The following is a 72,089-nucleotide window of genomic DNA, read 5'->3' as shown; positions in this document are numbered from 1 at the left end:
TAAAGTTTTCATCACACAACAAATAACAAGCATTGAAATGAACTTCAGCTCAACCACTCCTCGGTGTTGGAAATGCTTGCTTTGAACCAGAAGAGTTTATCTCTGAAGGGCCAGCTACTGTCAATATCGAGACCAACACAGGACTGATCATCCAGGCTGAAGCGGCCTATTTCATGACCCATATTGTGATAGCCATGGTAGGGAAATATAGCAATGTCCGAGGTATAGATACAGTTGCTTCTCATAAATGGTAGTAACGTTGTGTCAACAGCAGCTGGATCGCCTTACACCATGATTGGATAGTTTTGTCCAACGAAGAGCGAGTTTCCTCCAAGAGTATCAATACTAAACCAGGGAGAAGGTCTTGGCGCTAGCACAGTAGTATCCATCCCGAATAACCTGCAACGAATGTTGGAATAGGTCCAGAGATTGCGACCATGGGAGACAACACCTGCTTCCTTAGTAACATCAGCGATGCCCTGTATACAGACAAGAAGAGGTGATCTATCAGAATATGTTTCCAGGTGCCACTAAGTATATGGGTCCTCATGCTCGTGATCATCATCGTCGTCATCTTCCCCTTGGTTATAAAAAATTTCAAGTATAGATGGTGGAATGTTCACAGGACCTTGGAAATAGAAGAAGGTTAATTAGTAAAGGGAAACTAGCCAACCCGCTTGCATGTGGATGAAACAATTATAATTACGGTGGAAGACAAACGTACCGAAAGCATAAGGATTCCATGCAAAAACAGTGCCACGAGTGGTGGCAGCAAACACAAGACCCTCGTATTGAATTGCATCACAGTACACATCCGTGTATAGAAACTGGTTTTTGAGCAATATCCATCCAGTCGAACTATGAAGGAAGGCAACAAGCTTGTCAAAGATAGCAACAACTCCATAGTCCATTAAATCAAAAGAGCGGTCGGGAACTTGACAAATTGCTATCTTCCGTAGACGACAGTCACCATGATCGTACTTGAACGTATGTAGAAAACCGGTGTGCTCAACCTCTGGGCAGTCTGGAATTTTTGGAAGAGGAACCCGGTGACGAGTGTACACATTCACAAGTTCCCACTCGTAGTTGTCCCCAATATAAACAACCCAATCTCCATTTTGTGCCTGCCCAAGCCTTACCCTCAAGCGATGGCATCTTAACATCACACGTATCATTATCAAGCGGCACCAACTTGCACAAGGCGAGGCCTCCGTCGTCCGCGCGCCAGTCAGTAGGGTCACGGTGAAGAAAATAGGGGGGATCAAACCGCTCCTGGACCCTTGGGTTCTTTGTAATGATGTTATTAGTTGAGTCAAGAATGGTCTTTAACGAACCTGCCATGCTAGCCGAGGTGATGACGTCGCAGCGATCAATGAGTTCTGCTACCTCTTGAGCATGCGTTGGTTTTCCCTTGAAGAGGAAAGGGTGATGCAGCAAAGTAGCATAAGTATTTCCCTCAGTTTTTGAGAACCAAGGTGTCAATCCAGTAGGAGACAATGCACAAGTCATCTAGTACCTACACAAACAATCAAGAACCTTGCAACCAACGCGATAAAGCGGTTGTCAATCCCTTCACGGTGACTCGCAAAAGTGAGATCTAATAAAGATAGTAAAGTAAATATTTTTGGTATTTCTATTGTATGGATTGGAAAGTAAAGATTGCAAAATAGTAAACAAGATGCGATGTAAATAAAAGAGATGCAATATAATAAGAAAGAGACCCAGGGGCCATAGGTTTCACTAGTGGCTTCTCTCAAGATAGCATGTATTACGGTGGGTGAATAAATTAGTGCCGAGCAATTGATAGAAAAGTGCATAGTTATGAGAATATCTAAGGTAATGATCATTAATATAGGCATCACGTCCGTGTCAAGTAGACCGAAATGATTTTGCATCTACTACTATTACTCCACACATCGACCGCTATCCAGCATGCATCTAGAGTATTAAGTTCATAAACATAGAGTAACGCATTAAGCAAGATGACATGATGTAGAGGGATAAACTCAAGCAATATGATATAAACCCCATCTTTTTATCCTCGATGGAAACAATACAATACGTGCCTTGCTGCCCCTACTGCCACTGGGAAAGGACACCGCAAGATTGAACCCAAAGCTAAGCACTTCTCCCATTGCAAGAAAGATCAATCTAGTAGGCCAAACTAAACCGATAATTCAAAGAGACTTGCAATATCAAATCATGCATATAAGAATTGAGAGAAGAACCAAATAATATTCATAGATAATCTTGTTCATAAATCCACAATTCATCGGATCTCGGCAAACACACCGCAAAATAGTATTACATCGAATAGATCTCCAAGAACATCGAGGAGAACTTTGTATTGAGAATCAAAGAGAGAGAAGAAGCCATCTAGCTAATAACTATGGACCCGAAGGTCTGTGGTAAACTACTCACGCTTCATCGGAGAGGCTATGGTGTTGATGTAGAAGCCCTCCGTGATCGATTCCCCCTTTGGCAGATCGCCGAAAAAGGCCCCCAGATGGGATCCCACAGGTACAGAAGGTTGCGGTGGTGGAAAAGTGGTTTCGTGGCTCTCTCTGATCGATCTAGGGTATAAGAGTATTTATAGGCGAAAGAAGTACGTTGGTGGAGCTACGAGGGGCCCACGAGGGTGGGGGCCGCGCCTACCCCCTGGGCGCGCCCTCCTGCCTCGTGGCTTCCTCTTGGCATATCAGACTTCGACTCCAAGTCTTCTGGATTGCTTTCGGTCCAAGAAAGATCATCGCAAAGGTTTCATTCCGTTTGGACTCTGTTTGGTATTCCTTTTCGGCAAAACTCTAAAATAGGCAAAAAAATAAACTGGCACTGGGCCTCCGGTTAATAGGTTAGTCCCAAAAATAATATAAAAGAGCATATTAAAGCCCATTAAACATCCAAAAGAGATAATATAATAGCATGGAACAATAAAACATTATAGATACGTCGGAGACGTATCAAGTTCCTCCAGCACATCATCATTCAGATTGGGGAAAGAATAATGGGGTTGTTTACGGCCTGTTCCCTCCATGGAGAAGACGATCGAACAATGGCAGAAGGAAGGGTGAAGGCAAATGGAGGAGGGAGGAAGAGCGTGCGACAACAGTTCCAAATCGAGTGGGAAAGGCGAAGAGTCGGCAGACGGTTGCCACGGTACACGAAGAGGCGCCCCGGCCTACATAGACGTCCGTTCGGAAATTGTACAAAAGGACTCGCCGTCGTCTCACTGACATGTTGGAAGGGGACCACATGTCAACGAAGAGGCTAGTGGGGAGCGGACGGTTGCCACAGAGGTCACACACTGACGACAAGGACGTCCTGTCAGACCTACACCCGTGCGGGATGGCTTCTGTTCCCCACATGAGTGAAGCCACTTCGCACCCCCACACCGTTGGTTCGCCACGCTGCTAGGCCAACTCCAGTGCATGTAGCTCGGATGCGCGCTTGCTCAGCCCCCTTTCCCTCGACGCCCCAGAGCTACCCAACCACGGCTACGTGTTTTGCCCACCTAGCGGGCGGATTTCGAGCGGATCCGGTTGGGCTTGATCTCGCCCAGCTATGGGAGGCCGCGCTGCGCCATGGACTGGCCAGGCACCGGGCCGGAAGGCCCTGGCAAGGCCGCAAGGCCACATGCAGGTACTGACTTCTCCTCTAACCGCTCGGATCTACACCGTCGGCGGTCCGCCGGTAGATACATGAATGGCGGTCGGCCGGGCTCGGTGCTGGCCCAAAAGCTCGTCGGTGCACCGTTGCCACTCATTACGTGCGACGACTGCCCAAAGAAGGTCTTGTGCCGCGTGTCTTCAACGCCGAAACATCCCGGATGGGTGTTCATCAAGTGCTCAACTGATGGGGTATGTGCTACTTTAGCTTCGGTTGTGCTCTTGGATTAGACTAGTTGTGCTAACTTCAAATTTTATTGTGTAGAATGGATGCAAGTTTTGGTATTGGGAAGAAGAGTACATCGATATATTGATAGAGCACAATTTAGTAGATGTTCTGGCACTTTTAGCTAGCATAGAGGCTAGAGATGAGACTAGTGCACTTGTTGATAGAATAGAGGCTAGACATGAGACTAGATGCGAGGAAGCAACGTCTACTTCTTTACAATCAAAGAAGAAAGAAGCACGCAAGATCGAGCCTCCGCAAATCAACAATGAATGCATCGAGAAGGCACTAATCCATCTTACAGGAGCAGTTATGAAAGTTCGATATCTTCTAGAATGTATTCTTGTGGTTCTTGTTTTCTTTGGTCTTGCTTTTCTATTCAAATTTTGGTGATGTATTTCCATGTACCAAAAATCAATGATGAAAAAAGATATGTGTTAGCAAAGAAAAATGCACGCGGCCGGGATGCGTCCGCGCGTTGGGCGCACGGCCACCGCATCCGAGAAATGGCCCGGACATGACCCCATTGCCCTACCCAAACGGACAGAATCCGGGCAAAACGGAGGTCCGTTTGGGGTCGTGCGTTGGAGTTGGCCTTACAAGTGGGACCGCAGTTGAGGAAACCGACTATCGGCAAATCCCCACCTCGCCCGCCGCGTGATGGCTGAGTTAGAGAAATGACGAGGTTGAAGAAATAGTTGTAGCATGGACTCTAAGAAATATGGTGTCAGATGGAAGTCGTGCTGGTGGCGTGTGCCGTACTCCTGGATGTGAATGCTTGTTCTGGCCCATGCCAACCTTCTATATATCGAGGATTCGAGGTGTTGGTTATGTACAATGAACACATTAACATATGGCCCACCTCACACTATGGCCAAATTTCCTGGAGTCTGTGCTAGGTTAAAAAGTGTTCCTTGTGAGCGTGGGTGGCTGGTATCAAGTTTAAAACTTGTTGTATTACGTATACGTAGACGTAGAGACAGTGCAGCAGTTTTGAAAGTTTGAACCCAAACAAAAGAATGCAATTTCTACTGGACTCATCCATGGACCTAGGATGATGAGATTCACAGCTATAGTAAAAACACCTGCCGACGCGCGAAGCATGTGAAGCTAGTACAAATAGTAGTAGTACTATTGTTTATTGGACTCATCCGATAACCTGTTGCAATGCACGTACAATTATGTATTCGGAAAATATTTTTTTGCCTCGTCGCAGCACCCACTCAGAGAAGCCCGAGGTGTCGCATTAGTTATCGACTCATCCGAGGACCTAGGATGATGGGATTCATAGCTACAGTAAATAACCTGTTGGCCCAAGGTGCCGCATTAGTTATCGACCTTTATTTTTTTAATGGCGTGCCGTTCAGTTTTGAAGCACGACTAACTGGTATTGTATGCAGAGAAAATATAAACTACTCTACCACTACTCCACCTCTAGTACTAGTAGTATAAAAAATATATATAGGCTGGAGCTTCAGCGCTTTCTTGCTAAGGGCTACCCACTTTCTTCTCACACTATCACCCTCTCTCCAGATCTAAAAAAGGCGACCTTTCTCTCCCTCCTCACCGGTGGTCACAGATCCGCCGGGGAAGAAAAGTACGTGCAGCTTTGACGCACTCATCATCGGCGAGCAAGGTCATGCACTGACGAAAAGGCCGTCCTCTCAGACCTAGCACCCGCGCGGGATGGCCTCTGTCCCCAAGCTCACTGCCGTAGTGTGTGCGGAGGACGACGACCACGAGCGAAGCCACTTCCCGCTGACCCTCAGGTATGCTACCTCTTTTCGAACCATACACTTGTTCTATTGCCCCATCTGCCACGTCGCTGCATGCAGATCTTTTTCTAGTCCACCATCTTCCCAATTTGCTATCCTCTGCTCTGCTGGTCACGCAGACGAAATCCTTAATTTTCACTATTAAAGGAAACCCTACTTCATGTAGACTAATCCATGTCTTTGTTGAATAGGGAAACGAAGGGAGACTATACTATCCAAGAGAGTAGGCATCAAACCCGCATCTAGGTTGAAAATGGGAAAATCAGTAGCTAAGGAACGAGTCTCTTGTCTCTTGGTTGAAGAAGGGTAGAAAGGCATGACAACACAATAGAGAATGACGAGGTCGATCGGTTTTTTTCCTCACATAGGAAAAAGGTGGCTAAAGAGAACAAAAATGGGACGTAATCCACATTTGCTGCCTGGATATTTGTTGCTCTGGGCAACCATACCTCCCTCACCACTCTATGCGTCCATGGAGGTACATCATACTAGTGCGCCCACTGTCCGAATGGGCCTCCCATGCTCTTATTACCACTTTTTTTATGTTAGTATAACGCCAGCAGTCAAGTCAAGCAATGCTACTGCTAAAGTGATGCCACATTTAACTAATGTCGCACTCAGTCTAATGCCACCGATAAATTTAAGCAATGCCATTTAATGTCACTAGATTATTTCAGGGTTAGCTATTGATTGTGGATGTATTAAAGATTTTTCAGCTAAGGCATTCTAATGTTGTTGCACAACCAGTATACCAACGATGAATCTTGTTACTACATTCAGATTTTTGCAGTGTTAATGCTTATAGATTAAATACCTCACTTTCATCAGATAAGTCAAATTTTTTGTACAGTGTCAAGAGGAAAGTTCAAGAGTGGGCACCTCTTCCCCCGGTTGTACTCTTGATTCGTTCGATCAAGTTTTTATGTTTGACCGATTATCAAGATTGGGATAGCAATTTTTTAGGTCCCCTCGAGTTCGAAATGATATTTACCTTGAAGTTACATGGTTTGCAATTTTTTTATACTGTCATTAGTTAATAATGCTAGTTACATTTAGACTTTTGTATTTGGTTTAATGCTCTTGCACAGCTAGTATACCAATGCTGAAACTTGTTACCTTTACATTTTGTATTGTTAATTCTTATAGAAATCTTCCAGTGCTAGAGCTTATGGAAATCTGTTCAGTAAAACCATTGTACTGTACCCTGTAATAAAATAACTACTCTACTATTGCACTAGCCACTGGATTAGTTTATATTTGTACTATTCGAATGCTGTTGCATTCGCGTATGGACATATATAAAGTGTGGCAAGCTTTCCCAGATATGTGCTCAAGAAAACTACTACCTGTTTTTCTAAATACTAGACATTTGGGTACTTTAAATTGAACTGCGAAAACGTCTTATATTAAGGAACAAAGGGTGTAGAGTTCACTCAAATTATCCCGGTAAAGCTAGTCACACCTTTGTCAAAATTAATCTTCATTATGTTATCGGAGGAGGTCTGTATGTTTGACTGTAATGCATGTCGACTACATACCTTACATCATGATGTAATGTTAAGTCATTTCCTTTTGTATAGTGTCACTGAATTGTCAAGGCGGTGATGGCATTTTATTTTAGATGAACTGCACAAAATTTGCTTAAAAGAAGAGGAAAGGTCAGGAATGGCTCAATTTTTCAGAAAAAACTATGTATGCCTTCCTGACATCAGTCATTTTTGCCTTATTTATATCCAAATGGTGGCACTATAAGTTGTTCATTACGAAGGTAGATGGTTTGCTACTATCTTGCTACTCTTTTTCTATTGTCATTAGATAGTAATACTAGTGGTTTGCATGTGAATTTATTGGTAGGGTGGACCTACATTGGAGGTGTAGGACATGATTCAATGATTGGATGCTCAATTTTGGTTGTATCGATTTCACCTCTTCCATCACTGCGAACATGGATATACTTGGTCTGATGAAGAATAGGCGCTATATTTTTGCTCTGAACCAGCAAATCAATTCAGTATGAAATTGTCCAGGGCAAAACATGACTGTATCAAATTGTCCAGTGCAAAACATGACAGATGCTAAGCGGAAGAGACGTGTTTAAACCGAAAATACAAGGTGGGGTATATGTTTACTAGCTGCTTGATATTTGTGCAGATAGAGATGTATGCCCGTTGCCATTTGGCAAACAAACAAAGTGACCGTAATTTTGATTGAACTGCACAAGAGAATAGTATAGTCACTGCATGCAGTGCCATTTGAAAATAGACACAGAAAGATTGGATAGTCACTTCATGGACTGCAGAAAAGTAGTACTGTACTATTTATTGGCCAACACTAGTTTCTTCATTGCTTTGGTCTGATTATACAATGGGCATCATTTTGCCTAAGTTAAAGTTTGTATTCCGAAAATAGTCTCGCCGTGTGATCGAGAGAAGACCAAATCATATTGCAGTGGATGTTCCTCCATCATGTGTGGTTCATTCTCATGGTTGCAGCTGTTGGTGAAACCACTTACGTTTGCAAGAGGAATTGTAGACTTCACAAACAAATTTGTCTTTCACTCTGTACTGAATGTTGGCCAAGAGAAGCATCCATGTTAGTAGGAAGAAAAGATGCTTTTTCTAGATCTTTGCTTTTGGAGCTACATATTTGTATATGATCTGTGAATCATTGAGATGCATTAACATGTTGATCTTATGTATGGGAATCATACTAGTTGGTTTTGAATTTGGATATTCCAGTGCTAGGCCTGTGAGTCTTGTGTGAAAATTTCGAACGGATCGGCTCTTACTGCTGTGCACAGCAAGATCCTTATTTCTGTGTTCTCAGTGTTTACAAGTTACTAACAGTTCCTTATTTCTGTTTGCTCAGTGTTTACAAGTTACTGATCGATCACTACCTAGCCTAGTAATGTGCTCCTGGCAGTTTTAGTTGTGACGCAAGATCCGAAGTGGCAGTCTTTTGAATAAAAATGCCTACCTCTGAAGAAATTGACAAGCTGCTCTGAAGAAAATGCCATGCGAATCTGAAGAAACTGCCAGCAAAAACGTTCGCAAATGCCTTATCTCCCAGCGAACGTTCATCAGCTAATGTGATCGTACACGTACACCATCCGACCTACTCGATCCTACACGTACACTATCTGACCTAATCGATCCTACACGGATAAATAGCGGATGACAGACGTACTACCTCCTTTCCGGTTTGCAGGGCTCAATTCAAAAAACGACCTACTCGATCCTACATGAATAAATAGCAGATCACGCACGTACTACCTCCTTTCCGGTTTGCAGGGATTAATTCAAAAATCTCACCAACCAAGGTAGATGATGAGTGGTGGAATCATCTTTGACAAGGAGGGACTACCTCATCTGGACAATTCGAGTGCACTCGTTTGACCGTCATGCCGGCGTGCGACCTAGCACGGACGGGACGCACCACTGACGGGACGGGATGGCACAGTCATAATTTCAGTTTTTCTCATTTTCCATGGCAAGCTGGCGCGCTAAGCCATGCCTGCTTATGCATTGAATTCCGATAACCACGATGATCGTCGCGTTTCCCGCGACATGCTGGTTCGCCTACCTTCCGCCTATAATTATTGTTTCTCGGCCTTCTCCGGTGGCACCATCACCCAACTCGCCCTATCCTCCTAAGCCCCTACCTGCCCGACGTTGCTCGCCACTTATCCTCGCTCTCGCCACGTCCGCCATGCCCCCGCCCGTCCGCGATAGGCGACGCCAGAGGCAGTCACCGCCGGAACTAGTGTTTAGTTTTTCACCGGAAGGCAGACGGAGGGAGGAGGCATTCTATAGGTCTTTATATGGAAATGCGGAGTATGAGGAGTTGTTGGAGCGCGACCGCCTGGCGGAGGAGCAGCGTATCGCGGATTCGCGCCGCCAGCGGGACATGGAGTAGCAGCGCACTGACACTCTGAGTCGCGAGTAGAGCACCCGCAACTGGGCCGACTATGTGGAGGCCCGCGCCCGGCAAATAGCCCTGGAGGCTATCGGGCACACACGCGTTTCCCGCTTAGAAGCCGAAGCTTCGGTGGACCACGCAGGCATGGAAAGGGCCAACGCGGGCGAGCAACGTACCCTATCGCACCTCTGGCAAGTCCGAGGTGAGGCGGAGGACGCCGGTGCCGGCGTTTAGCGTGTACCGCAGATGGCGGCCGGCATCGTGTAGTTAGCTAAGAGTAAGTTAGTACTTGTACACTACTAGAGTATTAGTGGGAGTAGATAGTTAACTTAGCTATGATGGTTGTCAACGTGGAAGTTCAGTACTCTATATCTGGATCAGACATGTCACTTTGCTCTGAATGTTGAACTTTCCGTTTGATCGTATGGAATGGTCTGTAATTTTTGTAAATGGGTTGTATTTGTCCGCCACGGGTTTAGAGGCTGACTTGTGGGCCTACCAGGTTGACGCGTACACAATCAGGAGATGATTGTACGTGGAGAGGATGACAGCAGGGACCCACCAAGGTCATGGCAGTACGCAAGAAAGTGCCTCCTTATTTCAAGACAATAAAAAATGGCTCCTCCTAATGGATTTCTGATATCTGGGTCCCATGCCATTGTCAACGTAGTCAATAAACAAGAGAATGGCACAACAAGCGGCTGACACCAGGGACCCAGCAGCTCGCCCAGTTATTTTTGTTTTGGGTTAATTTGATAAATGGCACTCCAAATCTGCTGATTCCGAGAAATGCCACTGCAATTTCCAAACTTTGAAAAATGCCATTTCATGCCATTTCCAGTGGCATTTTTCAAAGTCTGGAGCGGCGTTTTTCAAAGTTTGCAAAAATTGCAGTGGCATTTTTCAAAGTTTGCAAAAATTGCAGTGGCATTTTTAAAAATTTGGAAATTGCAGTAATTTTTATGAATCACCATAATTGGAGTGGCATTTATCTAATTTGTTTTTGAGATGGAAACAGGGTGTCAACTGGGCTGTGCGGGGCACTCTGGCCTGTCTAGACAACCTTTTCTTTTATGTTTACCATAGACCAGCCCAGTAGTTTTTTTTCTTTCTGAAAATGGCTAGCCGAGTTTTTTTGTGATTTGTCAAGTAAGTCCCTTTGTCAGGCCTGTTGGGCTGCAAATCTTTCAAGACGAGGAGAGCTTCATTTGGCTGGCCGAGAAAATGGCCTATCAGCAATGAGAAATGGGCTGTAAATTTTTAAAACACATCAAACCGGCAATTAGTTTCAATTTTTTTTCATTTCGAGATTTTTAATTGCATTGATTTTTATGCGTGGACAATTTGTTGGATTTTATATTGATATACATTTATTTTAAAAATCAGTTTGAATGTGAGTCGAAATTTCGGGATTAAAAACAGTTCGGACCGCACCAAAATATGCAAAATTTTGTATAATTTTTTAACCGTGGCCACAATATGGGCTGTAATGCAAATGGGCTCCAAGAAAAACCTTAAGAATTTGCAAATGGGCTGTAAATTATTAGAAATAATGGCAGATGGGTTGTATGTTGTTTTCCACAGATTTGAGGCTTTCCTAAAAAAAGGTTGACGCACAAGCAGTGACTGTTGGATGTCCATCCAACGACCGTCGTGCTTCTTCAATCTCTGCTCTTCCTCCTCCAGCCGCTCAAACAAGCGCCGGCGGGACTGCCTGCTCCCTCCTCCCACGGCCGGTTGTGCTGCCGTGCAGGCTTCACCGCCCCACCGTACTCCCATCGCTGGCCTAGCCATCCCTCTACTCACCCACACCTGTTGTTATTCTTCGGCGACGGCAGACGAACCAGTAAACCCTCATACTCCCCTCCGTGTGGGAAATAACTGGCGAGTCTTCCCTGGCTCCGTGTCGTTCCCTTCCTAGGCCTCGCCGTCGTCCACCACCCTGGTGCTCTCGGCGTGGCGTGGTCAACATGGTCAACGACCGACATGCATCTGAAGTGGACTGTACGTGGAGAGGCTGACAGCTGGTTCCGGGGCCGCACGCAAGGAAATGCCTCATTATGCGCAGAATAATGATTCCTCCACCTGACATCTGGGACCCACCGAAAGGGCCTTTGTATTTCACGAAAAAAACGTTCCCGGCGCTGACAGCTCGGACGCACCAGCTATATCTTCGCACGCAAGGAAGTGCCTCCTTAATACGCACAAAAAAATGAATACTCCCCCTGCTAGTTGGGACCCAGCATATTGGGAGGCTGACTTGTGGGCCTACTAAGTTGACGGGGACAGAGGGCTTTGTCAATTTAGTCAATATGAACGATTCTAGCTCCAGTGACCATACGATGTCCATCCAACGGCCGTAGTGCTTCTTCAACCTCTGGTCTTTTTGCTCCAGCCGCCCAAAGCAGCGCCGATCATGCACCCTGCTCCTGCCTCCCATGGCCGGCTGTGTTGCCGTGGAGGCCTCACCGCCCCGTACTACTCCCACCGCCGGCCAGGCCCTGCGGCGACGACAACCTCACACCACAGCCAAACCGGTGAACCCTCGTACTCCTCTCCGCGTGGGCATCCTGTGCCGCGTCTTCCCCGGCTCCGCGTCGTCCCCTTCCTAGGCCTCACCGTCATCCACCGCCTTGGTGCGCTCGGCGCGGTGTGGTCAATATGGTCAACGACTGACTTCCATCGGAAGAGTACTGTACATGGAGAGGCTGTCAGCTGGGTCCACGGCCGCAGGAAGGAAGTGCCTCCTTCTTACTCTGAAAATAATGATTCCTCCACCTGACAGCAGGGACCCATTGGATGGGCCACCGTATTTCACGAAAAAAATGTTTCCCCTCTAACTGCTGGGACCCACCAGCTACATCTTCGCACGCAAGGAAGTGCGTCCATATTACGGGCAAAAAAATTGTTTCGCCTCCCTGATTGTTGGGACCCAGTAGCTACATCTTTGCACGCAAGGAAGTGCCTGACAGTCGGGACCCACCTGGTTGAAGCGTACGTAGCGTTGTATTTTGGTCGTGAACATGTACGTACATACGATCGGTCTGTCTGCAGGCTACAGCGATGAACCGTGGCCGTGTAAGGAAGGGCACGTGTTGTAGTAGAGGCGCGCACGTGTCGTAGTAGAGGCGCGCACGTAGCATGCACACGTACGTATAGCCAGGGTGCAAGAAAGTAAATACGGTCCCGTACATACATACGGGAGGGGTCTCTAACGCCTACTCGCGCATACGTACGGCCAGGGCTCGTGTACATGGCTGGGTCGGAACGGAGAAGCTGCGCCGTCGTCGTGATCATGTGGAGGCAACCGACTGGGTTGGAACAGAATGCGTCATCGTGTTCATCGGGAGCCAACCGGCTTGGACGGAATAGCCGATGGAAACGAGGCCTGGCGTACCGCAGAACAAAGGAAACAGCCTTGTGTTCGACCGGCCACGGTCGAAACGGGATCCTTTTCATCGGGAGGGGTCTGGCGTACTGCAAAACGGAGGAAATGGAATTCTCTTGGACCTCCTACGGTGGAAACGGGGTCCTGTTGATCAAGAGGGGTGTGGCGTACCGCAAAACGGAGGAAACGGACTGATGTTGGAGCGCTACGGTCGAAACGGGGGTCCTGTTCATCGGGAGTGGTGTGGCGTACCGCAAAACGGGACCCCACAGGATACTGTTAATCTCCACTTTCGACTGCCTCCACGGGCCACTGTTCATCCACCGTCGACCTCCTCCAGCCTCCACCTGCGACTGTTCATCCACGGGCTCCCGTTCATCCAGCCTCCATCACGCTCTCCTCCACCGGCTACTGTTCAACCAGCCCTTTCCACGGGATCCTGTTCAACCACCCCTCCACGGGCTACTGTTCATCCAGCCCTCCACCGGCTACTGTTCAACCAGCCCTCCACGGGGTCATCCTATTCATCCATCCCTCCACGGGGTCCTATTCATCCACCCCCCAACCGGCTCGATCAATCGGGATACTGTTCATCCAACGGCAACAGCCTCTACTACCACGGGGTCCTGTTCATCCAACCCCCCACCAGGAACTGTTCATCCAAACCCACAACGCTCACTGTTCATCCAGAGGCAGCATCGATCGGCTTCAGTTAGCAGCAGTAGCGAAGGAATCACTCGGCTTCAGTTAAAAGCAAGGGATCGATCGATTGCTCAGGTTCAGTAACGCGTAGCCTGCAGTACAATCGCTCGGGTTCAGTTAGAGCCCAACGCCTCGCACACACGCGTGTACGTACGAGAGAGACGCGCATCGCTCGGCCCCCAACCACCTACTATAACTGGGAACTCCCCCAATATTTTCCTAGCCCTCGCTTCTACCACGGTTTTTTCCATCATGGACGGCCCAAAGAATGTCATACAGATGCGTCTCCGGCCCGCCCAGGACGAAAAGCCCATTTTCTGTCATGATTTTTCGTCATAGAAGTAGGAGCCCACCATATCTATGATGATACCGGGTTTTGTCACAATTATCGTCATAGAAGTGTCATAAGCATGACAGAAAAAATTCGTTCGGCCCAAAATGTCACAGATGTGTATTTTTTTTGTAGTGATGGGCCCCCTCACTGCCTTCTTCCGCTCCATCTTGGCTGCCATGTGGACAAAGCTCATGAAGCTTGCCAAGGACAAGATCCCCAAGGAATTGGAGGACCGCGGCCTTGATGAGCCTATGAAGCCCCTCGGTAAGTGACCTTACTCACAAGTTAACATTCCTGTCTTTCGAGGGGTGGAACTTAATGAATCGTTATGCTTAACGCCTTGCATAAGTGGCTAGCCTGCGTTAAAGCAGTGCACAACCCACGTCCACTACTAGAGGAGCCCGCGACTCCCCTTCTTTCGGCACTCCTAATCCTGGATCCACATGTGGTGATCCCTAAAGGGACGAAGTCCCAGAAGGGCAAGCCAAGTGCTCGAACCCGGTATATATCGGCCACCCGGTTTGAGGAGACCCATGCCTCCGCCGCCCATGACGGCGACATGGAGGAGGATGATGTTGAATAGCTCCCTCCCCGGAAAGGGAAGAGGACAGTGTCGAAGGATGCCGAAGCCAGTATGCATCCCCAGGGCTCAAAGAGGCCGAGGAGAACCTCAGCCAGGGCAGCCGACAAGTTATCAGAGAGAGTCGAGCTCTCCGTGACTCAGAAGAAGACCTCCTCCCAATGGGGAGGAAGAAGTTAGCGCCGAGAAGGTAAGACGTTGTCTTTCTCTCTTGTCTTTTTATTCGACCAATTTTAGCAAAGCAAAATTCATAGGGGGGGTTTCCTCACGCAGTCTATCGAAGGTGGTCCCTAGCAGTTCCTCAAGTGGGCTGCCATCCGTCGGCGGGACTCCAGAATTTGCTGCTCCTCCCCCAGCGCATGGTGGGCTAGGGGAGGCAATATCCACCCTGGCCCCGACGTCGACATGACGAGGGTCGAGGAGTTGGCCGTCATGGCTTATGTCGACACCTCGTCCCAACAAGACCCGGGGGAAAAGCACCCCGAGGTCGTTGAAGAGGGGCTGGGCCAGTCATCGGTCCGACCGATATCTACTTCACCTCCACCCACGCAGGTGGAGACCACTCTGGCCGGCATGTCAGTGCTTGGGTTTGAGGTCGTCCTGCCACCCTCGCCGACTGCCCAAGGACAGGCTGGCAAAGGGTGGACCAAGGAGGTGGAGGAGGCCTTAAAGGGCTCCTCCGTTAAGGAAGAGCACCGCGCCCCAATAGGCTCGGCGTTGCAGGTGTCGGATTTCGGGTTCCGGCAAAACCCTTGAGGTTCGAACACTGGGAGTGCGCGAAGATCTCTCCCTAACTAATCACGCCCTCACCCTCTCCGCGATCTCGAAGGCTAGCTCGACGAACTCACAACACAAGGGACACAAGATTTATACTGGTTCGGGCCACCGTTGTGGTGTAATACCCTACTCCAGTGTGGTGGTGGTGGATTGCCTCTCGGGCTGAGGATGAATAGTACAAGGGAAGAATAGCCTCCTGAGGAGAGGTGTTCTTGTGCTCGGTGAGTGTGAGGATGGAATGGATGCAGTCCAAGATGAGTTGGGGTTGAGTTGAGTTACTCCTGATGAGTTGCCTCCTACGATGGTGGCTAGTCCTATTTATAGAGGCCCTGGTCCTCTTCCCAAATATTGAGCAGGAAGGGATGCCACAACGGCCAATTTGAAAGGGGATAGCTAGTACAAGCTATCCTGACTAAAGGTGGTCTGCACCTGCCAAAGACTCTGGTGGTGACGCCGTCTTGGGCTCCACGGTGCCCTTCGTCCTGCCGTCCTGCTGGTCTTGGTCTCGTTGCACCGATATGGAAACCTTTGCCTGATGCCTCGGTACTCCTCGCCTGCTCTTGCCTCCTTAGCACGAAAGAGGAAATGAGGACGCTGTGATCGCTGGCGCCCACCTGGCCTTGGTCGTCATGGCTTGCGTCATGGGAAGCTCGCGAGGTACCCCTTGCCTTGATCTCTCCGCCCCACGCGAGCCAGCCTGGTGAGGCCGCTCCCGAGGAGGTCTTGCATCGTCCGCCTCGCGAGGCTTGGCCCCTCGCGAGGGTATTGAATGCTTGCTGGTGAAGATGGGCCGTATGGGCCCGCTTGCAGAGCGACGGCGTGGGCCGCAGGCAGGCAAGTCTGGGGACCCCCGTTCCCACAACGCCGACAGCAGGGCTTACGATCCATGTGGGCTGGCCTGCATGAGGCGTTCAAGAGCCTTGTAACAAGCTTCGAGGTATGCCCCTACCCTTTTATTTGTCTATTTAAAGATTTATATGTTTCTCCGAAGACATGTCATCACAGCCTTCAAAACGACGTAGTGAGTGAGTAGCCCCCAAGCCCAAAGTTGGTTTCAATAAACCGACATTGCGGTCATAGGACTAATTAGGAGCCTATGATGTAGCCCCCAAGTCATTGCTTAAAGCAGTCGTCCTGGGTCTTTGATAGTTTTGCCTATGGGCTTTGTAATAAGGAGTTTTGTGAATAGGTTTCAACCTCGATTCTTAACTCCGCCTCCGAGGAGATAGCAGAGGTAAATCAGAAGCTCAGAGGTCCCAGGAGGACCTCAACCTGGTGAACCGGAGATTCGTGTAGTCTCAAGGTAAGCAAGTCAAACTTGCATGATTTTTCGCATGAAAGAGTTATTATATACAGTAAAAACTAAGGCCGAACTATTTTAATGATGACATCACTAGCTAAGCTTGATACGCTCAGGGCCGAGCTAAAAAAGGCTCGACAAGAGGTGAAGGAGCATCAAGGTGCAGCCACAGATGTCGAGAAGGCCCGAGCCACCGAAAAGGCAGCCTGAGACAAAGACGGGCACGAGTTCTTAAGTTCAGAGAGACCCCGAAGGGCGAGTTTGAGCATGCGACAAGCTTCAAGCGGAGGGGCAACAAACGAAGGGGGAGCTTGAAAAGCTCCAGCTTGCCCATGCCGACCTCAAGACCTTGGCCCAGACGGAGCACGAGGTGCTATAGCGGTTGGAGCAGATCACCTCAGGTAAGCAATAATTACTGAAGTGTGTATTTCACAGCAATGGGTGCGTCGAGCTCACCCAGCTGTGGCATTCCACAGAAGTCTTCGCGGATCTCCCGCAGAGCGTAGCAGATGCCACTGAGCACTTCGACTGGTTGGCGGGCCACGAAGTGGAGAAGACCTTCTGGGGGCAGTTCCCGGGGTCTCCGGCGTCGTAGCTTCTCAAAAATTGAATGAAGCAGTTGGCCAAGTTACTATGCATGGCGGGGACGGCAGTTCTACAAGACCTCTACATCGCGTTGTGGCCAGCGGACGCCCTTTCGGGCAACCTCTTCGGTCTTGTGATGCACCTGCGAGGGTCTATCTCACGTGGCAATGTCTGGAGGAGGTCCGCGTGCTTTGAAGGAGTACGGGGCATGTATGCTTATGTGAAGAGGCACTGGCGCAAGGTCGATCCAGTGACTGTGGCCACGGGTCCTCTTGCGGACAGACCTTGCACCATGTGTAGTTTTATCCGGAGGTGGAGGATGAAGAGGCCGCGTGTCCAAAGACACATTGTATTATTAGGTAGGACTTCGGAATGACGAAGTTTATGGAATGTATAAAACATTAACTTTTGCTTGAATGACTATGGCTTTAAATTCCATGTGTGTTTTTCAATTATTTCTACATCCTGGGTGACTATTTTAAACTGAAAGTGGCTAGTCGTCGGCTTTAGCCCCAGTGTATATTATACAAAGGGTGTTCCGAGATGCATGTTTGACCCTTAGCCTACGTCTTGGTACCTGGAGGCGGTCTTCTGCTCATCAGAACAAGGAAATAAGACTATAGTGGCTTGAGAGCTTTCACGTAGCCCTAGGAGTTTGACTGTGGGGGTTGATGACCAGCCCCCAGTAGGGGAAGTGGTCGGCCTGATAGGTCGAGGTCTAGGCCATGACTCACTTCGGCTTGAAATTGAAGCCCTTTGTTTAACATGGGTGATCTCTATCATCACATCAATTAACGCGGTCCACGGATGGCTGGCCAGTTTGCGCCAACCTAGATAGTCAGTTCTCAGCTTTCTCCACTGAGGCGCTCTGCCAATTAACCTAGCCGCACTAGTGGTTCTCCTGTTACACTCTTAGCCAAATTCATCGGGAACGTAAGGGGTACACATAGGAGCCGGGCAACCCAACTATTGACCAAAATCTAGGTTCGAAACTGATGTATATAAAGCCCAAATCCAAGATGCCGAATACTTCAGACTTGTAATACAATTGTATCTTTTTAAGGAGCCTCTTTGTAGCGCAGGGGACCTGCTTATAAAGAAATACGATAAGGACCTTTAAAGGGCACAATTTCTTTATTTCATAGTTTCAAGCCTTTACATGCCCAACTGCATCAAGAGGAACTGAAAGAGTACAACGTAAAAAGCAAAAATAAAGATTGAAGAAACAGGGCGGATATATATATCTTTGGATTTTTCGGAACACGAGCCGCTTCCTGCCGCATGTCTGCGCTTCTGAGTTGTGAAACATCATATTACCATTAACTGTGGGGACTTGTGGAGGCTAATGCCCTTCCAACCCTTTATATGCTCCAGGCATTTTATTGACCGAGCTCTTTGACGGAGGCAATACCAAAGTCTGTTCCATGGTTGTAGCCACGTTGACACAGTCGTTTTGGCTGCTTCTTTGACAAAGACTTGCCTATGTGATCGCTCGAAGCCATGTGGTTTGTTTGGTCGAACCATTCCAACGTGTTTAGTAAATTTTTGGCTCCTAGGCGGCCCAGGGAATCTTGAGTGCAAAGTTGTGCACCCTCGGGACGTAGTGCCCCATCTAGAGAGGGCACGCAAGGAGCCCGTATGCCTATTTAGGGTGGGAGGGGGGTATGTGGTCGAGGTCTATGTGTGCGACCCGGGTGCGCTTCGAAGAGCTAGTGGTGCATTTATCGCTATGGGCTGCCTCCTCGGACACCTGTACCTCAGCTGCAAAAGCCATGGTATGCTCCTCCATCAGAAGTGAGCGCTCGGTGTTACCATTAACTGTTATGACACCGTTGGGTGCTGGCATTTTGAGCTTGACACTACAAAAAAAACACTTCCATTGGTATAGCGAGTTGTTATACAAATGGTTTTTAACCCCTTTCCACGATGGCATTTTAAACCATCGCCAAGTGAGTGTGTGCGATAGCGGGGTCCTTCCCACCCGACCCAGAAACTGTCGGGGATATGTAGTAGGAATGCATATGTTTTCCAGAATAAAGCGTATACGATGCCCGCATCTATCCCAAACGCGATTCTTCACACAACTGTTTGTAATATATCGGATATCCCAAATGCTCCTTCTTTATTACTCATGTGTGCTGGCATTACCTTTGCACACGCTATTATGTGGTGCAACGTTTACGATGTGCACTATATCACAAACAGTTCATGATTGCGAAGCGTGTGCGATCAGCAGACTAGCACACACATTCACTTCTCCCGAACTGTATGCGATCTATAATTAAGAAGATTACCTAATCACCGTACGATTGTTGGATAGTACGAAACGACAGATCGTCGTACCAGTGTCATACAGGATAATTATCGCACACGCTATTATGTGGTGCAACATTTACGATGCCTACGACATCCAAAATAGTTCATGATTGTAAAACCGTGTACGATAAGGTGACTAGCACAAACATTTAGTTTGCTCGCACCATTGGTGATATTTTCTGACACCACACATGCTGTGCAAAAGGCAACTGTGTGCATGGTCGCACACGTTTCCTCTCTGCAAATCGTGTCGTAAGTACACATATATCACACATGTTTGTGCTTTACAGACAATGTGCACCGTAATGACTTGCAGAGCATATTTTGACCCTAATTAAATTGCTGCCATTTAAAATTGTACAGAATTTGAATTCGGAAGTTTGCTATAACTTTATTCATATCCATCAGGTTAAACAACCAATGCATTATTTGATTCATAGATACACATGTTCAAGAATTACATAAGCACCAAATAAAGAATGATGAACTAGGGTTGTATACGTGTACTATTAAACACGGTAAAGAAAGATGCAAAATACATTCTGGTTGCTGAACAAGGTGAAGCAGAATGCCCTTATTGTGCTCCCCTCCATGTAGAAGGCACGCACGACTCAGTCCAACCCCTTGTGATGGCCGACCACCCATCCTTCACTGTCTTCATGACTCATGAGGGCATCTAGATAGTCATTGTGTTCTCGTAGAAATACTTTAACCTTTGCATGCCCACCAATCATGTAGTTTGAGAGGTAATCTTGAGTAAACTGCTTTGAGAACCACTGCAAAGGAAAAAGATTCAGGCATTGTCATCTAACACAACTCATAATGGGAAGTAAAAATAAGGTTGCAAAGTTCGTACTTACGGTGTTACAATTCACTGTTGTCTTGGATAAAGTGTAAACAAATTGTTTAATTGCCATCTTTTGACCCATTTTACTAACAATATTTATCAGTTTCCTCACTTGATGCTGGTTCATCAATATCTCATTGGCCCATACGCAGAAAGGGTCCAAGCATGGATCTTTAGCAATGACATGTACCTACAAGCATAATGTTAACATTAGAAGCTAAACAACAATTGCACAATGATGGAGTACAACACTCCCTCCGTCCCATTATATAATATCTTATAGCACCCAATATACTCACAATGTGGATGAATAAACATCTTATATTATGGGGCGGAGGGAGTTTATTACATTTTTACAAATATCAACCAATTAACTGCAGTCAACTATTGTTGTGTTGTTTGTGTTCTTGCTGCTCTTCTATGTATATCTAGACATCATCAGAACATTGAGGTAACACTCTTGGTTTGAGACTACATTTTCCAAAGGTTGCCACACCTCTTAGGCAAGCCATACTATGGTCCCACATTACATACACTCAAAAAGTGTGGCAAGATTCTCTTAGGCATGCCAACTTGTGGCTCTCGTTTTGAAGAACTAACCCTTTGTCAAGTTTGGCAACATTGTATGGGAAAGTGTGGCACTCCTAGGCATAGAATGAAACAATCCTTCCTTGTTGCTGTGTGGCCTAGGATTGCATATTTAGTCATTCAGTACAATGCATCTTGCTATGTAGCGTCAGATATGTTAGATATGGCCCTAGTTAACCTACCGATAAATGGGTTACAAATATATTCAGTAAAATGTCCGATTCAACAATTAATCCACTACTGCACGATGCTGCTAACACGACACTACGATCAGAGACCCTTCGAGGAAACTGTGTGCGATGCAATAATCACAAACGATGGTGTAAAAATCCGTCAAAAATGGTGCAAAATGTTTGCGATGAAGGATCCATCAAACACGGTTCATATTTTAGTTGCGTGTCCGATGAGGGGCATACGGTTCAGTTCAATGAAATGTTTGCAATGATGCAAAACAAAAGAAACGGGCAGCCAGACGAAGGTGTGTGCGATATACAGCATACGTTCACTCGGATGAACTGTTTGTGATGAGGCGGAACAACAGAAACAGGCGGCCAGATGAAGGTGTGTGATATATATATATATATATATATATATATATATATATATATACGGCATAAAGTTCACTCGGATGAACTGTTTGCATTGAGCCAAGAGAACAGAAATGGTTCAACTTAACAAGATGTGTGTGATAGGCAGCAAACAGGTCTATAATCGGAAATGTGTGGGAAGACCGATAACAACACAGACTCTTCCTTTTAACAAGCCGGGTGTGTTGTGAGCAAACGATTGCTGGTATACAATTGTCAGTGATTGATGAAATCATCACCGACGGGTTGCATTGCTTAGTCCGTGTGCGATGTGACTTGCTCTGCCTACAAAGCATCAACATATATACTTAAAAGATAGCACTTGAAAACCAAATTAAGCATACAATTACACAAGTGACTACACACATAACATTTCCACACACCAAAGTAAGCAATTACATGCATATACTAAACTAGGAGAAACAAGGATCTAATCATCTACTTATTGTTGCGACGACGCTTGCCATTGCTTTGCTTCTAGCTGTATCCCTGGCTTTTTTTTGGAAGGAGGCACTTCCTCATGTCAACGATCCACCTGTACATGTCGTAGCTCGTGTACGCCTCCTTGGTCGCATACACGACATGAGCTTTGTCAAGTTTCTCCATCCAGGCCGAGTGCCAGGCACACTTGTCCTTGTTGGAGGAATCCTTCATGTCTCTGTAGTAGGGGTCGATGATGGCCTCGGCGAGGTGAACAAGTGAGTCCTTATCATGATCCTTGCTGCCCAGATCTTGTATTGGCCCTGGATGTCGACAAGATTCTGGCAGGCGATGCCTGAATTCTTGAGCACCTTTACATCATTGGTGATGTCCGGCATAGCGAACATGTAGTGGGGGCTGTTCACAAACCTGGCGAAACGCTCTCAAGTCCTTGTGGCCAGGCAGTAGTGGTAGACGAGGACGTGGTTGCGCATGCACAACTAGACGACGACGACGACCTTGGGACGAGACCTGGAAAGAGCGCGGGTGTACTCGAGGTCGAACCCGACCACCTTGTACTACTCCTAGGTAAGCAACATCTCCATGATGTGGATGGAGTGCTCCACCCAAACCGGGTTGTTGGTGTACACCATCGAGACCTCCGTGAACCTTCTGTGGGTGTCCACCACTGCATGCATGGTGAACTGCTGCTCGTCGTCGGTAGCCGCTCGGAGCACCATTCGAGCCGCGCAGGATACCCTCTAAGAATATGTCATGGTGGGTGTGCTTCAGGCAATGGTGGGCCGCGATCGAAAGGTTGAAGAGACACAAGCATTAAATGGCCACTGTAATAAATGGGGCCCGACCGGCTTATAATCGTCACGTCTTGTCATGGCATTCATAGCAGAGGATTCCAGTGCACGCTTGACAACACCGCACCACACGCGTTTCATTTGACCACGCGTGGGCTCGAAGAGGTGCCAAATGTATCGTCGGTGAGCATATTCCCGCGCTACCGCACAGTTTGCTGCGCAAGCTTCCCGCCCGGCTAGTTTGGCCACGCGTCGGCTAGAAGAGGGACAAATCCTGGGCGTTTATTGGCAAAAATCTTTGTAAAAATGAAGTGTGTGGAATGACTTCGGTCATAAGTTTACCCGTGGGTGATGAGGTCAAAGTTACACAGAAGGGTGATGATGGACACTCGAGTGCGTTAATTAATTATGTGCTCTACAGGGCACAAGGTTGAAGAAACCAACTATGTGCAATAATGTCGAAGATCACAGTCGATTTAGCTATACAGATCATGTGCAATGAGATCGACAAGGTAAACAGATTCGAGAATGGTTAATAAAATCTTAGACAATTGCATATTAAGGTCAAAACAGTGCTCCCAATATACGTGTCTCATACGATGCCATTTCAACGATTGTACCACAAAAGCTCGAAATATTACAAGGTTCAAATTCCAGAGTTATATGGCTCAAATTCGAGGATTACAAAGTTCAAACTGATATTAGAAATGAAATTTAGCTCATCAGCTTCAAACGCTCGCACCGATCTGCTGAACATGGATATCAGTGAGGTTTGAACTAATGTCACCACTTCTAAGTCTAGTTTCGAAACCTCATAATTTTTGCAAAGGGGTCAGCCACTGAGAAGTCATGTATGGGGTTGGCACGATGACTTCCGATTACTCTCTCATCTGATGTTCCAAAATGAAATTCAGCATTTTCAGAGCCTATTACATTCTGCCGCAGCAGCCGACGCTGATCAACAAACCATTCATTTTTGCGAAATAGATGTAGGGCAAACCTCATTACCTTCAGCACCCTTGCACTGACAACAAAGAACCTGGCGAATATAATCTCCGGTAAGGTCCCTCGGTAGGAGTTCAAAGTAATTTCTGAGAGATGCAGATCTAGGCATTCGGTGTGATTGTTCTATTGTATCACATTATCCACCACTAGGCCTAATCTTATGTGCAAAAGAAGAAAACGTGTTAGTGCCTACATGCAGTTTTGAACACTACTACATGCCTATTTGGTTTGCAGGATTTGTAAAATGCACTAACATGCCATCTTTGATCTGACATGATTAACATGGCATTTGATTACAATATAGAAAAATGTAGCCTTCTTCACAAGAGGTTGGAGTGGATGAGAAGTTCCCTAAGAAAACTAGTACAGATGAATCCAAAGGAGAAATGCTTATGGATTGTAAGCATATGGATCAAGCAACCAATATGGGGGGGGGGGAGGAAACATGTATGTACTCAAATCCTCCAAAAGAATCCTTCAGAAATCGTAGTACATTGTCATTGTAAACTTGGAAAAGGGTGTCACAAATTGAACTCCCTGATGGTTAACATTTAACAGGAAAGAAACATCACCTCGATATATAGCTTCTCCAGGCATGGAAAGCATATCAGGAAACTGACAACTTGCTCCAGGTTGCGGCCGATAGATCCTAGTGCCAAGACCTTCACTGTGCGCAGTTTTAGGGTCAAGCTTGTCGGAATCATTTTATGGATGACAGACGACCATACATCTTCAAAATTAGAAATAATGTTAATTTTGTCACATCCCTAGTTCTGGTTTGCTCTAGGCTAGCTAGTCATGTGTGCATCATGTTTAAATTTCAATGAATTTGAAATGGGGACATGTGAAAGCCTCTGAAATCATTTCTGGAAAAGACCAAGATAAAAATTGCTTCAAATAGGTCCAAGAAAATGTTCATGTTTCTCTATGGAAATATTGGCCAGAATTAAAATTCAAACCAATATTTTTAGGAGCTCATAAATATTTATTTTGGGCATTTGAAGCTAATGCAATAACTATTTGCATTGGATTTATATTTGCTATATATCGAATATGTGTCCAATAATTCTGAGAAATTGTGAGGGGCTTTGGGATAATCCCTTCAGTCCCTGCAAAATTATCAGAAGAAAGCAAAATGGTTTAGTGCTTAAAACTAAATCAAAACAAATAAAAGGAAAAATAGAAAACAGAGAAGAGAGAGAGATTTACCTGGGCTTACCTGGCCGGCCCAGTGGATAGCCCAGCCCACTGGCCTGGTGCCAGTCATCCCCAACCTCTGCCAGTAGGCAGAGGAGGGAGACAACGCACGCGCGCCCGTGCGCCACCTCCTGCTTCGCGCTGGCGAGCTCTCCCTTTCCCTCTCGCCCCACGGAGACGCCCTGAGACCTCTCTCCCCTCCCCCCTCACTCGCTGCTCTCTCCCCCTCCTCTGTTCCTCTCCCCGCAGCACACCCGAGCGCGCTCGTCGCCGCCGCTCGCTGTCACCGCGGCCACCATCCACCACTCGCCTCGCTGACGCGTCCAGAAGAACCGCAACACTGCCCACGTCCCCTCCGCCGACTCACGCCTCGCCAGAAGCCCTGCTCCATCGTCACTGCATCGTCTTCAACCTCTCGGTCGCCGAGATCGCCGGCGACCTCCCGTCGTCACCAGCCCCTCCCCGAGCTCGACGAGGCTACCGCTGCAACCACCGTGAGCTCCCAAACCAAACCCCCCCTTTCCTCTGACCCGTTTGCACGCTGTAGTCGCGTCCCGCCTGTGACCGAACGCGCCGTCGCTTGCGCTCGCCGCCGATGACGCTCCGGCGACCAAATGGTCTGCCCGGTGCATCCAACCCACTCACCGCATCACGTAGGCCACCGCTAGCGCCTCAGCTCGCTTGGTCGCACACAGCAACGCTGCCCGCACCCACGCCCGAACTCCGGCGGCCGCAACCGAGCTCACCGCCATCGACTCCGGCCACCCAAGGCCCAACCACGCCCACCAACGGACGCGCCGTTGCGCCAGCTACCCGTAGAGCCCAACGGCGCCTCGAACTGTGCCCCGTAGAGGAAACCCGAGGCACAAGAGCGCCGCTGACCTCGCCGGCGGCTGACCGCCGGTGTGTTAGGCCTGTTGACCAGGGGTTTGACCTCCCCTGGGTCATTGACATGTGGGGCCAGCCCCTGCTAATTTCCTAGTTTAGGTTTAACTAAAATAGGATTAGCCCCTATGACACTGACATGCGGGCCCCACCATCCAGGTTTGACCTGGACCGCCCAGTTGACCTGCTGACGTCACTGTGACGTAATGCTGACGCTATAAAGCATTTACTGGATTTATACTTATATAGGAAATTCTGGAAAATGCTACCAAACTTGAAAAAATCATAGAAAATAATCTATAGCTCAGAATGAAATAATTTATATATGAAAAATGATCAGAAAAATCCAATCTTTCCATCTGTACCATTTTCATGCATGTTAGAGAAACCTAACCTTGCTGTTTAGATGAAACAAGATAATGCACTTATATGACTTTATAAAATGGGTTTGCATTTGAATCTTTGGTTCAAATGGACTCATCTCAATCTGTTCTAGCTTGCATTAGCCCAGAACACATTCATATTGCCATGTCATGATCATGCATCATATTGTGCATTGCATTGATTGAATTTCTTCTCTATTGCCGGTATTTGTCCCCTCTCGGTAGACGATGTTCCGATGTTGTGATCGTTGACACTAATGAAGACTCAATGCTATCTTCAGAAGTGCCAGGCAAGCAAAACCCCCTTGTTCATTCCGATACAATCCCACTCTCTCGCTCCTACTCTCTTTTACTGCATTAGGACAAAGCGTTTCAACTGTTACATGCTGCGGTAGTTGAACCCCTTTCCTCTGCATGACCTGTCATTGCCACAATAAATAGATGAAACCCACTAGCATGAGTAGGAGTTGTCTGAGCCCTGATGTGCCTACTCATTCATGCTTGTTGTCATGCCTGCTATTGCTTAGAGTTGTGTCAGGTCTGTTTCATCGGGGATGAATTGAAAGTGGTGAACATGTTCTACTGTGTGAGAGCTAAGGGTGTGAACACGATTTTGTAAAGGTAGCGGTGAGAGGCCATGTAGGAGTACATGGTGGGTTGTCTCATTGAAACCGTCCTCAGGAACTGAGTTCTGTGTTTGTGATCCATGAACAGTTACTACCACACATTGGGTTCCGGTAACTCGACCCCTCTCGACTTATTAATCAACTTGATCTCTGTCCAGGAGTTGCAACTAGTTTCTGGTGTTTTTAGGTAGTGTTAGTAGTCTACCAAGTGGCACCCGGTACAGGTGGGCTTGGGACAGACTAGGCACACGTGGCCTGGTGTACCGAGTGGCACCCGGATGGTGGGCTCGGGAACCCTGCACACATCGTTTGGGGCCGTGAGCGACACCCCGGCCGGATCTCCTTGCGGATGGAACCTGAATAGGCGATAAACCTGGACGAGGGACTTGTGTGGTTAGTCACGTTGTGGCCGACTCCCTCGCCAGGCTTCCGCTTGAAGGTTGCCGAGGTACACGACGTGTACATGGTGGTAAGTGGCGAGAGCGTGTGTGAAGAAGTACACCCCTGCAGGGTTAATATGATCTATTCGAATAGCCGTGTCCGCGGTAAAGGACTTCTGGGTTGCCTGTACAGTTCATAGACAAGTGAAAGTGGATACTCTAAAATGCGCAAGATAAGCGTGAGTGCTATGGATGGCCTTCTCGTAGGGAGACGGGAGCGGATCCATAGTGGTGTATTGATATGGTGAATATGTCGACTCGTGTGCGCCACCTCAAAAGAGTTGCTTGCAGTCGTAGTTCAGGTTAGCCACTGAGTCAAAGCTGGCTTGCTGCAGTTAAACTCCACTACCCCCTTTGTTGATACCGATGCATATGTAGTTAGTTCTGATGTAAGTCTTGCTGGGTACATTTGTACGCACGTTTGCCTATTTTATGTTTTGCAGAGATACGTCAGTCTCGCTAGTAGTTCCGTGTGGACTTCGACGTTTAGCTTGATACCTCAGCTACGATCTTGTGCCCTCAGCAGGATCTAGTAAATAGTCAGGCTTCTCAGCCTTTTTCATTTGTAGATGTCTGTACTCAGACATGTTAAGCTTCCGCATGTGCTTTGACTTGTATGCTCTGAATGTTGGGTCATGAGACCCATGTTTGTAATATCTCGCTCTTCGGAGCCTAATGAATAAATACTCTGAGTCGTAGAGTCTTGTTGTGATGCCACGTTGTATTTGCACATATCGAGCATATTGTGTGTATGATTGAAATGCTTGGTATGTGTGGGATCCGACAACCTAGTTGTTTATCCTTGGTAGCCTCTCTTATGGGGAAATGTAGTCTTGTGCTTCCATGAGCCATAGTAGTCCGCTACAGCCCGGTTCACCGGAGTCCTGCTAGCCCAGCACTACTGCTCCGGAACACTTGATTGGCCGGCATGTGATTCACTTCGTTCCTGTGTCTGTCCCTTCAGGGAAATGTCACGCGGTGACATCCGGAGTCCTGTTAGCCCAGTGCTACTGCCCGGATTCGCACGCTACTGACCGACATGCTCGATGTTGATTCATGTATGCCTGTCCCCGTAAGTTAGTGCCACTTTGGGTTCACGACTAGTCATGTCGGCCCGGGTTATCTATCATATGGATGCTAGCGACACTATCATATACGTGAGCCAAAAGGCGCAAACGGTCCCGGGCCTTGGTAAGGCGACACCCGTGGGAATACCGTGCGTGAGGCCGCAAAGTGATATGAGGTGTTACCAGCTAGATCGATGTGACTTGGAATCGGGGTCCTAACAGCTTTGGTATCAGAGCCAGGCTGCCTGTAGGATTACCAAGCCAAACTGGTCGAAGTTGAGTCTAGAAATGCTTTAGTTGTGTAAGGGAATTGATTGTGGAAGGGAATGTAAGGCTCTTTTTACTCCTTATACCTTATGCCCTTCTGATCTGAGTCAGCCTCTTCTTTTCTGCGGGGATTAAGAACTAGGCTTCTCATCTTTCTATCAGGATCACGTGTTACTAATCCGTAGACTTATAGGATTGTTGGTTTCAAGCCCCAGTTCAGTTTCTACTACTTCCGTGTGTTCACAGTTGATCTCGGAACCTTGATTTCGTGATTCTGAATGGTTATGCCACCATTTTTGCAGGATGTCTCAAATCCTTTGAGCATTTACAGCCGTTATGCTGTCCGAGTCATCCCAGGTTTCTAAATAGTCTGATGCATTTGCAAATTCCTTCTTTCCATTTCCGATGTTCCTTTGGGCCAGATTAACCACACTAATCAATGAGTTGAGGTACTCTATTGCCTCGACATATATGTTGGAGCTATTATTATCACCCTAGGTGTTCTAGGGAGTCACCTAGTAATCTAGCGATGTTTTGTGTTCCCAGTGTGATGATTCTGGCCATCATTCTCGAAAGCATCCCGTGATGCTACTTAGTAATAGGTATTCTACTGTTGGGTTTCTGAACTTGAGATTTGCCCTACTTACTTCATGTTGATAGTGTTGCTAGTTCCTTTAGGATATTAGTAACCTTGCAATAGTCCTCGAGGTTCATGGTATATCCTTTTCCAAATATCATGAACTGCTTATGGCAGAAGTTCTGTTGAATCAAAAGATCACAACTAGAGTGCTCTTGATGAGTTCTCCATTCACATTGTGAATCTGCCAGTCCTTCTTCTTCTGCATGGGTTATCCGGAAGAAATATGTTGAACTTGTTCGACATACTAATCCATGCATCCACAACTCAGATAATCATATGTTCTTTGGGGTTGCCCCTCTTTAGTTGTATTCCGACCTTCATCTATCAATTGATAGTCAAGGGTATGGGTGCGATCGTGTTCATCGATGCCTATTATTCTTGTGGTCTGTCAAGCCATTCTATTCTGGAATGACTAGGAGAAACAAACTCCGGTACCTCGTCCATATCTAGGATTGGGTCAAAGCAATTGTATTCCGCAGACCAAAATGCCAATCCAGCTTTTTCTCTGCTCTACCTTGGCGCGTTACCATCTTTATGTCGAGAGTGTCATGAGAATTGCACCACCTCTTATGAATTCTTGACGCAGTGATACTCCTCGCCATCATTATTCATTCCTCGGTCCCGTGTTGTCACAACCGGAATACCGACAGGTGAACCGTGATGTGTGAAATCAATACTCTGAGCAACTCGTTGCTTGGTAGTTAATGGCAATACTCTCATTCTTAGCGTGCTGGTTATTGAATCATCATCCTAAGATTTATCGTGCGACCTAGTCCATTTTCCCTGGTGCACTCCTCGATTAATGACATAGGATTGTGTCAATCCATCACTCTCTTGGTCATATCGTCTTGCCCTGAAAAGCAAGATTGTTCTCGAGCTTAGTAACATATCGGTGGTTCGTGATTTTCCGAATATCTTCTCAGAAGTATCACCAGGTTGTCACCTGACCGCTATGTTGAGCTTGTGATCAAATGGTTTTCCAATAAACCACTCTTTCTCCAAGAATCTGTGTTGGATACCCCTGAGCTAGTTGGTTAAGCTGAACAGCAACTTGGAGAGTTGGAAGATAAAAGCTTGCCTGGCTTAGTTCATTTTAAGGGATATCTTTTTGTGCGTTGTTGTAGAAAGATGATTTCTTCATCGATTGGTCCTCGTGATCAATTAATGGACCTATCATCTTAACCAAACTTTGATTTGAGTATGGGCTATTATCAAATCAAATCAGAACCAACAATGTTCATAATGTTGTCTTACTCGTGGTTGATTCCTCGAGCATACACCATTACATCTTTTGGTCCGACCAATGCTATCATCATGTTCACAGGATGGTGGAAGTCCAGTGATATGGAAATTCCGATGAGTTGCTGTTGAGCCCATCAGCAGCATTTTGTCTCCTCCATGATTCGTATTGAACATCCAGCTAGTGTTGGAAACTTGTGCTAGCATTTTCTTCGTGCTATCTCATGAAGGATATGTTTGGATGAAAGAAGTGACTTTCTTTAATTCATGTGCACTTGATGTAAGGTGTCGCCGTGGATCTGAGAAAGATTGTTTTTGTTCTCTCTGGAACCATCCCAAGTCAGTCATGCATGTGCGAAGTATGCTATGGTTTGATAGGCTCGCTACCTCCATTCTATATGTGTTCCTAGCACACCAAGCCACTGACTGATTTGTTCAAGGAGAAGGAGTTCCTTTTAAGAGCTAACCCGGGCTTAATTGAGAACTTCATTATCTGCGATGATGGTTCCCCTCCTGAACTCGGTAGTGTTTTGTTATAAGACTACCATGTGATCATGCTTGTCTGGGACAACGTGCTCACATGTATGTAGCAGAACCAGCTCATGTTTTGGAGCTTGCTATCGTAGTTCATCCCCTGAGAATCTCGCAACGTTATCTTGTCGATTTGTGTTGCAAACTTCCATTTTTCCTTCTAGACTTGATGAGTCTGGAATATCCAGACACCAACCAGATCTGAATCTCGGGCAGATATGATGGTTGGAACATTTTCCAAGAATTATAATATTGGTCTCTCGATAACCGATAAGGTGGATGTCGTGGCCGACGCACCTAGCCGGAAGATCTATCGTTGTAGTATCTTGATTGAGCTGTTTAACCATCTTCCCAATGAGGATTTAGTGCAACTTATTCTAGAAGTTGATCCTCAGGGGTCCTTGTGCCCTCGGTTTCCTCGATTATGCTAGAACCATTCAACGGTGGAATCACTCTCGTTGAGTTATCCCCAGTTACCAGAATCATACCCAGCATTTGCTTTTTGTTCCTAGCTTGCACCTCAGTAATTACATTTTAGGATCATCTTCAAAAGTGGTCCTACTATGGGTCCCATCCATCCCCGATGATATCATCCATGGTGTTCTCTTCAACAAGGTAGTCCACATCATTCCTTCTAGTATGAGTAAGCCATTCTTTCGGATTCGTTCACACGATCGTTTGTGATTGCCTTAGGCTGGTATAAAGAGTTTCAACAATCTTTGTATCAAAAGTAATTCTTTTTGCCACTTAAGGGAATATTTCCACGAGTCACCTTTCCTAAGGTGCTCCGTTATGGAGTCATGTCAATTTCTCCTCGCTACTTGAAACCTTTGTCATCTGTTTCTTTCCATCCACTGTCTCAACTCAAGAGTTGTTCCAACGTCTCACTCCATGAGTTGATCTTGAGTGCCCGATCTTCAAGAAGATCGATCCTGTAGAGTTTCCCTCTCTTCCGTCATCATAGTTGGATGAAGCTCTCGAAAGAAAAGATGTCAAGATCAAGATGATGCAATGAATCAACATCTTCGAGAAGAACAATTGGATCGTGAAGATTATGTTAGTTGCATTCCCCCTTTCATCTTACCCTACGCTTGAATCTCGGGACGAGATTCTTGTTTAGTGGGGGTGAGTTGTCACATCCCTAGTTCTGGTTTGCTCTAGGCTAGCTAGTCATGTGTGCATCATGTTTAAATTTCAATGAATTTGAAATGGGGACATGTGAAAGCCTCTGAAATCATTTTTGGAAAAGACCAAGATAAAAATTGCTTCAAATAGGTCCAAGAAAATGTTCATGTTTCTCTATGGAAATATTGGCCAGAATTAAAATTCAAACCAATATTTTTAGGAGCTCATAAATATTTATTTTGGGCATTTGAAGCTAATGCAATAACTATTTGCATTGGATTTATATTTGCTATATATCGAATATGTGTCCAATAATTCTGAGAAATTGTGAGGGGCTTTGGGATAATCCTTTCAGTCCCTGCAAAATTATCAGAAGAAAGCAAAATGATTTAGTGCTTAAAACTAAATCAAAACAAATAAAAGGAAAAATAGAAAACAGAGAAGAGAGAGAGATTTACCTGGGCTTACCTGGCCGGCCCAGTGGACAGCCCAGCCCACTGGCCTGGTGCCAGTCATCCCCAACCTCTGCCAGTAGGCAGAGGAGGGAGACAGCGCACACGCGCCCGTGCGCTACCTCCTGCTTCGCGCTGGCGAGCTCTCCCTTTCCCCCTCGCCCCACGGAGATGCCCTGAGACCTCTCTCCCCTCCCCCCTCACTCGCTGCTCTCTCTCCCCTCCTCTGTTCCTCTCCCCGCAGCACACCCGAGCGCGCTCGTCGCCGCCACTCGCTGTCACCGCGGCCACCGTCCACCACTCGCCTCGCTGACACGTCCGGAAGAACCGCAACACTGCCCACGTCCCCTCCGCCGACTCACGCCTCGCCAGAAGCCCTGCTCCATCGTCACTGCATCGTCTTCAACCTCTCGGTCGCCGAGATCGCCGGCGACCTCCCGTCGTCACCAGCCCCTCCCCGAGCTCGACGAGGCTACCGCTGCAACCACTGTGAGCTCCCGAACCAAACCCCCCCTTTCCTCTGACCCGTTTGCATGCTATAGCCACGTCCCGCCTGTGACCGAACGCGCAATCGCTTGCCCTCGCCGCCGATGACGCTCCGGCGACCAAATGGTCTGCCCGGTGCGTCCAACCCACTCACCGCATCACGTAGGCCACTTCTAGCACCTCAGCTCGCTTGGTCGCACACCGCAACGCTGCCCGCACCCACGCCTGAACTCCGGCGGCCGCAACCGAGCTCGCCGCCGTCGACTCCGGCCACCCAAGGCCCAACCACGGCCACCAACGGACGCGCCGTTGCGCCAGCTACCCGTAGAGCCCAACGACGCCTTGAACGGTGCCCCGTAGAGGAAACCCGAGGCACAAGAGCGCCGCTGACCTCGCCGGCGGCTAACCGCCGGCGTGTTAGGCCTGTTGACCAGGGGTTTGACCTCCCCTGGGTCATTGACATGTGGGGCCAGCCCCTGCTAATTTCCTAGTTTAGGTTTAACTAAAATAGGATTAGCCCCTGTGACACTGACATGCGGGCCCCACCGTCCAGGTTTGACCTGGGCCGCCTAGTTGCCCTGCTGACATCACTGTGACGTAATGCTGACGCTATAAAGCATTTACTGGATTTATACTTATATAGGAAATTCCAGAGAAATGCTACCAAACTTCAAAAAATCATAGAAAATAATCTATAGCTCAGAATGAAATAATTTATATATGAAAAATGATCAGAAAAATCCAATCTTTCCATCGGTACCATTTTCATGCATGTTAGAGCGACCTAACCTTGCAGTTTAGATGAAACAAGATAATGCACTTATATGACTTTATAAAATGGGTTTGCATTTGAATCTTTGGTTCAAATGGACTCATCTCAATCTGTTCTAGCTTGCATTAGCCCAGAACACATTCATATTGCCATATCATGATCATGCATCATATTGTGCATTGCATTGATTGAATTTCTTCTCTGTTGCCGGTATTTGTCCCCTCTCGGTAGACGATGTTCCGGCGTTGTGATCGTTGACACTAATGAAGACTCAATGCTATCTTCAGAAGTGCCAGGCAAGCAAAACCCCCTTGTTCATTCCGATACAATCCCACTCTCTCGCTCTTGCTCTCTTTTACTGCATTAGGACAACAACGTTTCAACTGTTACATGCTGCGGTAGTTGAACCCCTTTCCTCTACATGACCTGTCATTGCCACAGTAAATAGATGAAACCCACTAGCATGAGTAGGAGTTGACTGAGCCCTGATGTGCCTACTCATTCATGCTTGTTGTCATGCCTGCTATTGCTCAGAGTTGTGTCAGGTCTGTTTCATCGGGGATGAATTGAAAGTGGTGAACATGTCCTACTGTGTGAGAGCTAAGGGTGTGAACACGATTTGGTAAAGGTAGCGGTGAGAGGCCATGTAGGAGTACATGGTGGGTTGTCTCATTGAAACCGTCCTCAGGAACTGAGTTCTGTGTTTGTGATCCATGAACAGTTACTACCACACGTTGGGTTCCGGTAACTCGACCCCTCTCGACTTATTAATCAACCCGATCTCTGTCCAGGAGTTGCAACTAGTTTTTGGTGTTTGTAGGTAGTGTTAGTAGTCTACCAAGTGGCACCCGGTACAGGTGGGCTTGGGATAGACTAGGCACACGTGGCCTGGTGTACCGAGTGGCACCCGGATGGTGGGCTCGGGAACCCTGCACACATCGTTTGGGGCCGTGAGCGACACCCCGGCCGGATCTCCTTGCGGATGGAACCCGAATAGGCGATAAACCTGGACGAGAGACTTGTGTGGTTAGTCAGGTCATGGTCGACTCCCTCGCCAGGCTTCCGCTTGAAGGTTGCCAAGGTACACGACGTGTACATGGTGGTAAGTGGCGAGAGCGTGTGTGAAGAAGTACACCCCTGCAGGGTTAATATGATCTATTCGAATAGCCGTGTCCGCGGTAAAGGACTTCTGGGTTGCCTGTACAGTTCATAGACAAGTGAAAGTGGATACTCTAAAATGCGCAAGATAAGCGTGAGTGCTATGGATGGCCTTCTCGTAGGGAGACGGGAGCGGATCCATAGTGGTGTATTGATATGGTGAATATGTCGACTCGTGTGCGCCACCTCAAAAGAGTTGCTTGCAGTCGTAGTTCAGGTTAGCCACTGAGTCAAAGCTGGCTTGCTGCAGTTAAACTCCACTACCCCCTTTGTTGATACCGATGCATATGTAGTTAGTTCTGATGTAAGTCTTGCTGGGTACATTTGTACTCACGTTTGCCTATTTTATGTTTTGCAGAGAGACGTCAGTCTCGCTAGTAGTTCCGTGTGGACTTCGACGTTTAGCTTGATACCTCAGCTACGATCTTGTGCCCTCGGCAGGATCTAGTAAATAGTTAGGCTTCTCAGCCTTTTTCATTTGTAGATGTCTGTACTCAGACATGTTAAGCTTCCGCATGTGCTTTGACTTGTATGCTCTGAATGTTGGGTCATGAGACCCATGTTTGTAATATCTCGCTCTTCGGAGCCTAATGAATAAATACTCTGAGTTGTAGAGTCTTGTTGTGATGCCATGTTGTATTTGCACATATCGAGCATATTGTGTGTATGATTGAAATGCTTGGTATGTGTGGGATCCGACAACCTAGTTGTTTATCCTTGGTAGCCTCTCTTATGGGGAAATGTACACTTGTGCTTCCATGAGCCATAGTAGTCCACTCCAGCCCGGTTCACCGGAGTCCTGCTAGCCCAGCACTACTGCTCCGGAACACTTGACTGGCCGGCATGTGATTCACTTCGTTCCTGTGTCTGTCCCTTCGGGGAAATGTCACGCGGTGACATCCGGAGTCCTGTTAGCCCAGTGCTAAAACTCGGATTCGCACGCTGCTGAACGACATGCTCGATGTTGATTCATGTATGCATGTCCCCGTAAGTTAGTGCCACTTTGGGTTCACGACTAGTCATGTCGGCCCGGGTTCTCTGTCATATGGATGCTAGCGACACTATCATATACGTGAGCCAAAAGGCGCAAATGGTCCCGGGCCTTGGTAAGGCGACACCCGTGGGAATACCGTGCGTGAGGCCGCAAAGTGATATGAGGTGTTACCAGCTAGATCGATGTGACTTGGAATCGGGGTCCTGACAAATTTGTAGAAGGAGAGGTAGAAGGCGGCTGTTGTACCGGAATGGGTGTGGATCCGGTAACAAGTTCGGAGTATTTGTCAGACGAGTAGCCCACCACCGTCAATTCCGACGCAGAAATGACATTGATTCTCGTTGGACCTTCTGGATCAAGTACAAGTGCAGGTGTGTCCTCAATGACCATACCGTGGTACACATCTTGTGATGTCTTCTTGCCGCACCAGCAACACACATAAATAGTCTGGAGAGTCATGGAGGTGATGTGGAAGCTACTCAACCCATTGATCGTCTGAAGACGAAGGTACTCGGGTGTAGTACAGCCACGGAGTAGCCACTCCACATCACCGTTTGGGAGGCAGATGACGACGAGCTCGAGGTGCTTCAGTCATGGTAGAATAAGAGCGGGCGCGTCATTAAAGGGAGGGAATGGCAGTTCCTGAACTTGGCGACGCGCAGCATGGGCGCGAGGTGGAGCATGGACGTTGGCAGCGAGCACATATGCCCATCATCAAAAGTTAGCTCCTTGAGCTGATCTAGGGTGGGGGATCGGAACCAGTCGTCAAGCTTGGCTCGGTCCTTGCCATTGGAATGGGACTTGCCCATTCTAAGGCCTCTGGCTGGGCCAAGGTGACTGCCGAGGATCTTGGAGAACGCATCCAAGCTTTTGTGATAGCCATAGCAAAGCTCGTGGGTGTCGATGAGGTCGAGAGGGGTGTAGTTTCATAGAGGGCACCATCGCCGGGAAAGGACGGTTGTCCGCGCCCCATGTTTGATTGCGAGGAGGGAGATGATGACTGTCAACATATCATCGGGGAGGCTGCTGATGAAGTCTAGGCCTGCTGGAGTCGCTTGCGGTTCTTGCTCGCCCCGCCTCCGCTTGTTGGCAGCCCCGTTCTCCACCTCCGGAGTCTCCTTGTCAGTGGCGCTTTCTGATGCCATGGAAATATGAGAGTGATCGAAAGAACAATACATCATTAATTTGCCGAATATAGAAAGAAGAGGGAAAAAAATCCCCTTTGACTTATATGGTGCATGTGGCACCTTTTCTCCAAAAGTAGCAATATTTAGTATATGTTCAGGAAAGTAGGCCACGCCAACCGATTTAGGGTGAGATTTAACATACCGCTCACATCCTCAAGTCATCTAGTACGGTGAGATGGAACTCCATGAATGTCTGGAGGAGGCCGCAAAGTCCTGATGTGTCCCTGCACTGTACACTCTATGAATGAAATAAAACCCTCAAATCAGCTCGAATAAAAATTAATTCACGGTGATTTCCGCCGGGTGATTAAAGGAGGCAGATGAACTAGGATAAGAGATGAGATAATATCTCATTAAATTAGTTACCTTGTTGTCCATGAGAAAGAACCCTCAGTACGGCGGATTCCCCAACCGAGCGGAGCTGGGTCGACCGCAAGCAGCGTCGAGAAAGTCGATGGCGATAGGCGGCGCCAAGCGGAAGTGGCGAAATGAGTTGGGGTTTGCCTGCAGCCTGGCGACAGCGGCAGGCGTCGAGCTAAGTGGTTGCCGCCACGATAGGTGGTGCAGTGCATAAACGCAGAGGAGCTTTTGCAGGTGTGAATTAGGACCGGAGGGGGTGGCATGCGGGGTGAGGGTTTTTGTGACGTGGGGATGGTGAGGGTTTTCTTTTTCCTTTTTTGAATTGGGTGGGGAGGGTTTTCTGTCCCACAAAGAATTTTGGAGGCAACGGTTTGCTAGAGCCAACCGTGTGTGATTGACGCAACAGGTAAAATGAAAGTCATTGCACATGGTTCCAATTTTTGGAACCATGTGTGATTGACGTACTACCTCCTTCCTGGTTTATTGGTCCCCTTTGTAATTTGTACCATATTTTGAGCAAATATTTAACTCAGAAATGTTTATGCATGTCACCAAAAATTATATCATTGAACACTATGTACAAATACGAATCCAACGATATATTTTTTGCTGACCTGCCCTAACATTTTGTCAGTTAAATCTTTGATCAAAATTTAACAAAAATTAGATAGGGGGCCAATAAACCAGGACGGAGGTAGATTCCATCAACCGAACTGATTGCATCCATTTCCCACATTTAGACATAAGTAAACATAGATTAAACATACTCAGACATAGATAGTAAGCGTACACAAGCATAGTTCAACCATAAGTACACAGTTCATCCGTCATTAAGCATATTCAAGTGTACATAGTTCGATCCCACATCTCATCTCATCTGCCGGCATGATCCCGAAGCTTCTCCAGGTACTCGGCATTTGCGGCGTGCACCACCCTGTGAGAATACTTCTGCTTGAAGGAGCCAACGACTCGTCCTCTTGCATGCGCCAGAATACTTCCATACGCGTCATGAAGCTTTTGGTTTCAAAATGGGCATCGATAGCCGTCGTCCCAGCTCCTAATACACTAGTTATGCATTCCCGCATAAAGCTCCCTCGCGATTTGCCTCTTGTACCTCCTCTGGCCATCTTCATCCTTTCTGCCCACATCGTCAGACAACACCTATACAAATAGTAAAAATTGTGGCGTCAAATTAATGTTTACAAACTAATCTCTAGCGAACATTTGGCAGTTGCCAAAATTTGGCATCAAATAAATGTTTACATGCCGTGAAGTAGGATTAGGAATTTATGGTTATTTTTTTATACATATCCAGAGATTATGGTTTGATTTTTAAGTACAGTCGTCTATGTACAGACCAATCTTGAAGAAAATGATGCCACAAACATATATGTAGGTCATTCGAAATCGATTGTCAAGTCCTAGCTAGGAATTATTACCACGGACAGTAAACCTAGTCGGATTACTAGCAGAATTCATTTGCACAGATGAAACAACTAATCACTTACCACTTGTACCATTCAAACAATCAATACACTACACGGATCTAGCGAAACATACTCAGATTCATGGATTGGGAGAACATAACCATAGGATTTCTATTCTAAAAAGGGGGCGCAGGAGTAACCAGAGAAACCCTAGGATCTATTTGACACAAATGGGTATAGATGACTAACCAGTTGTCCGTCATCGTCAGAGTCGCCGCTGGAGTGGTCGTCGGAGTCGTCGCCGGGGTCGTCGCCCGAGTCGTCACTAGAGTCGGTGTGGAACTACGCCTCCGGCTGTGGAAGCTCGACGTCGTCGATGACGTCAGGGTGCAGCGATACCTCACCGGCGGTGACGGCAACCTCTGTCTCCATCTCCATGCTGTGCTCCGGTACTTCAACAACCCGGCGTCACCACTCCCTCCGAAGGGGTGCTTCGGCGCCATCCTCATACACTTAATGCTTTGAGGAATGAGAGTGGCGTCGAGGATGCAAGCGGAGAGAGAGGATTGTTTGTGTGGCGAGGATGGGGGTGCGGCCGCTCGGGCGCACCATTCATATGGAGTAGTGGGAGAGAGGCGGGCGGTGGTCAAACCGCTGGCTCGCCTCCCAGTGAGCCTGTGCACCGTACTGCTGGCATGCCTACCGTCGTTTCACACAGCTACTCGCACCCCTCCCGATGACAGTGCGCAGCGGGCACACCTCCGTCAATTCACACACCTGCATGCACGCCTCCTGGTCTGCCTGCGCGGCGGACTGCTCTCATGCATCCCGTCAACTCACGCCTGCTCGCACGGCACACGGGTCGCATGGCGGCACGTATATTGTTTTTATATTTAGATGATTAATGCTGCCGCTTTATTGCTTAACCGAAGCATGGCACATATCCATTGTTGGTCAAACGCTTATGGTTCGAATAAATAATCCGTTTGGGATATTGGTTCCCAATTATTAATAATCTCCTATTTGTAAGAAGATAAAGATTACATCAGAACTGGTCTCAAATTTGACCCAAAAAAGTACAATGCCACTTTGTATTGGTGTCCATATGACAACATGATAAGTGTTATGAACTTCAAATAAGTTTTGGATGTACTAGAATTTAAAAATAAAGATTCTCGATGTTTGAAATTTCTTGCACGGGGAGTAAACATGCACCCAGTGAGACACATGTGTTTTTGCAATCCATTTAGGTGCACTGTCACGTGTGCATGTAGCTCAAATTTGATTTTTGCACATTATACCTGTAGAAAATGAATCAATGTACTAAAACATCTTAATGATCTCTATTTTTCCGAAATTAAAACGTCCCTCCATTGGTAACATATGCTCACCACGGGATAATTTAACATGCATCATAGTTGCGGTGGGTTCGTGGTGTGTGTGTGGGTGTGTGCGTCTGGGGGGGGTGGCGGGTAGCTCGCAGTACACTACGAATTGTGAGCCACCATATGGGTTGGCCATTTTGTTAGGCAGGTGCCACATTAGAGTCGAGAATTCGTTATTTAAAACATTACACAACACTTTCCTACATACATGTTTTGGACACATGCAGTCAATGGTTGTCATACACGACACTTGATACTCGCGTGTGATGCTTTCTGTGGGCCTGCGAGGTCGTCATCCATCACTTTGGCAAACAGCCGGTAGTGAGGTTAATTTGACCAGCAAGGTAGAATCTTTTTTTGTGTTATGGTGGGAGTATATATATAGTGCGTGTCAAAGAGGTGGGAGGGAACTAGCGTATATACTATACGTACGTGTTCGTGAACAAGTACACCTCACTCAGTGTCGGGACTTTTCGGTTTTCGAGGCACATGCCACATCAAAGTTGTGAAATTGGCTATTCAAACATCACACAACACCTCTTTGGGCCACATGCATGCAGGCGGTGGTTATCCTAGCTAGGACACTCACGTGTGACGCTTCCATCTGTGGGCCAAAAAGGCCATCGTCGATCCATGCATCACTTTGACCTACATCAGGAGAGGTTAATTAATTTCACAAAGAGGAGGATTCTTTTTGGGTCGTATTACGGTAGGGGCATATAGTATGTGTCGAAGAGGGGGAAGGGGACCATCATATGTAGTACGCGTCATGAACCTCGCTCTGTGTGGGACTTTACGGTTTTTCACACATGTGGCACATCAAAGTTGTGCATTTTGGGTATTCAACATATGTTTGGCCCACATAAAAAGCGATGGTGGTTGTTCTCTCGCACTCACTTAAGCGGTTATCCGCGATATCGATGCTTTCCATCTATGGGGCCGCTTGGTCCATCACTACTTTTTACCTGACTACGAGAGAGGTTAATTTGACTTAGGAGGGGATTATTTTTTTGTTTGTAATATGGTATATATATATAGGTCATGCTCTGGGATGACATGATACAGTTTGAGCACACACACATGCATCGCATGAATCCCTCCCATCGATTCGAAGTGGCTAGTACAATGCACATCATGAGCCGTTCTCACTCTGTGTGGGGACTGTATGATTTTCGACGCATGCGCCACATCAATATTGTGTAATGGTATTCAAACATGCATGCACACATCACCTCCTACATATGCATGTAGTGGTTCTCTTCGAACGGTACACTCCCTCATGTGGTTATCGGCGACAAGCCTATATATTCATGGGCCCGCGTGGACATCCATGATCACCTTGACCGACAACAAGATAGGTTACCATGGAGGATTCTTCATTTGGTTCGTGTTATCATAGTATAGGTCATGGTGAGATTCAGACCTAATTAAGTTTCAGCGCATACTATGCACGCATGCATGCATGAATCCCCGTCATCGGCTTGAAGTGTGGTGTGACATACATATGCATCGTCAACCTAACCCTCACTCAGTGTGGGGATTTCTGGTTCGAAAGCACGGTGCCATATCAAAGGTGTTCCATTGTCTATTCAAAACACACCTCTCCATACATATGTTTGGGCCACACGCATGCAGTGGTTGTCTTCGGGGACTAGCTACTTGCGTGATAATTGGCGAGCTAGCCCATCTCTGGGTTTGCATGGACGGCCATCACTTTGACCAACAACAAGAGAGAGGATGTACGCCCAAGGTGGATTATTCTTCGTCCATTTTACGATCCATCTTGGTGAGATGCCTCTCTAGCCCGCCGACTAAAATTGGGTGGGTGTGTGTGGGGGGGCTTCTAATTCGCACTTTGCTAGGTGAATCTCGGTTGGGGGCATGCATTCATAGCTTAGGATTCCCTTCATGTCGACACAAGGGGCAAGCAATACCGTGAGCTTTGTGAAATAGGTGCCACATCGAAGTTACATTTGGTATTTGAACATCAAACCACCCTTTTCATACATAAATTTGGTCCACATGCAAGTGTGTTCGTGTTCTGACCCTCTCCCGCATCATTTTTTGCCAAATTTATGAACATTAGACAAGTCGGATGATGCAACAGACACGGTTCACTCACACAAACCATGTGCCACGCCGGTGCGCTTGTCACGCACATCCACACAGTACAATGGGCTCCACGGCTTCCCCTCTCAAAAATATCTACCCGCCTACAACTTTTTTTGTTTGATAACACACGGTTATTATGTGTTCGACTGTGTTCGATGTTTCTTGTTCCCAATCCTGCCTGCATCCCTCGAAAATATATGCCTGCCTCGAGGGTTTTTCTGTCTCATAACACACGGTTGTTATTTCCGGACCATGTGTGATGCACCATCATCCAAATTTTCAATAGCCCCGGCATTTCACTCCTGCATTCGACTCCTGCATAGTAAAATTTTCAGTAGCCGCGTCATTTCCTCAAACACACCCCCGCCCCCCTCCACGCACACACACCAAAACCTCCTCGAGCACACGCGCGTGCACACACACACCCGCCCTCGCTCGAACCCATAGCAAGGTCACCGCCGCCGCAAGGCCTCCAATGTCAACATCTGCCGGTTTGCCCGTGCAGCTTACCCATGGATCTCCATACCTAGGCCACCCTGAGTTTCTTAGATGACGCCTGCCAAACGCCCCCTTTCCCACAGATCCCCATCCCCCACTCCACAGCGTCGTAGCCTAAGCCCAGCTACGCTTCCTGTGGAGCTCGAGGAGTGACTGGCCCAACAGAGGTGTATCGCGGTCTCTTCGCCCGACATCACCGAGGAAGCTAACGACCATTACTGGCCGCAGGTATTCAATCAGCGGGCTAGAGTATGCGGGTACGTCGCAGACGCTAGCTACGACATCGAGGTCGTCGACAACGATGGCCTGAGGCGGGCTATGTCATAGGTTAAGTGGCCCACCCCAACCCCTCGGGTTCAACTGTCGTCGATCTCATCCATTGGCCCCGCGGCTGATCTCCTCTGGCTCGTTGTCAAGAATTTTCCATCCTACATCACCGCCGATCCCCTTTTGTCATTTCTGAAGGACACATTCTATGACGCTGGCTTGGGAACCACAGCTTCCATGTTAGAGCTCATCGACAGCGACCACGAGGAGGGCACCCTCTTCGGCTATTCCAAGGGGAAAGAGCCCATATCTGATCTTCCAAGGGGAAAGAGCCCGTCTACGACATCAGGGAGGGCACCCTATACCCGTGCTCTTCCAAGGGGAAGGATCCCATCTACGACAACATGGAGCACATCCAGGGTATGTGCCATTCCCACAGGAACACGCCCATCTATGATAAGTGAGGAAACCCATTATTTGTTTTGTTGTGCCTCTTCACAAGGGGGAACCCATGATTTGTTTTGTGGAGTCCCTTTTGTAGTGTAGTGAGAATATGTCTAGTTTTAATTGCTATATTTGGTTGTTTGCAGTATGCCTTGTTTATTTCAGTTGTTCACAATGTGATGCTCTATATGTGAAATTATTTACTATGCAGTACATTTCGTCAATCCGGTTTTGAACATACCGATAGGAATGTATATATTTCCTTGCTGTTAAGCCTATTATAGCTAGCATATGCCTCTTTTAAAGTTTTTTGATTGTTCAGTTGTTTGTAGTTAGCATATGTCCAGTTTCAAATGCTATCTTTGGTTGTTCGTAGTATGCCTTGTTTATTCCAGTTATTCACAACGTGATGTTCTATATGTGAAAGTATGAACTGTGCAGTTCAATTTCATCAATACCAGTTTCAACAATATCACTATGAATGACTACATTTGGTTGTTGCATCTTCTGGTTAACACGCCTTTCCATTTTTATTTAGCAATAACCAGTGTACTTAAACCAGCACAATACCAGTTTGAATGACTATGTTTGCTTGTTGTTAAATGTTAGGCCTGTTGCAGTTAACACACCTTTCCACTTGTTTTGCTTTACTAGCGTGCTTAAACCTGCACACTGAAGCTATCTTTTTGTCACGCCCAATATGCGATACTGTCCTAAAGAGACTCGAAGGCCCCACCAAGGATAGAACCGCATATTGAAACGCTTTTGCAAGGTGGATATCATTACATCGACATTACATAATATTTGGGGATACATACAAGGCATACCAATGCTGCAAGAATACATCAATACATCATACATGAGATCAACATCCGACTATGGATGAAACATAAACAGAAACTCGAACGACATCCACCCTGCTAGCCCAGGCTGCCGACCTGGAACCTATCCCCTGATCGAAGAAGAAGCAGAAGGAGAACTCCAAAACGAGTAAACACCGCTCTCGCGTCATGATCATCGCAAAACCTGCACCTGCAACTGTTGTTGTAGTAAACTGTGAGCCACGAGGACTCAGCAATCCAATTACCATGGGTATCAAGACTAGCAAAGCTTAAAGGGAAAGGAATGGATAAGGTGGTGAGGTTGCAGCAGCGACTAAGCATGTATGGTGCCTAACTTACGCAGATGAGAGCGAGAAGAGAAGCAAAGGAACGGTCGTGAAACTAGCAATGATCAAGAAGTGATCCTGAACTCCTACTTACGTCAAACATAACCCAGAAACCGTGTTCACTTCCCGGACTCCGCCGAGAAGAGACCATCACGGCTACACACGCGATTGATGCATTTTAATTAAGGTCAAGTGTCAAGTTCTCTACAACCGGATATTAACAAATTCCCATCTGCCACATAACCGCGGGCACGGCTTTCGAAAGATAATACCCTGCAGGGGTGTCCCAACTTAGCCCATGATAAGCTCTCATGGTCAACGAAGGATATTCCTTCTCCCAGGAAGACCCGATCAGTCTCGGAATCCTGGTTACAAGACATTTCGACAATGGTAAAACAAAACCAGCAAAGCCGCCCGATGCGCCGACATCCCGATAGGAGCTGCACATATCTCGTTCTCAGGGCAACACCGGATGAGACATCCTATGAGTAAAACCAGACCTCGAGTTTCCACGAGGGGGCCCCACAGTCTACTCAGTTCGGACCAACACTTAGAGAAGCACTGGCCCGGGGGGGTTAAAAATAAGATGACCCTCGAGAGAGCGACTCCCTAGGGAAAAGAAATAGGCTGGACAAATGGTAAAACCAAGGTTGGGCCTTGCTGGAAGAGTTTTATTCAAGGCGAACTGTCAAGGGGGTCCCATAAATCACCCAACCGTGTGAGGGACGCAAAATCAAGGAACATAACACCGGTATGACAGAAACTGGGGCGGCAAGAGTGGAACAAAACACCAGGCATAAGGCCGAGCCTTCCACCCTTTACCAAATATATAGATGCATTAATAATATAAGAGATATTGTGATATCCCAACATAAACATAATCCAACATGGAGCAATCTTCAACTTCACCTGCAACTAGCAACGCTATAAGAGGGGCTGAGCAAAGCGGTAACATAGCCAAACAACGGTTTGCTAGGAAGGGTGACAAAGGTTAGAGGTTCATGGCAATTTGGGAGGCTTGAGGAACAAGTGAATAGGTAGCGCAGCAAAGCGATAGAACAAAGCAACTAGCATAGCAATGATAGTAATGAGATCCAAGGTGACGGTCATCTTGCCTGAAATCCCGCTAGGAAGAAGAACGAATCCATGAAGAAGATGAAGCCACGAAGACGAACGAATCCTCACGATCGCAACGACACGGGAACTATCGAGAAGAAGCACACAACAAGGTAAACACACCACACATGAACAAGGAATGATGCTCAACCAAGAATGATGCATGAAAAAGCTACGTGAAGCTACTCGTGACAAGGGAAGATGCATACAAGGACAACACTTCAAGGCAAGTTTAAATGAGGCCGGAAACAACATATAACAATTCCGGTAAGTCCTCATATGCAAATTTCGAAATTGGTCCAGAACTGAATAAACCTTATGTTCAAGTTGTTAAACAGCAATTTAAATAGCACCATGATGATCTACACAAAATTCTAGTCAAGTTACATATAAGGTTCATTAGATTCGGAGCTACGGCCTAGAAGATATGAGCAAAACAAGATAAGTATGGCATTGATGCAAAATGCATACAAACATCAAGCAAACATCTCAACACAAGTATGCAACATGATAATATGAGACTACATGCAAAACTAAGCAAGTTTCATATAGAGCACGCTCGAAACGGAGCAACGGTGCAACACATACACTCCAAACAAGACATAGCAACAATCTGTCCAAAACAGCAACTAGGCATAATGCAAGCATCAAAACAATATGCTACAGCAACTCAACATGAAAATAAAAGGCATGGACATGATGCACAGGTAAAGCACAACAAAACATGAACACTGAGATATCTCCAGAATTCACTAGAACATGCTCAAAAGGACATGGCATGATTGCAAAATAATAACAGGTTCACAGACTTAGCAGAATTACTGGACATGGCAGAAATAACATCAGGTAGCAATGTTCCGAGCACGATAACAACATGCTACAGGAACTTAACATGGCAAAACAAGGCATGGCATGAATCTACTCAAAGCATATAATAAAACTCCCTTACTGACCATAAGTCAAGAAGGACCAGAAGATATGATGGCAAGCATGTAAAAATAGCAAGTTTCATTATCAGGTTTCAGACTTAGCAGAAAACAGAGCATGGCAGAAATAATCATATGTAGGCCTCTTTGTGAGCTTGATGCACTCACTACAGAGCAATGCATGACAAACCAAGCATACCTACAGCAAGATGGCATGTTTATAAAGCTAACCATGGCAAGAACGATAGCATAGCATGTATGGATCAACTACAATAAGCTTGGCAAGATTGCATATCATGTTAAGAATCTGCCAGAAATATTTTATAGCAAAAGTAGAGCAAGATTGAGTCATGCTATGACACTCCAAAATTGCAAACAATTTCAGGAATGGATCGATTACAACAATATCTACAAAACATCCTTACTGGACATCTCCAAAATATGCATGGATCTCTCTGTAGCATCAAGTTTACATGGCAACAAAATTACAGCAGACAAGGACTTAGAGAAATCACCAAGTCCCTGAAATCAGAAATATTACGGGGCCTACTTTGCATGCTTGTGCTAGTCATCACAGAGATCACAAAAATACATGGACTACACCACTGGAAAGATGGAATGGCATACTTCAAAACACATGTAGAGCTCATGCACAAAAGATGCACAGATTAAATGATACAAAAATGACAAATCTCCAAGTTCTGTTAAGAACCAGAGAGTAACAGCAACTAGCCCTCTTCCAACAGAGATTTGGGCATCAAGATGACCTCTAATGAACATGGTGCAATGGAACAAAATAAAGAGCATCACGAGACGAACAATTTGACATATTACACGCGCGAAACGGAGCTATATGCATGAAGTTACGATGCAGAGAGCATGGCAACATATTAGAAAAGTGTAGGGACTTGGAGATATTTTCGGGGTCAACGTCGTGCACAGTATTTGGATCGGGCTCGATGGGGGATCGCCGCAGTACGGGGGAGACGGCGACGGTGGAGAGGAGCTCGGGCGGACAAGCTGGCGAGGGGGCGGCGCTCGGGCCTGCACAGAGAGAGAGAGAGAGAGAGAGATCTGAGAGAGAGAAGCAAGAGGGAGAGAGAGAGAACAAGAAGGGAGAGGGGCGACGGGGGTGGCGACCTGGCGAGGGGCTCCCGGCGCGGGGCTCCGGTGGTCTTCCCGCAGAGGATGGCGGCGGGGCGGAGGAGCCGAGACGGAGTAGCGGTCGGGCGGCGAGGAGAGCGGGCGGCAGGGTCGGGCGCTCGGGCGGAGGCGCGGAGCGCTGGCGGCTCGGGGCGCGGGGTCCGATGGGCCTGGCGGGCCGGGCCCGGGCGGGCCGCGGCGGCGCGGGGCACAGGGGGGGCGCGCAGGGGACGTGTGGCAACCCCTGGTTGGCTCCAGGCGGCTGGGAGGCGGCGCTGGCCAGTGGGAGCGCGCCACTTGGCGGCGGGGAGGAGATGTGGCGGCGCCAAGTGGCGAGAAGGGTGCGGGTGGCGCGGAAATGGAGGTGGAAGGCAGCAGAGATCCCGAGGAGGAGGGGGGAGTTGCGGCTGGGGGTTAGGGAAGGCTAGGGCCTGCCCAAAATGGCATGGGGGGTTATAAAGGGAAGGGGGGTTAGGATTAGGGTTAGGAGGGGTTTCGGGGTCCTCCGATCGCAATCGAACGGTTCCGGACGCGAGGAGGGGTAGCTAGGCCTAGGTGGGCGGTGAGAGAGAGGCTTGGGCTGAGAGGAGAGAGATGAAATGCAGCCCGGCAACGGTTTCGGAGACCGAAACATCCGACGCAGGTACCGGCAGCGGTACCGCTATAAGTTCAATGGTTGGGCTATCAAACGGACTCCGAATGCGACGAAATTTGACTGGCGGTCTGTCGGTGCTAAACCAAGGCCACTCGGCAAATACCGACCCATTCCGAGAACGTTTAACACCCGCACATGGAAAGAGACAAAAGGGGCGCCGGGTGACATAGGAGTGCCGGATTGCAAAACGGACAACGGGGAAAATGCTCGGATGCAAGAGACGAACACGTATGCAAATGCAATGCACATGATGACATGATATGAAATGCAGATGATGACATGGCAAAAAGCAACACACAAGCAAATGACATGGCAACGACAGCGAATAACTGGCAGAAACCTGGCGCATCGGATCCGGGGCGTTACACTTTTGGAGATTATTTTGTCTGCCATGGATAATCTTGGTTGATGTTTAGCCTGTTGTGCTTAACATGCCTCTTGATGTACCTACACAGGACAATTTTGGGAACGACTGTTGTTTTCCATCGAGGTTAGTTTCACCCCATGGCTTATATATACTCACTGTTCAAGAAATCGGTAGCTGGTACCATATAGGCCGGGGGCTGATAAGGGACTATTCGGTGAATCGGACTTTTATCTGAATATAGCTGTAACCCATTTATCGTTAGGTTAACTAGGGCCATATGAAATATATCTGATGCTATATAGCAACATGCACTATACTTAATGTCTAAATATGCAATCCTAGGCTACATAGCAATAAGGAAGTGTGTTCCCTTAATGTTCTGATGATGTCTTGATATACGTAGAAGAGCAGCAGCAACAACAACAACACAACCCTATTTGGATACTCAACTTAGCTAGAGGTTAGAGTTAGTTTCTAGCTCATGACTAACCCTGAACTAACTCCATCCAAAGAGGTGTTTGGATGACAGGGTTAGATTGACAATAAATGCACTAGGAGAACTAGCTCCAATTAGCACCTCTTGGGTTGGATAGTTTTTTTGGGTAGGTTAGATGCAACTAGCTCAAACTAGCCCTCATGTTTGGATATACTTTAGGTCTATTCACTAGTAGAGCGAGGTGCTATATAAATGGTTTTTAACCCCTTTCCGCGACGACATTTGGAACCATCGCCAAGTGAGTGTGGGCGATAGGGGGGTCCTTCCCACACGACCCAGAAACCGTCGGGGATATGCCCTCCTGGCACACACGCTCGGCAAAATGAGGTCGTGTGCGACCGACGAGCACTCAAATACGGAAATACATACAGTAGAGCTGAAAAAAAATACAATTATACAGGAGAAATCATTTCCGGTCGCAAGTACATCCCACACAGTCAGTAACCGCTAAACATTTCCATTCATATATACATCCCACACAGTCGCTCCAAGGAAAATGTTTCTGTTCGCAAGTACATCACACACAATTTTCCCTGTTAAATCATTTGAGATAGAATTTCCATTGCACACGGTATTAACAATTTTATCGTTTGCATTATTTAACGCATCACACACGGTGCATAGAAGAAACTGTGTGTCAAGGGCTATCCATCACACACACTTTTTAAGTGGTAAACGTTTGCGCCAGGTGGCCTAACGCAAACAGTTTTCAAGAGGATATCGTGTGTGATTGTTCATTAATCTAACATGGTTTATTCCTAGAAACTGTGTGCGTTATTGAATGCATCGCACACGGTGTTTTCTCAATAACCATTTGCAATAGAAAAACCCAATTAGTAGGCTAATTATCCGATTATTAATAATCCATTTATTAATCTAATTGACATTTCATATTAAGCACACAATATATTTCATTTTCATAATTGAAATACATTAGAGTACAACATCATATAGCTTCAGCACTCAGCTACCCCATTACACAACTACACCAGCACCAAGTTTGACATGAAACATCTATAAACTTTCGAAATTAGCATCATAGACGGTACATAGACAGATGTATCTCATCTAGAAAACTGCTGAAGCAGAAAGTGAATATTGAGCCTTCATTGATGTTGAAGGTCTTTGTAACTTTAGGCCAGTGCCTGTGGATGATTGACTGTCCATCCTTCGTCCTCTTCAGGAACACTTCAATATTGAACCGTGAGTGTTGTATGAATACCTTCCTCGCCTCCTGACCATACAGGTGGTTTGAGATGTAATCATCAGTGAACTGCTTTGGAAAGGCCTGAAAACAAGGATGTGCATAAATATCTTCTCTATATTGGAAATGGGGCAAAGGAATAAAAAAGGCAAGGTATAATAGTTAGTACCATCCTGTAGTGAACTGATGTCTTCTTCATTGTGCACACAAAGATCTTGTTGTTTTTTGTCGCTAATTTCTTTATCCTATTAATCTTTTTGAGTTTCTTGACTTGACTGATATTCATGGACAACTCATTTCCCCATATGCAAAAAGGGTCGAACAATGGGTCAAAACCTCCGACAGCAGGACCTACATGTGCAAGACCAAATTGTTAAAAACCTAAATATTAGAATGGTTCCTGCAATTGCACAATAGTGTGCTCTTAGACAATGGACCATGCACATGCTAACCACGATTGTAAACCTCAGTGCTTCCCATTTGTTGGATCTCGGGTTCCGGCAAAACCCTCAAGGTTCGAACACTGGGGTGCACGCGAAGATTTCCCCTCTACCGATCCATGCCCTAGCTCTCTAAGATCTCGCGGACGAACTCGACGAACTCACAGCACAAAGAACACAAGATTTATACTGGTTCGGGCCACCGTTGTGGTGTAATACCCTACTCTAGTGTGGTGGTGGATGGATTGCCTCTTGGGCTGATGATGAACAGTACAAGTGTAAGAATAGCCTCATGAGGTTGAGGTGTTCTTGTTCTCTGCGGACTTGTGGGTGTGAGGATGGAGTGGATCCAGTCCAACATGGGTGGTCCCTACGGTGGAGGCTAGCTCTACTTATATAGGCCCTGGTCCTCTCACCAAATATTGAGCGGGAAGGGAGCCAACAACGGCCAATTCGAAAGGGGACAGCTAGTATAGCTTATCCTGACAAAAGTGGTCTTCGCCTGCAAAAGGCTCTAGTGGTGACGCCGTCTTGGGCTCCATGGTGACCTCCGTCCTGCCGTCCTGCTGGTCTTGGTCTCGTTGCACTGATATGAAAACCTTTGCTTGATGCCTCGGTACTCCGCGCCTGCGCTTGCCTCCGTAGCACCAAAGAGGAAACAAGGACGCTGCGCGCGCTGGCGCCCGCCTGATCTTGATCGTCACGGCTCACGTCACGAGAGCCTCGCGAGGTTTGCCCTGCCTTGATTTCTCCACTCCTCGCGAGGCAGCCTGGTGAGGCCGCTCCTGAGGAGGTCGTGCATCGTCCGCCTCGCGAGGCTTGTCCGCTCGCGAGGGTCTTGAATGTCTCGTTGATGAAGATGGGCCGTACAGGCCTGCAACACAGCCATGCCGTGGGCCGCAGGCAGCCAAGTCTGGGGACCCCCATTCCCAGAACACCGGCAGTAGCCACCGGGCCCAAGGCACGCTCGGGCTTGGCTTCAAGGCGAAGCCAAAGGTCAAGCGCGTAGTACCGCGGGCCCCCAAAGCCCGCGGCCTTTGTGGACGCGTGGCGGTTGATTGGACGTGGGCATCTCCGCTTCCCCATGCTGCCTTGGAATCCGCCTGGCTACGCGGCCCCTGCAGCCTACACAGTTATTCTTCCATCGCCCACGCCTTGCTTCCCCAATTCCTCTGCTTTCTCCAGACTCTGCCCCTCCTCTACAATCTGACCTGCACCCCGCCCGCTTCGTCGCCATGGCGCCGAAACAAGCAGACAAGGGGAAGAAGCCCGTGTCTTCGCCAAGTGCGCCTCCGGCCGCCGAGCCTGCGGTCGGCCAATCCCTGGTGCTCAACGACGAGGCCATGGACAAGGTGCGTCCAATGCTCGCTTCCAGCTTCAACGAGTGGGGGGAGACGGTGGCTTGGCCTGCGTCCCGCGCTCGCATTGCCCGGACAGCCACCGAGGTCCCATTCTTCATCGATGCCCTTTGGGCTGGGCTGATTCCTCCTTTCTCCGCCTTCTTCAACGCGGTGCTTGAGCATTATCAGATCCACATGCTGCATCTGGACCCTCAATCCGTGACTCTCCTTGCCATCTTTACCTTTGTGTGTGAAGCCATGGTGGGCATCGCTCCTTCTGTGGCCCTCTTTCGCCATTTATTCTCATTGCATCTGACTGACCCCCGGCAAAGCCCGGGGTGCGTGAGCTTCCAGGCTGTGGCCGCGACAGTGGGCGGGGGGATTGACTTCGAGCTTCCTCCCTCCACGAGCGAGTTTCAGACATGGTGGGTGTTTGTTGACGCCAGTGTACTCAATCCCCTACTGCACGCCCCATCAGTGCCTGCCGTTTTCCCATTCCGGCTGGGGCCACGAGAGGCTCGCGAGCCCCCGTCTTGTCCCCGTCTGGCTCAAGCTGAGGAGGTTGAAGAACCGTGGCGTGACCGCGCCTATGGTGGTGAAGTAGTTCATCAAGCGCCGAGTCGCTCCGCTTCAGCGCCATTCTTGCCCGATGTGGACCTTGCTCAGCAGTCAGGACCATATGAGGTTTCAGGAGTCCGGGCTCCCCCTTGGGACGCGGCAAACGGTGCTCGTGGTCCTGACAGGTGTCCCTTCGCCGGATGACTTGCCTGGGAAGAACTGTCTACTTTACCGCTGCAAGAACAAGGCCGAATTCACAGGGAGCATGCCTTCCTTTGACGAGTGGGGACTGCGCCCAGACGGCCTGGTGGGGTCCCGCGAGAACCCTGTCAGCGTGGTTCCCTTCTTCGTTGCCGGCGCCGAGCTCGTCCCAAATGTGGGTGCAGGGGGACGAGCGCTGCCAGTGGCTGGCGGCACGAGTGCTGATGTGCGGACGCCGCCTGGGGCTCCTGGGGCGTCGTCCTCAGGAACCCGTGATTTCGGGACGCTGGTCGCTGAGACGATGCAGCACCCAGCTCCCGAGGACGAAACTCCGGAGGCCTCGGGAGGTCGTAGTGAGACAGCGCCCGACCGTTCTCCGCAGCCAATCACCTCTGAAGTTGTTCTCCAGAGCACTTCTCCAGCCGCACCCCATACTGGCCGCCACGTTCAGCGCTTCGGTCGGCTGTGTGTGGACTTCGAGGAACTCCGCAAGAGGAAAGGATCTCCGAGCGGCAGTGGTATCTTCGGGCCATTGAAGCGACGAAAGTACATCGTCGTCGACAAGTTAGTACCGCACCTTGTGATTTCTCGATTATTGCTTTCTTCCCTGACGCTGGCTCTTCAGGACCCCTTCTGCTAGGGCTGTTGCGGCCCCCGAGAGGCGAGCCCCGCCTTCCTCGGCACCCTCGTCGTCCTTGAGCATCCCGAGCCTGCATGCCGCGCCCGGAGCCGGGCCGGCCGAGGGGGTGCGCTCGCCTTCATGGCGCCTTGAATCTGCGGCTCCGTTGCCCTTCCTCCACAGCCTGGCTTGGAGCTTGGCGGGCGTTCCCCGGACTCCTCCTCTTGTCATGGACAGCAGCTGGTTGGCTTCGGCCTTCAGCTCCTCCTCAAGCAGCTGGCCCCAACTAGCCGGGGCCCCTCGCGAAGTCGGGCTGGCACCTGGAGCGGCAACAGCCCCTAGCCCCCTCCTGAGAGGGGGTGCGCCGCTTCACGTTCCGCCTGCAGCCCCCGTGGCAGAGGACGAGGCGGGGCGTGTGTTGGAGTTCGAGCGCAGGCGGAGCGTCATTCGTCATGAGCTCTTCCAGGAGGCGATGGGCGCGATGAACCGACTTGTGAAGAACTCGCGGGTGTCGACTCGCGCCTTGAGGCTGAAGGTCTTCGGCTAGTGGAGGAATGGCGTAAGCTGAGGGTGGCCATTAACCTTGCCCACTACCAGCGTGATCTTGACAATGCGAAGGTCGAGGCGTCCCTCAAGGTTTCCCGTGAGGCTTGCTCCCGAGCCTTGGAGGAGGCTCGCGAGGCTGACTGCCGTCGTGAGGCTACGGAGAAGCGCGCGTGGGAGCTCCAAGCCTGGAGTGCGTCCCTCGAGTGTCAAGTGGAGGCGCGCAGAGCCACCCTTGCATCGCTGAGGGGGATGCTTGCCGAGGAAGAGGAGGTCCGGAAGCGTGAGGAAGCACTGGCTCTGGAAGCCGTGGAACACAGCCTCGAGCTTGAGCAACTGGAGACGAGGGAGGGTCAAGTTGCTCAAGCGGAAGATGTCGTCGGGGCTCGCGAGGCCAAGGTCCAGGAGGAAGTCGATCGCCAGGTGGCTGAGGTTCGCGCGGATCTTGAAGGTTGGCTTGAGCTGAAGCTGAAGCTTGCGGGAACTGAGGCAGCGGGCAGGACCGCCGCCCTCAGGCCCCGGCTAGACGAGGCGAAGAGGCGTGGGGAGGCCACGGCTGCCGCCCTGGTCACGGCGCAGGCGGACTTGCCTCCGCCCGCGCCGAGCTGCTTTCTCTTCGGAAACGGGTTGATGACGCCGAGGCCGTCACGCGGCAAAACAGGGAGGAAGTGCTTCTACGGCGGACGCTGGAGCGCGAGCCCGCCCCCATGCTTCAGGACCTTCGGAACGGGGCTAATACCGCCCTTGGCTGCATCTGTGACGAGAATGCACCGCACCCCCACTCGAATGACTACGCCAGTCACTTGATCTTCTTCACCAACGTGGTGACGCGCCTGGAAGCCTGGTCTCATAGGGCTCGCCAGCTTGTGGATGAGAGAAGCCGGGGCCTGCTTGGGCGCACGTTCTCCTGTGTCTTCAGCCACCTTCGGAACTCCTTCCCCGACTTTGACTTCGATGCTGCCATTGCCCCTGTACCGCAGGCCATTCGCGGTGACCTGGTGCGGTGGGTGGAGGACAACGTGCACGCGCTGGTCCGAGCCTACACCTCCGAAGACGAAGTGGTGGTAGTCGCGGCAGATGAAGGCGACGTGGTCAACGACGGCGACGGAGGCGCCGCCCAAGGCGGCGACGATGCCGGCGAAGACGACGACGTCGCGAGTGACGCGTCCGAAGGCGATACGGCGTGCGACATATCAGGCTGATCCCATCTCCCCCTGCTGTTTTATCCTATATGCAAAAACTCGGGCGTGGCCCTTAAAGATTGTGAGAGCATTTTGAGAGGGGGAGCCCCTCGTGTAAACAAACCGCTGCCTTCATTCTCTTATGTCGAACTGAGTGTGCACCTCCACGAAACCGCAAATCTAGCGGCAAGTTCCCATCGTGGCTTACCTTGGTCGGGGCGGGTTACGAACCGAATCGTGAGGTCATGAGCTTTCGGGACTCCTGGAGAGCCCGTCAATCCACCCGAGGGGGGCCTCGTGAGAGGTGAGCACCATCCGCGGCGTCAGCGCACGCACATGGCGCACATGAGCCTCGCCCAATCTAGCTCACAAGTGGAAGGTGTGGTGCGTGAGTCCAAAACAAGGCGAGAACCAGATAACGAGAGATCGCTCCGAACGAGAAAAAAGCACCACCCAGCGCGCATCAATGAAAACTCAACTTCAACTTAAATCCAAATCCAAAAGGCAAGGCTACAGAAAAGGGATTCAAAGCAAATAGCCGCGTCCGGCACCTAGTCTAGTCTTCTTGTCTTCAAGTCTTCTCACCAGCGCAGAGCTAAGTGCTACCAGTATGCGTGGGAGGGAGTCCCCGAGGCCCGAGGGCGGCTCTCCGGAGACTCCGGGGCGTGTACAGCTCCGGAGACTACGTGAGAGTGTCATGGGCGGCGATCTTCACAGGCACTAGGCCTTCTTCACAGGTACTGGCCTTGCTTCATATCGCCAGACAAGGGCCCCGCCTTGTGCAGCCCTCGACCACCTTTGAGCCGATCGGCAGCCAGGACGGGACAAAGGGGGGAAAGGGGACGCCAGCGGCGCCCTCGGCGACCACGGGTCCTCTGCCGGGGGAAGGCTCGCCGGCACCTCCCCGGCAGAGGGCCTACCTCCGGGTGACACCTGGCTTCGCGCTTTGTGGGGAGGGGCCTTGCTCCTGGCTCCCTCCGTGCAGCCCCCAGCGTGCTTCCCCTGACGAAAGGGGGGCCGCTGCGCATAGGTCATCGGCCAACGTTGTGACCTGATTCACTTGCAGCCCATGGTTAGCGTAAGCCTTCTCTTGAGGGATCAGTGGTACCTTGTATCTGTTGTTGACGACGCGGTTGGTGGGGCGCTCCGGTGGCTCCTGGAAGGCTTCAGCTCCTAATGCCTCCTCCTCCCAACCTGGCTCGAGAAACGAGCCAGGGTCGTCCTCCGGCGTGTAGTCCTGGTCCATCATGCGGGGCACATAGGCTTCCAGGGCTGTCACCCCAAACACCTCGCCGTAGTGCCCCACACTCCACGTCGCCCGGCCCTGCGCGGCGTCCTGGGGATGATAGTGCGACGCCTCACTAGGGCCATGGGGGGCAACGCTCGTGCCCGTGCTCATCGGAGGCGGCGTGGGGGCCACGGGGCCCCGGCGCCGCCGGCCGTCCTGGTGTTGACGAAGCCCCCAGGCACACCTGAAGGCACGTGGTCGCGGCGAGGCCTGCCGTGAGATCCCGTAGTGGCCTGAGAAGGAAGCAGATAGCAGAAGGGCGGCGCTCCCGATGCCGCCGCATCCAGCAGTTCAGCGACGCATTCCAGCAGTGCATCCCGGCCGATCTCCATCAGTCGGCACCGCAACAGGTCACGCGCCACCGTGACCGCGGCCTGCATGTTCACCTACTCCCGCCGTGTGTATGGCGCCGTTGCTGAAGCGTGGCTTGCGGCCCTTGCGGCGGCTCACGCTTGTCGTGGAGTGAGGGTAGAGGACGCCCCGCCATGCCGCCCGTGCCCTGCGGTGTTAGCCGGCGTTCGGGCCGCTTGGAGCGCGGGGTTGAGGTCTTCATGGGCGGGTGGCACCGCCCGGGCTGGCCAGGCTGCCCAGCGGTTGGAGTCGGCCCTCAGGTCGCCGGACATCAGGGCTGCGGAGTGTTGGTGGGTCAATTGGCAGGGAAGAGGCTCAGGCGCACCCCTACCTGGCGCGCCAAATGTAGGATCTTGGGTTCCGGCAAAACCCTCAAGGTTCGAACACTGGGGTGCGCGCGAAGATCTCCCCCCTACCAATCCACGCCCTAGCTCTCTAAGATCTCGCGGACGAACTCGACAAACTCATAGCACAAAGAACACAAGATTTATACTGGTTCGGGCCACCGTTGTGGTGTAATACCCTACTCTAGTGTGGTGGTGGATGGATTGCCTCTTGGGCTGATGATGAACACTACAAGTGTAAGAACAGTCTCCTGAGGTTGAGGTGTTCTTGTTCTCTGCGGACTTGTGGGTGTGAGGATGGAGTGGATCCAGTCCAAGATGGGTTGTCCCTACGGTGGAGGCTAGCTCTACTTATATAGGCCCTGGTCCTCTCCCCAAATATTGAGCGGGAAGGGAGCCAACAACGGCCAATTCGAAAGGGGATAGCTAGTACAGCTTATCCTGACAAAAGCGGTCTTCGCCTGCAAAAGGCTCTGGTGGTGACGCCGTCTTGGGCTCCATGGTGACCTCCGTCCTGCCGTCCTGCTGGTCTTGGTCTCATTGCATTGATATGGAAACCTTTGCTTGATGCCTCGGTACTCCGCGCCTACGCTTGCCTCCTTAGCACCAAAGAGGAAACAAGGACGCTGCGCGCGCTGGCGCTCGCCTGGCGCCCGCCTGATCTTGATCGTCACGGCTCACGTCACGAGAGCCTCGCGAGGTTTGCCTTACCTTGATTTCTCCGCTCCTCGCGAGGCAGCCTGGCGAGGCCGCTCCTGAGGAGGTCTTGCATCGTCCGCCTCGCGAGGCTTCGCCCCTTGCGTGGGTCTTGAATGTCTTGCTGATGAAGATGGGCCGTACAGGCCTGCAGCACAGCCACGCCGTGGGCCGCAGGCAGGCAAGTCTGGGGACCCCCGTTCCTAGAACGCCGGCACCATTGTTTCCCTGCAACACATATAAGGTAGTTAGTCATCAGGTTAAGTAAGGGTTCGCATGCTATCAGTAAAATATGTTGATGAAAAATAAGCACATTGCAGATTCATCAGATTAATTCAAGCCACATGGAAAACCCATTTATCCAAACCAAGCATGATTAAGAACTAGGAAATATAGCACTTGTATATGTTTCTCATGTATTAGGTGCAGCCAAATTCGATTTATTCCTCACATGCACAACAATACAAAATTCTACCCATGACAATTGGACATCGCATTGTAGAATTCAACCAAGCAGTTAACTAAACACCACAACAAATGAACCAAACTTTAACTGAGCACCACATTGCACAATATAACATACTACTAATAGAAGATCAGACAGTTAACCAAACCAAGCATGCTTAACAACTTGGAAATATAGCAATTGTATTTGTTTCTCATGTATTTAGTATAGCAAAATTTGATTTATTTCTCACATGGTATACAATAACAGAATGCAGCCACAACAATTGGACATCGCATTGCAGAATTGAACCATGCAGTTAGGTAAACACCACAACAAATGAACCAAATATTAACTGAGCACCACATTGCACAATATAACATACTCCTAATAGAAGATCAGACAGTTAACCAAACCAAGCATGCTTAACAACTTGTAAATATAGCAATTGTATTTGTTTCTCATGTATTTACTACAGCCAAATTCAATTTATTCCTCACATGGTATACAATAACAGAATGCACCCACAACTATTCAACATCCCGTTGTAGAATTGAACCAAACAGTTAACTAAACACCACAACACAAATGAACCAAACGTTAACTGAGCACCACATTGCACAATGTATAACCAAACCAAGCATGCTTGACAACTTGGAAATATAGCAATTGTATTCGTTTGTCATGTATTTTGTAAAGATAAATTCGATTTATTTCTCACATGGAAGACAATACAAAATTGCAACCCGAAGAATTGAACATCGCATTTGCAGAATTGAACCAAATAGTTAACTGAAGACGATAACTAATTAACAAAATAGTTAATAAGTGAGCACCACACTGCACGACATATAGAACATATATACTAGTGCAACAGATTGCATCGTAAAATTAGATAGCACAATTCACTAGAATTTGTGAAGGAAAGACAGGAGCAGCACACGCAACGGGTAAATCGAGCGTGCTTAACCAGCGTAGCTAGCAAATGGCAAGGTGCTCCTCCAAGATCTGGGGGTCGGCATGAATGGCAGCCATCGCGACCTCATCCGCACATGCGGCCGTGATATGCTTCTCCGCTACCAAATGCTCCTTGAGATCCTGGCTATACTGCGTGCACCATGGCTTAGGGCGGCGCTTATTTGGTGGAGGGGTCGGTGATTTGGGTGGAAGGTGTCGCGCTCACGCCGGTGGCCGGGGCATGTGGGATGTGGAAGGAGGAGGAGGATGGGGGTCGGGTGTGGATTACCTGCCTGGATAGGCGAGGCCGAGCAACGTGAAGGAGCATCGCCGACGAGGAGGCGGTGCTGCAAGCAAGGAGTGAAGGTTTCAACTTGGAAAGGAAGGCGGAAACAGGGGAAATGTGACTTTTGGTAAGGGGGAGGGTGTGGGGAGGTAGATATTTCCGCGGAAGCCAAAAATTTAGAATCGCTTCAGCCAAAAAACTGGCGCGCAAAGTGTCATCAGACACGGTCCCTTATTCAGAACTATGTACGATATGTGAACATCACAAACGATTCAGATAGCTTAACCCGTGTGTGATGAGTTTGATCGTCAAAAAATTTGGTTCGAATTTCCATGGTTAAAGTGGTCATCCACGTCATTGCATAATTTGGGTACACAAAGGAGACTACAGCACACCCACACTTCTTAATCGAGCAAGTTCAGCAATTAAACAGAGCTAGCTGACCTAAACATTACTCTAACTAATTAAACATCGGTGCTCTGAATTAAACAAAACAAAGAGTACTACTACGGCCGGTGCTCGTTGATCTCCACCGCCGCCTCCATGTCCAGCTCGCGCCCGACGGTCTCCTGGGGAAGGGGCTCCATGGTATCAATCGCACCATACTCAGCAAGCATCTCGTCGTTTGCGTCCGCCATATCTTTGGAATAGGCCGCCATGAGGTGGGCGTGGGCGGCCGTGATCTGGGCTTTGGCGGGCTCCGTCGTGGCAAGGTATGCCGCGCAGGAACGGATGGCTGCTCAAAGTCTCTCAGCGATTGCCAACTCTTCGGCCGTGGGTTGCCGACCGTTGTCGGAGAAGCTTCCTTCGATTTGTGCGGTGACCACCATGAGCTGGGCATGGACGGTCTCGACATGGTGGTGGGCAGCATCCATCAGGGCTAAGGCTGCCGCTGCGGAACAGACAGCTGCTGTGCTGCTCTCGCCCGTTGTTATCCCCGAGGCAGATGTTGCTGCCGCCGCCTAAGAAGCAACAGCATCCTTTTGTGCTGCCTTGGCCGCCCGGACGCAGATTGCGGTCGCCCTCACGAAGCTTGTTAGCACGCACCTGGTGCTGCGGCCGCGTTCTCGCCGGAGTGGGCCGCCGAAGTTGCCCTCACAACGCGGGTCCACGTCCCCATGTTTCACCGGCGACGATTGAACAGTGAAATGATATTTGGGGAGTGAGCTAGTGTGCTTCACACGCCGGCTATGGACTGTAGCCGACGCACCTTCTCACATAAGCCATAGGCATACTATACACCGACGGTGCTCCAAGATATTTTGTGCTGCATCTCACACGGTTGGTGATAATAAACTATGTGCGATCTACTTGATTTTTTGTCTTGATTTGAATTATGTAATGGGGTCACAGCTGCAAAGGATGGTGTTTGAATTGCTAGAACTTTTGTCTTCAGTGAACGTGCAACTATAGGTGTGTCGTCAAAAAAATGGAATTATTCAGGATTCGTTTGGACGTTTTTATACATTAACTTGGTTTTGTAGGCATTGCAGGTGCATAATTTAAATTTGAACTACATGCACATGCTCCAGTGCATATAAACTGGTTGAAATATCAAATATGTGTCCTTGGTTGCATGCTTAGGTCCCATGCAAGAAATGGGAATGAATGTCAAACACCCAACCACCGTCACTCGGCCGCAAACATTGAGATACTTGGTTTTTAAATTCTAGTAAATCCAAAAATCGTTTGAAATTCATGAAACTTGGCATGCTATCATGGAGCGGCATCAACATGTCGTGGTAAATTTTTTGTCCCATTTGGGGCAAGTTTGGGTATCAGCTTCTCCCAAACCAGAGCTTCTCACAACAAGCGTGATGGTTTCGGTAGGGAACGTGCCACCTTTGGAGGCGAAACGATGTTTGTTGCCTCTTATTGCTTCCAAAAAGTTTATAGTGTCAACATAGAACAATTGGAGTGTTGTGTTTAATTTTGGAATTTTTCGGGGTTCGTTTGGACATTTTTATACATTAACTGGGTTTTCTAGGCATTTTATGTGCACAATTCAAATTTGAACTACGTGCACATGCTCCAGTGCATATAAATTGGTTGAAAATCTAATTTGTGTCATTCGTTGCATGCTTAGGTCCCATGCAAGAAATGGGAATGAATGTCAAACACCCTGCCACCGTCACTCGGCCGCAAACATTGAGATACTTGGTTTTTAAATTCTAGTAAATCCAAAACTCGTCTGAAATTCATGAAACTTGGCATGCTATCATGGAGCGGCATCAACATGCTGTGGTAAATTTTTTGTCCCATTTGGGGAAGGTTTGGGTATAAGCATCTCACAAACCAGAGCTTCTCACAACAAGCGTGATGGTTTCGATAGGCAACCTGCCACCTTTGGGGACGAAAGGATATCTGTTGCCTCTTATTGCTTTCAAAAAATTTCTAGTGTCAACATAGAACAACAGGAGTGTTGTGTTTAATTTTTGAATTTTTCGGGGTTCGTTGGGACATTTTTATACATTAACTTGGTTTTGTAGGCATTTCAGGTGTATAATTCAAATTTGAACTACATGCACATGCTCCAGTGCATATAAACTGGTTGAAAAAACAAATTTGTGTCCTTGGTTCCATGCTTTGGTCCCATGCAAGAAATGGGAATGAATATCAAACACCCTACCACCGTCACTCAACCGCAAACATTGAGATACCTGGTTTTTAAATTCTAGTACATCCAAAACTCGTTTGAAATTCATGAAACTTGGCATGCTACCATGGAGCAGCATCAACATGCCATGGTAAAAAATTTGTCCCATTTGGGGCAGGTCTGTGTATAAGCGTCTCACAAACCAGAGCTTCTCACAGCAAACCTGATAGTTTCGGTAGGGAACGTGCCACCTTCAGGGACGAAACGATATCCATTGCCTCTTATTGTTTTCAAAGCTTTTCTAGTGTCAACATAGAACAACAGGAGTGTTTTGTTTAATTTTGTAATTTTTTTGGGTTTGTTTGGACATTATGTGCATAATTCAAATTTGAACTACATGCACATGCTCCAGTGCATATAAATTTTGTGCATTCTGTTAACCATTCACGTGACACCACGCCTCACTCTTTTAATGGCTAGGAGATGCCATGCGGATAGGTGCTTGAGTGCTTGAATAAACGGGAGGCATGCGAGCTATACTCCAATACGGAGGCTCACCGGGAAGCGTGCGAGCTGTACGCCGCGCAGGCTCACCGGAAACCTAGCCCTTTGACTTCCATTGCCGCCCGCCTTGCTCCCATCCTCTCCATTCATGGCGCCCAAGCCGCAGTTTAATTCGGTTTTTAAATATAAACACTCATCGCAAACGTTTTAGTTAGAACACCGGTTTGCAAAACCGACAACTTCCCCAGGAAGCCAAGGGAAAATGTGCCTAGCTGGATTTGTGTAGCTCTTGATCGCAAACATTTTAATTAGAACACCCGTATGCAAACCGACAGCTTCCCCAGGAAGCCAAGAGAAAATGTGCCGAGTAGGATTTCTGCTGCTCTTGATCGCAAACGTTTTAGATAGAAACCCGTATGCAAATTGAGAGCTATGGTCTTCCCCCTTAAGTCGAGGGAAAATTCGCAGCGCAGGATTTGTGCATCCCTTCAACGCAAACAGTTGTTTTGGAAGACCCGTGTGCAACCACGTACAAACAATTTGGTAAGATTTGCATCTGTCATGTTGGGTATGTTGCCATTTGTCAAACTGTAAAGATTGAGGTTTGTTGATCAAGTACCATTGCCATTTGTCAATCCTGGTAACACTGCGATTTGTCAAAATATGCAGCTAAAAAGCACTAGCACTATCTAATTTTTGCAACTAAAATTCAGTAATTAAGCATAGATTTCATTCATAGATTAAGCAGTCGTTCTTAATTTATACAAATAGTTCAACTCGACAGCTGAACCGACCATACTTTTCCCCAATTGTTGCCAACCACGTACTGAAATAGCTAGTTCAACTATATATACTAGCTAATTTTAAGTATGTTGTACAGTTCCACCACACATCTATAGTCAGATGAACTGAACAAAATAGCCCCTAAATCTACTACTACAGAGAGGCTTTGTGCTACTTCCGGCAGCCTCTCCTCTGCCGAGCGCACTCAGTAAGAGGCAGAGGAGGAGGAGGAGGAGCCTACCGATGAGCTGGACAAATGCAATACGGTGCCTGCCGCTGCTGCACGTTCAGCGATGCTCGCCAGCTTGAACGCCCACTGCCGCTCCAGACGATCCCTCTCGAAGCGTCTGGACTGCTTGTAGATCTCCAGATTCCTCGCCTCTGCATCGGCGTGTGCTGCGGCCACGGCTGTGGTAAGGCTCTTTGTGTGCTCGACGAGGCGCTCCTCCTCCTGCAGGAACTCGATGTAGTGCGCAAGGTCGCTGACACACTTGCGGGCCTCCACCTCCGCCTTCCTCCTTCGGGCGGCGGTGGCGGAGCGGGTGATGATCGCGACGGTCGATGATGGGCTGGCGGTCACGGCCGGCGATGATGGGTCGGCGGCCACGACCACCACCTCCCGCCTTCGGGCCGCGGTGGCGGAGCGGGTGATGTCCAAGGTGGCCGCGTAACATCCCAATTTTTCAATTTGGATGTTATACATAGGTCATCATATGCAGTTCATATTTTATTTGCATTTTGGTTGAGATCCTAGAAATCTTAAGCAACTCAAGGACCCAAGGAGAGAGAGTTGGAGATTTCATAAATTTTCATATTTGAATTTTTCTCAAATTTGAAAAGAGGATCAATTTGGTTTTAATATTTTTATTTCCAATTATTTCTAATATTAAAAATAAAAGAGTGAAGATAATATGACTTCTTCAAAAAGAAAGGAATATTGGAGGAAAAATCTTAAATCAAATATATATTTTATTTGGATTTTTATTTGAGATTTTATTTGAATTAGAAAAATATGCATTTTTGAAAATTGCATTTTTAGGCCAGAAAATGTTCACTTTGTTCTAAATATTTTATTTAGATGGTGAAAATTGTTTTTGGCATTTTTAGATTTTTTTTATATTTTATTAGGATGTTTATTCGGGTGAAATTTTATTAAAAAAATTCCCACCCGACTGGGCCGATGGCCCAGCCGAGCAGGCCGCGGCCCGCCAGCGCCCCGCCTTCCCTGCGCCGAGTCGCGCCCGAGCTGAACTCCGGTAGGAGTCCGGGAGCCGCCCGCCGCCGCCGCTCGGCCGCTCCGCCAAGTCGGACTACCCCCCCCCCTTTATATACGCTGCCACCCCGCCCCCTCGTCCCCACATCACCCCGCCGCCGCAGCCCGCACCACCGCCGCCGCAAGCCAACGCCGCCGCCTGCCACTGACGTCGCCCCACCCCGCCGTTGCCCGCTGCTGCCGGAGCCACCGGACTCGCCGGATCTCGCCTCGCCGCCGTCGTCCCGGTTTTTCGCGAAGAACCGGTAAAAAAACCGCCACCGACGCCCCGGTTTTTTCTATTTTCGTTTTGGATCGGTTTTTCTTCAGTTTCGCTTTTAGCGAACGTTCACTCGAACGTCTCCACTAGTGAACACGTTCTCCCGTTTGTCCCTGATAGAGAATGTTCGTTCGATAGTCTTTTTCTTTCATTATTTTTATCGCAGATTAGCCCCTGATCTTCAAACGCTCGCAACGTTTTGCTCGCTCGTCGAAATCCAGTGAAACCAATGCCAAAATCTTCATCTCGAACCCCTCTTTCCAGTTAATCAACTTCAACATGGTTTTGACAAATTAAAATTTGGTTGCAAGCAGATTTGAATTCGAACTTCTTTTGATCGTAGTTTGAGTTTCGTTGCTCCGATTCAATCATTATTTTTGCGAATCGAAGCTCTTCTCTTGTGCTTTCAAATTGGATCTTTTCTCTTGGGTTTTACCATTGCATCTATGCTTGAGTGCTTATGTATGCTATTGTTTGTTTGCGATAGAGTTTCCGGAGTGCGAAGCCTGCTACTACGAGTCACCAGGGTTTTCAGATCGTCAGCAAGGCAAGTTCACACTTTGATCATACCTTTCATACCCAGATTTTATGCATTAGTTTTACCCTCAAACATTGCATGAGTAGGTTTTGATAGCATGTGGGCATTGGGAAGTAGTTGATGAGGTAGGAACCTATTGTCTTGCATTCAAACCTAGGGTATTATTCCGTTATGCTTGCACTACTTTGCTACGCTCGTAGACGTGGATTGGTAAGTGAGATTCATGAAAGTTGCGAGAGTAATATTATCTAAGGGAAACTTAAGGTGGCTACTTTAATACACATCTGGGTGGATTGGTTGGGGCACCCTGGAGCACCCAGTGGTTTGCCCGGGCACCTGGACAACCCAGTGCTTGCCCAAGGGAATCTCGGAGTACCCGTGTGATCACCCTATGGAATGCCACCCAGGCTCAAAGGGATCATAAGATTATTCATGCTAGAAACTTCTGTGTGCAGCCACATGCCATTATGGGCTCTGGCATAGTTGAGTAAGTTTTGGGAAACCTTTCCATGATGGGCTAGCAGATGTAGGGGATTGTATGTGTACCGGCCTATCTATCGGTTAAGGGGACCTCTTCGAAAAGACTGTGTCTCGGTCATCCGTTTCACAAACATCATGCAGTGCGAGAAATACAACGGAGGAGATCAAGTCTTGTGGGGAAAGTGCGCAAACCTCTGCAGAGTGTACAAACTAATCATGGTTAGCCGTGTCCCCGGTTATGGACATCTTGAGTATCTGGTTCTTGAATTATTGAATTGATCTCATCACCCTTAATTTAATTTGTTGGGTTGTTAATTACTGTTTAACTGGGATTGAGATGGGGTTTCCATTCTCAATGTTTATCAACCAACTTGTTAGTTAAATAAAATATATTCCTTTGCAGTAGGGAAAAATGGGCTTTACGCAAAAGTGATAACCATAGAGCCTCCACCAGCCATATATGCATGTAGTGTTAGCCGTTACACTGTTGATTGCTCTATAGTGTTATTTTGCCAGCATATTCCATGTGCCGACCCGTTTCCGGCTGTAACATATTATGTTGCAGACTTTTCAGACGAAGAGTAAGGTGCGCTAGGTCGTTGTCGTGCACTCAGCTATGCCGTTGGTGTTGATGGACTCATTTACCTTCGAAGCTTCCGCTGTTATCATATTTAGTTGGCCTTAAGCCATATTATTGTAATAAGTTCTCTTTTAGACATTTTGATGTAATAAGTGTGTGATTGAACTCTGTTATAAATCCTTCAAGTATTGTGTGTGTCAGCATTACCGATCCAGGGATGATACTTATGCACCGAGATTTGACCGCTTGAGGTCGGATCGCTACAAGATGGTATCACAACACACGTTGACTGTAGGACGCGACCACTAAGATAAGCCATAGGTCACTCTTCTCTACTCATTTCTGACTCTCCTCCATTTTCCACTCTATAGATGGAGGACCCAAGGAACAAGTTTGCTCAACCGGATGAAGACACACCTTTTGGACGACACTTGAAGGAAGTCACTAGGTACCTGAACATTGGAATACCAAGCTTCACCGGGACCTACACCGCCACTTTACCAGAAGAGGAGCGTTGGATGATTCGAGTTCATGTTCCACGAAGGACATTCGCGCACGTTACTGAGCCCATAGAGTTTTCCTTTGATGCACCAACCTGGAGTCTAGGAAAGAGCATGGCAGCCCACATCGCCATGGGACGCTGATACGTCTCCAACGTATCTATAATTTTTGATTGCTCCATGCTATATTATCTTCTGTTTTGGACATTATTGGGATTTATTATTTACTTTTATATTATTTGTGGCACTAACCTATTAACCGGAGGCCCAGCCCAGAATTGCTGTTTTTTGCCTATTTCAGAGTTTCGCAGAAAAAGAATATCAAACGGAGTCCAAACAGAATGAAACCTTTGGGAACGTGATTTTCGGAACGAACATGATTCAGAGGACTTGGACCCTCCGTCAAGAAATCTACCAGGAAGCCACGAGGTAGGGGGGCGCGCCTACCCCCTGGGCGCGCCCTCCACCCTCGTGGGCCCCATGTTGCTCCACCGACGTACTCCTTCCTCCTATATATACCTACATACCCCCAACGATCAGATACGGAGCCAAAAACCTAATTCCACCACCGCAACCTTCTGTACCCATGAGATCCCATCTTGGGGCCTGTTTCGGAGCTCCGCCGGAGGGGGCATCGATCATGGAGGGCTTCTAGATCAACACCATAGCCTCTCCGATGAAGTGTGAGTAGTTTTCCTCAGACCTTCGGGTCCATAGTTATTAGCTAGATGGCTTCCTCTCTCTTTTTGGATCTCAATACAATGTTCTCCCCCTCTCTTGTGGAGATCTATTCGATGTAATCTTCTTTTGCGGTGTGTTTGTTGAGACCGATGAATTGCGGGTTTATGATCAAGTTTATCTATGAACAATATTTGAATCTTCTGAATTCTTTTATGTGTGATTGGTTATCTTTGCAAGTCACTTCGAATTCTCAGTTTGATTTGGCCTACTAGATTGATCTTTCTTGCAATGAGAGAAGTGCTTAGCTTTGGGTTCAATCTTGCGGTGTCCTTTCCCAGTGACAGTAGGGGCAGCAAGGCACGTATTGTATTGTTGCCATCGAGGATAACAAGATGGGGCTTTTATCATATTGCATGAATTTATCCCTCTACATCATGTCATCTTGCTTAAAGCGTTACTCTGTTCTTATGAACTTAATACTCTAGATGCATGCTGGATAGCGGTCGATGTGTGGTGTAATAGTAGTAGATGCAGGCAGGAGTCGGTCTACTTGTCTCGGACGTGATGCCTATATACATGATCATACCTAGATATTCTCATAACTATGCTCTATTCTGTCAATTGCTCAATAGTAATTTGTTCACCCACCATAAAATACTTATGCTCTTGAGAGAAGCCACTAGTGAAACCTATGGCCCCCGGGTCTATTGTCCATCATATTAATCTTCCAACACTTAGCTATTTCTGTTGCCTTTTATTTTGCTTTTATTTTACTTTGCATCATTATCATAAAAATACCAAAAATATTATCTTATCATATCTATCAGATCTCACTCTCGTAAGTGACCGTGTAGGGATTGACAACCCCTTATCACGTTGGTTGCGAGGATTTATTTGTTTGTGTAGGTGCGAGGGACTCGCACGTAGCCTCCTACTAGATTGATACCTTGGTTCTCAAAAATTGAGGGAAATACTTATGCTACTTTGCTGCATCACCCTTTCCTCTTCAAGGGAAAACCAACGCAGTGCTCAAGAGGTAGCAAGAAGGATTTCTGGCGCCGTTGCCGGCGAGGTCTACGCAAAATTCAACATACCAAGTACCCATCACAAACCCTTATCTCCCGCATTACATTATTTTCCATTTTCCTCTCCCCCACTTCACCCTTGCCGTTTTATTCGCCCTCTCTTTTCCGTTCGCCTTCTTCTTTCCTTTTTTTGCCCCTCGCTCTTTCTGCCGTTCTGTCTGAAATTGGGGAAATTATTGTCAATATGGACAATAATAATATCATGGAAAATTCTGATGCTCCTGCTGAAGAACCCCCTACCTTGCATACAAAAAAATTTCGAATTGGTAGTGGTAATGTTATTGGAAATGTGTTATTCAAGATTTCTTTACTTGTGCCGGTGCTTTGCCTTCTATGGGCAGTTCCATTCTTCATAGAACTAGTAGTCTTGCGGATGCTATTGCCATGCTTATAGTTTAACTTGAAAGGCAATTTATGCACTTGCACCCTTGCATACAAAGGATTTTCTTAGAATTTTCTAATATAGAGCATTCCTCTGTTAAGCGTGCCGCTACTATCTTTTTGGCTCGTGAGTTCAGATTTATAATAAAAGAGGCCAAGGAAATCTTTGCGCATTACAGGGTGGACACTGGCCGTCCTCCCATAGAGGCTATCCTCTTTGATCAAGAAGAAATAATGCGTTTTCAATCTCTAGACTATGTTGCTTTCAATGAAAACCATAGAAAAAAGGTCCCTACCAATGTTCTAGTTGATAGAATTTCTGAACTTAATGATTATTTGGCTGAAATAATGAGCTACGATATTCTCTCGAGTATAGGCTCACAAAGTTCTGTCAAAAGAATGCTTATAATGATGAATTGGTTGTGCAATATGATGGGCCGAAGGAGGAACCTATACCTCCTAAAATTGATCTTGGGGACTTTTGTCCCATTAAATTTAGCCCATTTGATTACTTTTGCTTGCCTCAAAGGAAAATTGCTGCTGAACGTAGAGAATACGAAATGAGTTTTAATGATCTATCCTATTACTATGGCACTACCTAGATCTATCCTTGCTTTAATGCCTAGCTAGGGGCGTTAAACGATAGCGCTTGTTGGGACCCAATTTTATTTTTAGTTTTTTGCTTTTTGCTTCTGTTTAGGAATAAATATCTGATCTAGCCTCTGGTTAGATGTGTTTTATGTTTTAATTAGTGTCTGTGCCAAGTTAAACCTATAGAATCTTCTTGGATGATAGTTATTTGATCTTGCTGTAATTTCCAGAAACTTTCTGTTCACGAAAATAATTGTTAAAAATCACCAGAACATGATAAAGTATTGATTACAATTGCTTCTGATCAATAAATAAATTTTCTAGGTCGTCCTATTTTGGCTGATATTTTGGAGTTCCAGAAGTTTGCGTTAGTTACAGATTACTACAGACTGTTCTGTTTTTGACAGATTCTGTTTTTCGAGTGTTGTTTGCTTATTTTGATGAATCTATGGCTAGTAAAAGAGTTTATAAACCATAGAGAAGTTGGAATACAGTAGGTTTAACACCAATATAAATAAATAATGAGTTCATTATAGTACCTTGAAGTGGTCTTTTGTTTTCTTTCGCTAACGGAGCTCACGAGATTTTCTGCTGAATTTTGTGTTGTGAAGTTTTCAAGTTTTGGGTGAAAGATTTGATGGATTATGGAACAAGGAGTGGCAAGAGCCTAAGCTTGGGGATGCCCATGGCACCCCCAAGATAATCTAAGGGCACCTAAAAGCCAAAGCTTGGGGATGCCCCGGAAGGCATCCCCTCTTTCGTCTACTTCCATCGGTAACTTTACTTGGAGATATATTTTTATTCACCACATGATATGTGTTTTGCTTGGAGCGTCTTGTATGATTTGAGTCTTTGTATTTAGTTTACCACAATCATCCTTTCTTTACACACCTTTTGAGAGAGACACACATGATTCGGAAATTATTAGAATACTCTATGTGCTTCACTTATATCTTTTGAGTTATATAGGTTTTGCTCTAGTACTTCACTTATATCTTTTAGAGCACGGTGGTGGATTTGTTTTATAGAAACTATTGATCTCTCATGCTTCACTTAGATTATTTTGAGAAGTCTTAAATAGCATGGTAATTTGCTTAAATAATCCTAATATTCTAGGTATTCAAGAATAGTAAAAACTTTCTTATGAGTGTGTTGAATACTAAGAGAAGTTTGATGCTTGATGATTGTTTTGAGACATGGAGGTAGTGATATCAAAGTTGTGCTAGTTGAGTAGTTGTGAATTTGAGAAATACTTGTGTTGAAGTTTGCAAGTCCCGTAGCATGCACGTATGGTAAACGTTATTTAACAAATTTGAAACATGAGGTGTTCTTTGATTGTCCTCCTTATGAGTGGCGGTCGGGGACGAGCGATGGTCTTTTCCTACCAATCTATCCCCCTAGGAGCATGCACGTAGTGCTTGGTTTTTGATGACTTGTAGAATTTTGCAATAAGTATGTGAGTTCTTTATGACTAATGTTGAGTCCATGGATTATACGCACTCTCACCTTTCCATCATTGCTAGCCTCTTCGGTACCGTGCATTGCCCTTTCTCACATTGAGAGTTGGTGCAAACTTCGCCGGTGCATCCCAACCCCGTGATATGATACGCTCTTTCACACATAAACCTCCTTATATCTTCCTCAAAACAGCCACTATACCTACCTATTATGTCATTTCCCTAGTCATTCCGAGATATATTGCCATGCAACTTTCCACCATCCCGTTTATCTTGACAAGTTCATCATT

This window comes from Aegilops tauschii, chromosome 3, assembly GCF_002575655.3.
Source record: "Aegilops tauschii subsp. strangulata cultivar AL8/78 chromosome 3, Aet v6.0, whole genome shotgun sequence".
NCBI lineage: Eukaryota > Viridiplantae > Streptophyta > Magnoliopsida > Poales > Poaceae > Aegilops > Aegilops tauschii.
This window is presented reverse-complemented; position numbering follows the sequence as displayed.